Source organism: Anomaloglossus baeobatrachus, chromosome 6 (assembly GCF_048569485.1).
Source record: "Anomaloglossus baeobatrachus isolate aAnoBae1 chromosome 6, aAnoBae1.hap1, whole genome shotgun sequence".
Classification (NCBI taxonomy): Eukaryota; Metazoa; Chordata; class Amphibia; order Anura; family Aromobatidae; genus Anomaloglossus; species Anomaloglossus baeobatrachus.
Window position 1 is genome coordinate 199,424,984 of NC_134358.1, and position 72,089 is coordinate 199,497,072.

The window sequence follows — 72,089 nt, forward strand, 5'->3', positions numbered from 1 at the left end:
GGCTCTTCTGCATTGATCAATTCAGTAGCTAAATTTCTCTTTATTCATATATTCATGGCAGTAATGCAGGTTCCATTTTTCACATTTCATTCTTACAAATAGCTATTGAATTTTTCATGTCAGTATTCACACAGCAGTTTCTGCTATTCCATGTATTCCCCTTCCATAGTCACTGGTGTGCATACCTTATCTCCCCATAGTGATGTTTTTTAGGTTTTTTGCACCCAGTTCAGACATAGAATGGAGTTCCAAACGTTATTCCTTAATGTTAGTAGTTTTTCGTTTGTGAACCCTCCCCATACACACCTATTGCCAATCCACATTATACGCATATATAGCCTGGGTCTCAGCGTCCCATACACGGTAAGTTTTTTAACTGCATGAGAGGACACACACAAGCTAGGGACCCCAATGTAGAGAAATACTTTGGCGTAGTGTTGGGGCTCTTCTGCATTGATCAATTCAGTAGCTAAATTTCTCTTTATTCATATATTCATGGCAGTAATGCAGGTTCCATTTTTCACATTTCATTCTTACAAATAGCTATTGAATTTTTCATGTCAGTATTCACACAGCAGTTTCTGCTATTCCATGTATTCCCCTTCCATAGTCACTGGTGTGCATACCTTATCTCCCCATAGTGATGTTTTTTAGGTTTTTTGCACCCAGTTCAGACATAGAATGGAGTTCCAAACGTTATTCCTTAATGTTAGTAGTTTTTCGTTTGTGAACCCTCCCCATACACACCTATTGCCAATCCACATTATACGCATATATAGCCTGGGTCTCAGCGTCCCATACACGGTAAGTTTTTTAACTGCATGAGAGGACACACACAAGCTAGGGACCCCAACGTAGAGAAATACTTTGGCGTAGTGTTGGGGCTCTTCTGCATTGATCAATTCAGTAGCTAAATTTCTCTTTATTCATATATTCATGGCAGTAATGCAGGTTCCATTTTTCACATTTCATTCTTACAAATAGCTATTGAATTTTTCATGTCAGTATTCACACAGCAGTTTCTGCTATTCCATGTATTCCCCTTCCATAGTCACTGGTGTGCATACCTTATCTCCCCATAGTGATGTTTTTTAGGTTTTTTGCACCCAGTTCAGACATAGAATGGAGTTCCAAACGTTATTCCTTAATGTTAGTAGTTTTTCGTTTGTGAACCCTCCCCATACACACCTATTGCCAATCCACATTATACGCATATATAGCCTGGGTCTCAGCGTCCCATACACGGTAAGTTTTTTAACTGCATGAGAGGACACACACAAGCTAGGGACCCCAACGTAGAGAAATACTTTGGCGTAGTGTTGGGGCTCTTCTGCATTGATCAATTCAGTAGCTAAATTTCTCTTTATTCATATATTCATGGCAGTAATGCAGGTTCCATTTTTCACATTTCATTCTTACAAATAGCTATTGAATTTTTCATGTCAGTATTCACACAGCAGTTTCTGCTATTCCATGTATTCCCCTTCCATAGTCACTGGTGTGCATACCTTATCTCCCCATAGTGATGTTTTTTAGGTTTTTTGCACCCAGTTCAGACATAGAATGGAGTTCCAAACGTTATTCCTTAATGTTAGTAGTTTTTCGTTTGTGAACCCTCCCCATACACACCTATTGCCAATCCACATTATACGCATATATAGCCTGGGTCTCAGCGTCCCATACACGGTAAGTTTTTTAACTGCATGAGAGGACACACACAAGCTAGGGACCCCAACGTAGAGAAATACTTTGGCGTAGTGTTGGGGCTCTTCTGCATTGATCAATTCAGTAGCTAAATTTCTCTTTATTCATATATTCATGGCAGTAATGCAGGTTCCATTTTTCACATTTCATTCTTACAAATAGCTATTGAATTTTTCATGTCAGTATTCACACAGCAGTTTCTGCTATTCCATGTATTCCCCTTCCATAGTCACTGGTGTGCATACCTTATTTCCCCATAGTGATGTTTTTTAGGTTTTTTGCACCCAGTTCAGACATAGAATGGAGTTCCAAACGTTATTCCTTAATCAAAGCGGAGTGTGTGTCCACCAGATTCCCTGCCTTAGGTCTCCCAGAGCTGCAGAGCTCGTTCCTGAAAATCCTCCACCGGCAGAACGTGTGTAAAAATGGCTGCCGGAGTTCTCAGGGGAGGAGGGAGCCGTGGGCGGCGACTAGTAAAGTGCGGGAATCTGGGGCCCACAGTGATCAGTGAGGGGGGGGGGGGGGAGGACACAAAGTATGCTCCAGCCCTCACTGCCGACGTCAGGTCGACCGTCCCGCCCTTACCCCTGACTGGCAGGCCCGGGGGCGGGAGTTATGGTACTAGGCCGCAATGAAGCCGGGGACTAAATTTAATACCGCGGCCGACAAACAGGCTCGGTCGGCGCGGAAGTTCCGGTCTTCACAAACCAGCAGCTGCTGGTGCAGCGTCTGTGAAACAAGCGCTCCATGCACAGTCCCCATGGGGACACAGAGTACCTTTAGATGCAGGGCCCTGTCCCTGAGGATACATAGACTCCTGTCCGGCAGATTCCCACAGGGGCTGCGGAGGGAGCCCGGTCCCAGTAAATGGATGACCGGTCAGGATCCCACTTCTCCCAGAGCCTCTAAGGGATGGTGAAGGAAAACAGCATGTGGCTCCAGCCTCTGTACCCGCAATGGGTACCTCAACCTTAACAGCACCGCCGACGTAGTGGGGTGAGAAGGGAGCATGCCGGGGGCCCTGTGGGGGCCCTCTTTTCTTCCAACCGATAAAATCAGCAGCTGCTGCTGACTAAAATGGGAATGCATGAGTGGATGTGTGCCTCCTTCCACACAAAGCATAAAACTGAGGAGCCCGTGATCCACGGGAGGGTGTATAGGCAGAGGGGAGGGGTTACACTTTTTCAGTGTAATACTTTGTGTGGCCTCTGGAGGCAGAAGCTATACACCCAATTGTCTGAGTCTCCCAATGGAGCGACAAAGAAAAAAAAAAAAAAAAAAAAAAAAAAAAAACTATTTTTTTCACACTTTTAGTTGTTTTTTTTATTCATTTTGAATCATTAGATTTATTAGCTTATCTAGAGAAGGTAGAAAACAGTCTCTGTATTACCACCTATATGTAGCAGGCTCTCTCGTAAATCCAACTCATTGAGGGTTAATCATAACTAGGGCTTAGTGATGAGCAAGCATGGTGCCACTGCTCGTTACTCAATCGAACATCGGGGTGCTCTGGTACAATAGAATTTAAAAATGCTTGAATTTCCCATTCACTTCCAGTATACTTGGTACTCGAGTTGCGCCTGAGAATCCTGATGCTTGATCGTGTAATGAGCAGTGGCGAACACGCAGGCTCATCACTGCTAGGAATATCAACAAAACAAGACATGTTTCGGAGTAATTTCTCCTCATTATTACTGGCTGGCTAGTTAACTTGGTTTTCATGCAGACCTTGGTAGTGCTGTTTCTTCTAGATATCCAGCTGGTATTGGTATCCCTGATTTCCACTGATGAGTAGCAATTACTCTTAAACAGTCTATGCATGGCTATCTTTGGTTTGGATGATAGCCCAAGTCATGTCTCAAAACTTATTTCTGTTCAGTGTCTTCATACTGCTTTCCTAGAGGTAGTTACTCTGGAAGACTGATTCTCCCATCTAAACAGCCATGGAGCATTGTTTATAACATGACCTACCCCAGCTGGATCTTTGCTAGGAGAATCCCTCGCATTTTTGACAGCTTACCACTTTCTGCATTTAAAGCAATGATAAAAATACAGTTTAATGATCACCAAGAAAGCAAAAAAACCACCAGTTTAAAAAGGTTTTCAATTTATTAATACCGATTGAAATACTTGCCATTTTCCTTTTAATTAGCCTTATCTTATTTAAAAGGTATAACTTGTATACAATGTTTATTGCACTTTGCAAATGTAGGTTATATTTAAGAACAAGATATGAATACATTTTGGCAACAGTTAAAAAGTTAAAATTACAAAAACAGAAATACAACTTGAAATAGAAGTTAAGCTGAATTCTGTTAAATTATTCCTTATGGAAAAAAATTCCATTGAAGCTTTTTTTGCCAGACGTTATAATCGCTATATGTGTCTTGATTATTTGTATATAGCATCCACAAGGCTTCAGGAGATATCCAACCTTGAATACAATTTTACCAATATCTAAATATCTTGAAAGATTTGTGCTGATTAATGAAAAAAATATATATCTAAAGCAGTTGGTCCTTCTTTTCCAGTGCAGATCTTCAAATCTTCTGCATGAGTAGCGTTAAAGGGAGTCTATTCCAGGTTTTTTTGCCCTATCTGTGGATATCAAAAACAGTGACAACCAGCCCGATTAGGAGGTTTATAAAAAAAAAAACAAAAAAAAAAAAAACACCCACATAAGATGTGAGCCAAGTAATGTGTTAGCCAGAAGTCCTTGTATTTCCAAGAGGTGGTCCAACTAACTCATCCATCACAGTGCACAAGGATAAAGCTCTGAGTCAAATGTTGTAGGGCCGGACGAGCCAGCCACCTAATCACAGAGGACTCCTTAGGGTTTGCACATCATTTAGAGGACTCCTGAGCTCATGTCCCTTGAATCCTCATGTTGCCCCTAATAAAACTATTTTTTTTGAAAATTTGCTCCAAGCTGATTGATAAAAACACACTGATGGAATCACATTCTACCATTACTTCATGTTGCCCTCATATAGGCCAACATAAACCTGGCAACAGATTCCCTAAAAAGTATAATTTTGGCTTCCTGTCATCACTACAGAAGCTTAGCTTACAGTATATCATTTCTATCACTGGGCTAGGAATACAAACAATATGCAGGAGGCTGAAGGCAGACAGGTCCTGAATTTAACGCTTGCCCTTCTACATCACCAAAGTGGAGCGTATATAAATCATTCAAGGGTGGACACAAACTGTAAAGAATGTAGTGTGTCAAAATGAAGTAATGCCATATAATGCAATACATGAGATTATCCACAATTGGTAATACCACTGGTTACTTACTCTAATTACATGGTGTAAGCATTTTACAGACATAAAAAAAAAAAAAAAAAAAAATCAAAAATTTGGAAATTTAAAGTTGAATTACAATCCATAACGTTTTGTTTCTTCCTTTTTTGGTTCTGGGTGGCCTAACATCAATCATAGACATTGTGGCCTAAAACGTGATCAAAGGCATCACAAAGAGTTCACACAGTTATCTTTTTCATTTATTTAGGATATAGACCAAGCATGGTCATCATCAGGTCTGGTCATCAATTCTTCACACAATCAACAACATTGGGATTTAAGAATGACACAGAAAATATCAACATAAGCCCAAATATACATGGTATGGTGAAAGCGCACAATGACAGAGAAGGCACTATGAAGAACAATGGTCTGACATATTTCACAGAGGGCATAATTCTTATTGGTGATACCATATGGAAACACTGAGCAGAGCAGTATTGGTAATTGGTGTCATGGCATTTGAATATCATTTGAAAGCAGTTGTCCAGGACTACAAACCAGTGACTACAGAGCAGCAGAAAGGGTCGTTCTAGACTTGCAATTGTGACGGCATCCTATTAACAGCAAAAGGACAGCATCCAAGTGCTACGCCATCCTATTTGCTAGAACTGACGGTGTACATATGGGGGCTGCAGGACCTGAAAACAACTGTTTGGGTGCTAAGTTTTAGGTGAGCAATCAGACTTTATCACATCTTGATAATAGCTAATCACTGTTGTAGTCCTGGACAATGCCTTTATAGCACATGCCCCCTTTTATGGAATGTCTACCCAAATAAGAACAATTGTGTTCCCCAACCCTATACTTAGGTTTCTCATGATCCCTGCCACCTGCGTATGGGGCTAAACTTGACTGTCATATGTATTGTCTGATATATTGGAATACCAAGCAACCTCCTGTAAGTGACTTGTACTCAACTCAGATGGTGGGTGACCAGAGGAAGCAAGGTTGTCACTAGATAAGCATCATACCCCACTGAACACACAAAAAAAAAAAAAAAAAAAAGAAGGAGGGGTAGCTGTCAGAAACATTCTGTAAACCATATAGAATTTAATGCACATTATTATGTTTACCACAATTTCTGAGACGTCAGATTTATATTTATTTAATGTTTTCTAATAAGTACATGAACCATGAGACGCAAAATAGTTTCATCCAATTTATCATTCGCCACTAAAAGATATTTCTGATTCTTGAAGATCATGTCAATGAATTTTTTAAGGGGGGGGGGGGACAGAAAGAAACCATTGTGTACACCATATCTGTATGCACAAATTCACAGTTTCCATTATTATTCACAAGTCCATCCACATTTCAGTACATGGCCAGACTGGAGGTATCCATTTAAAAACTAAAATATAAAAGCTCTTAAAATGGTTCGAAGTCTGACTTCATACGAACACAGATCAGAAACATGGTGGGCCATCTAAAAAATGATGCTCGCCTTAAGGGTCTGGACCGGAAACTGTTCTGGAAATTCTGTGGATGAGTTTTACTCTTCTGCCATATAGAAACGATACATTAAGGCAACAATGACAGCAGATATTGCTGGAATTATCCAGTTACTCCACAAGCTAGAAGTAAAAAAAAAAAAAAAAAAAAAAAAAAGGTACATGGTTAATGTAAGCACGATTTATTATTATTAATTATTATTATTATTGTTTCTAATATTGGTTCCTTAACTAGTTAAGCAATGTGTATGTTGTCCCAAATATGTTAAAGCGTAAACTCAAGTGGGTTTTTTTTTTTGTCAGCACTTGAAATATAAGCCACATGATCCCGGTATTATACCTACCCTGCTGCCCTCTCCGACCTTTATCGGCTCCGCTCTGGTCCTGCAGCGCCATCTTGCGCCCATGACCTCTGACTGTCCGGAAGTCAGAAGTTACGGCACAAACGCTTAATGTAACTGTGAGAGCCAGAACGAGGTTTACAGAGTTTCATGGATTGTGCCTTAGGTCACAAATCAATGTAACACTGGAGCTGTCGGCAGATCAAAAATCGTTGGAGACTGGCGGGAACGATGCAGAAAAACGAAGATGTTGGCAGGTGAGGATAAGACAGGGAGCAGGGGACTTTTAAAGCACCATTCTCGCACTGAAATAAAAAAAAATAAAAATCTCCAAAAACGCTGGAGTGGTGTTTTAAGGATCATTGTAAATGAGTATGTGTATATTGTATTAACATATAATATATATTATATATACTGATGTAACACACACACCCACTTGCACATATCTCTCCTTCTAAATGAACGTTAAGGATTATTTTAAATGTGTACATCCATGCATATGTATGTATGTATGTATATTATATATACACATATACTGTACATACATACACACATATGCATGTACACATTTAAAATAATCCTTAACGTTCATTTAGAGGGAGAGATATGTGCAAGTGGGTGGTTGGGTGTGTTACACAAGCAACATTTTTATTTCCCAATTAAAAAAAAAAAAAAAACACCACACAAGAAAAATTGAACAAACTTGTACTACTATAACTACTATACAATAATACCTCCAAATCACAGAAAAAAAAAAAAAAAAGAGTTACGCTAAAATGTCCTTTTAAATGTCTATTTTCCCCTTAAACACTCATGTTAGTAACTTTATTATAAAATTTGCTACATTTCTTCCTATCCTGATAATCCCTAAATGTGTTCCAATTCTCTGCAGTGTCTTTCACCCTCCTGGAATAGGACATTATCAGGAGGCGGTGCAGTTACTTACTGCAGTTTCTTACATGAGCACCCTCTGAAGAGGTCTTGGATCCATGGCTTTGATAAAAGCTGTGGAAGAGGTGGGCGCAGAACTCTTTGCTTCTGTCACTGTCACAGATTGTAACTGTAAAACATGATGTTTTCTGGGGGGAGGGGAGTGCAGATAGATACAGTATGAGTGACACCAGGACAGCCCCATAGCTTCTATCACTGTCCTCAAATGACTAGTCATCAGGGAGAGGAGCTAGTGTCACACAGCTTCCATCACTGCACCCTGATGACGATTCATTTGAGGGTGGTGATAGCAGCTGTACCATCATACCTTGATGATGTCTTGTTTCACAGGAAGAGCAGAGATAGAAGCAAAGAACTGGCCCTGCGCTCACCTCTCTCAGAGCTTCTATTAGCCCATGAAACCAGGACAAATTAAGAGGGCTGAGATGAAATGCTGTAAATGCTGTAGTAAGTAACTGCAGCGCCACTGCCTGAGGATATCCTGTTCCATTAAAGGTGATAGATGCTGCAAGAAAGTGAGTGCAGCCCCAGCCTCCTGTGACATCCCATTTGAGCCTCGAGAAAAAAAAATTATTACAAGAGTGCTTATAGATATTTAGAAAGAACATTTTAGGTATTGGAATCCACATTAAAAACTGCAGGCAATAACATATTGGCTGCATTTTTCTTGCCTGTACAGGAGAAGTTGTGAACTGAAAGCCCCATCTCTAACGTGATAATCTGTAGCTATGTGTGGAAGCTTCTTGGCAAATTATTCTCTGCCTAACCCTCTACATGTACATAATACTAGGAGCGCTCTCCATTTTATCCACTCCCTTCTGCATTTAGAGCTGAAGGCAGAAAGAATTATCTGGAAGGCAGAGCTCAGTGTTTACACTATGTGCAAAGCAAACGCAGGAGGAGGAGGTTACAGTAAGAAACTCAGCCAAAAGTATTGAGCTGAAACTGGAGCCAAAAATGAGGTCTTGACTCCGAGATCTCATCTTGTTCCTGTAGTATTAAGGACTACCTTGCTGTGTTGTATACACGACCTTGGAAACCTTAAAGTACTAATGCGAATAAACTGATTACCCTTGTATGTTATATAACCTTAGTAAAAACAAGGAACATTTGCTGGTACTTTATTGCTTTACACTACAGCACTTCTCATTCAGATGGTCATCTAATTAATAAAGTAAAAGGATAAAGACACCAGAAAGTGATTCCATAGAGCAAAGATGAATTGTAAACTTCAGGCAAGTAAACCACCAGCGGGAAGGCAACTAACAGGCACTGATATACACAAAATACATCCTGAAGACTCAATGCAAAATAAATAATAAGTTTATGGCAAAAGAGGAAATACCTTGAATCAGAGTCAGAAGTAGTAATAAACGTTTCCTAAAAGAAAAAAAAAAATTCAATAATTAACACTTGCCAGAAATGTGCGTTTCAACATACAACAGTCTCTTCACTTAGCCCGGATATATTCCTATACAGTGGAGCCTTGCTTAACGAGAACAATCCGTTCTGGGACTGTGCTTGTTAACCAAGTTACTCACGCAGCAAAGCAAGATTTCCCCTAGGAAATCATTGCAATGCAGACAATTCGTTTCACAACTTGTCAAATGTCCCATCCTGGTCCCCTATTGTGCCATTCCACACATGCACAAACGCACACAAACACGTATGCACACGCACATATTATATGCTCACCTTACCTTCCGTTCCATCGCCGGTCTCCTGGGACTTGCTGTTCTCTGGTATGGGGCCGGGCTGTGTATCGGGTTACCATAACGATGAGGGAGGAACTTCCGCTCCCAGCGCGCTGACGTCAAAGGCAGAGCTGCTTGCCTCCGATTGGCCAGCGCGCTGCCTTTGAGTAGCGGTGACAGGAAGTTCCTGCTTCGTCGCTATGGATGCCGATGCACAGCTTGGAGTGGAGCGGAGCGGCGAACTACAGGACCCAGGAGGCTGGCGATGAAACGGAAGGTACACATATTATATGCTCACCTTACCTTCCGTTCCACCGCCGGCCTCATGGTACTTTTAGTTTGCAGCGAGGACGTCGCAATGTACCCGGGAACTACAAGAACCATGAGACCGACGATGGAGCGGAAGGTAAGGTGAGCATAATACTGTATGTGTGTGCGTGCGTGTGCGTTTGTGCGTACATACATGTGTGCGTTTGTGTGGACTGCAAGTGTGGGTCAGAGCGCGGTGGATGTACGGAACCGGAAGGGTGTGCGGTGAGAATTTTGCTCGTACAGCAAAGCTTTCTCGTAAACAGAGTTACAAATTTACAGAAAGCTTTGCTTGTTAAGCGAAATTCTCGTTAAGTGGATTACTCGAAGCCAGGTACCACTGTATTAATAAAATCAGATCTAGAGAAAAAAAAGTTTTTGCTCTTATTTTATTCCCGCTGCTGTCCTGACTAATCTGCTTTTTGTTTTTATTTCATATCCGCCATACGGTTCCAGAGATATGGGACTTTTTAGGTAGTGCTATTTTTTCTGGTGTTTACAAAGGGGTGTGGCTCATAGGATTCGACGTGGGCTTGACTTTAGACTGCTCTACATTATTAACCTATGAACAATGCTCCCTTGGTGAAGATCATAAAAAAATGGCACTGTACATAAAATACAAATATACACAAAAAACAACATCTCTGGAACTGTAGGGCAAATTTATAAATTAAAAAAAAACAAAAAACATACCCAGGGAGAGCGGTGAGAATAAAAGAAGAACCAAAAACTAAGATAGCTCGCTTTATGGCCATGTTTACGTCGGTCTATGTAAACAGACTGTTAACTGGCCTCTGACAGGGGATAGATTACCGATCTCCAGTCATATTGTGCTGCCGGTCTGTCCATGTAAATGGACTTAGGTTCTGTTCACATCTAAGGCTTTGTTCACACTAGAAAAATAATTTTTCTCAAGAAATGTCTTGCGTATGAAAGATTACCGCACTTGCGGTCAAAAACCGCACCAATACCGCACCCAAAAACTAATGCGGTTTTACGAGTTTTTTCCGCAGGTTGGTCCCTGCGGGGGTTTTTTTTACCTTTATGTCAAAAACCACAGGTACCTGCAGAAAAGAAGTGACATGCTCAATCTTTTTCTCAAGAAATTCTGCAGAATGAAATGTTCTTAAGAAAAAAAAACGCAGTGTGCACACAGCTATTTGTTTTCCACAGGTTTTGCTGGGGAATGTCTGCAGAAAGGTTACAACCATTTTTTGCAGAAATTTCTGCAGCAAAACTGCAAAAAAAACCAACAAAAAAACAAAAAAAAACGCGGGTAAAAAAGCAGTGTGTGAACAAGGCCTAAAGGAGAGGCACCATTAAAAGCCTCTTTTACAGATTCTGTAATGTATGATAGAAGGAATAGAGCGACATGCAGCGTTATCTTCCCCATCCATTATAAGTCAACGTTGGGTGATGTTGATGTTTTTCATGTAACAGATCTGGTAACATTTCATGGTTCCTGTTAGGCTATGTGCACACAGTGCGTTTTTCGCTGCGTTTTTGGCCTCAAAACTGCATGACTTTGCTTCCCCAGCAAAGTCTGTAAGTTTTCAATTTTTGCTGTCCACTCCACACACAACTCTTTTTTTTAAGCTGCGTTTTTGAGCTAAGAAACAAAAGAAAAAAAAAAAAAACAAAAAAAAAAACAAAAAAAAAAAAAAAAGAAGAAGTGGACATGTCAATTCTTTCCTGCGTTTTTGTGTGTTTTCCACCCATGCAATGAATTGGAAAAACCCAGATATCAAAAACACAGCAAAACGCAGCCATAAACGCACCAAAAACACGGTAAAAACGCATGCGTTTTTACCGATGCGTCTTTGCCGCAGGTGCGTTTTTTGCGGCCAAAATCGCACAAAAACGCAGCGTCAAAGAAATGCAGCGTGTTCACATAGCCTTAAACAGAAACCACAATTCCAATGCTAGTCTAGCGTTACAAACACTTTCTAGTTTTGGTAAGCAGTATTCTCAGTAGTGAATGGAATTGCACAGAAAGTGGTGGGAGCGCTACTGAGCAAGAAATATAGTGTCAGGGATGCAGCACAATATTAGTTCTGAGGCCCATTTATTCTCAAAATTGTGGAGGTCCTAAAGATCACAGCACAATAAAGTGATGTGATGACCAAAGGGACCATCAACATACAAAATTAGCCGGATTTAGGTCTATGGCCAAAGAAGGGAATTTTGTTTACTTACCGTAAATTCCTTTTCTTCTAGCTCCAATTGGGAGACCCAGACAATTGGGTGTATAGCTTCTGCCTCCGGAGGCCACACAAAGTATTACACTTAAAAGTGTAAAGCCCCTCCCCTTCTGCCTATACACCCCCCGTGCATCACGGGCTCCTCAGTTTTGGTGCAAAAGCAAGGAGGAAAAGTTATAAATTGGTTTAAAGTAAATTCAATCCGAAGGAATTTCGGAGAACTGAAACCATTCAACATGAACAACATGTGTACACAAAGAACAACAGCCCGAAGGGAACAGGGGCGGGTGCTGGGTCTCCCAATTGGAGCTAGAAGAAAAGGAATTTACGGTAAGTAAACAAAATTCCCTTCTTCTTTGTCGCTCCATTGGGAGACCCAGACAATTGGGACGTCCAAAAGCAGTCCCTGGGTGGGTAAAATAATATCTCGTAATAGAGCCGTAAAACGGCCCTTTCCTACAGGTGGGCAACCGCCGCCTGAAGGACTTGCCTACCTAGGCTGGCATCCGCCGAAGCATAGGTATGCACCTGATAGTGTTTCGTGAAAGTGTGCAGGCTCGACCAGGTAGCCGCCTGACACACCTGCTGAGCCGTAGCCTGGTGCCGCAAAGCCCAGGACGCACCCACGGCTCTGGTAGAATGGGCTTTCAGCCCTGAGGGAACCGGAAGCCCAGAAGATCGGTAAGCTTCAAGAATTGGTTCCTTGATCCACCGAGCCAGGGTTGATTTTGAAGCTTGTGACCCTTTCCGCTGGCCAGCGACAAGGACAAAGAGTGCATCCGAGCGGCGCAGGGGCGCCGTACGAGAAATGTAGAGTCTGAGTGCTCCCACCAGATCTAACGAGTGCAAATCCTTTTCACACTGATGAACTGGATGAGGACAAAAAGAGGGTAAGGAGATATCCTGATTGAGATGAAAGGGGGATACCACCTTAGGGAGAAATTCCGGTACCGGACGCAGAACCACCTTGTCCTGGTGAAACACCAGGAAAGGGGCTTTGCATGACAGCGCCGCTAGCTCCGACACTCTCCGAAGTGATGTGACTGCTACTAGGAAGACCACTTTCTGCGAAAGGCGTGAGAGAGAAATATCCCTCATTGGCTCGAAAGGTGGCTTCTGAAGAGCCATCAGCACCCTGTTCAGATCCCAGGGTTCTAACGGCCGCTTGTAAGGAGGGACTATGTGACAAACCCCCTGCAGGAACGTGCGCACCTGTGGAAGTCTGGCTAGGCGCTTCTGAAAAAACAAACACAGAGCGCTGAGACTTGTCCCTTAAGAGAGCCGAGCGACAACCCTTTTTCCAATCCGGATTGAAGGAAGGAAAGAAAAGTGGGCAAGGCAAATGGCCAGGGAGAAACACCCTGATCAGAGCACCAGGATAAGAAGATCCTCCACGTCCTGTGGTAGATCTTGGCGGACGTTGGTTTCCTAGCCTGTCTCATAGTGGCAATGACCTCTTGAGATAACCCTGAAGACGCTAGGATCCAGGACTCAATGGCCACACAGTCAGGTTGAGGGCAGCAGAATTCAGATGGAAAAACGGCCCTTGAGACAGCAAGTCTGGTCGGTCTGGTAGTGCCCACGGTTGGCCCACCGTGAGATGCCACAGATCCGGGTACCACGACCTCCTCGGCCAGTCTGGCGCGACGAGGATGGCGCGGCGGCAGTCGGACCTGATCTTGCGTAACACTCTGGGCAACAGTGCCAGAGGAGGAAACACATAAGGGAGTTGAAACTGCGACCAATCCTGAACTAAGGCGTCTGCCGCCAGAGCTCTGTGATCTTGAGACCGTGCCATGAATGTTGGGACCTTGTTGTTGTGCCGGGACGCCATTAGGTCGACGTCCGGCATCCCCCAGCGGCAACAGATCTCCTGAAACACGTCCGGGTGAAGGGACCATTCCCCTGCGTCCATGCCCTGGCGACTGAGAAAGTCTGCTTCCCAGTTTTCTACGCCCGGGATGTGAACTGCGGATATGGTGGAGGCCGTGGCTTCCACCCACATCAGAATCCGCCGGACTTCCTGGAAGGCTTGCCGACTGCGTGTTCCCCCTTGGTGGTTGATGTATGCCACCGCTGTGGAGTTGTCCGACTGAATTCGGATCTGCTTGCCTTCCAGCCACGGCTGGAACGCCTTTAGGGCAAGATACACTGCCCTTATCTCCAGAACATTGATCTGAAGGGAAGACTCTGTCGGAGTCCAGGTTCCCTGAGCCCTGTGGTGGAGAAAGACCGCTCCCCACCCTGACAGGCTCGCGTCCGTCGTGACCACAGCCCATGATGGGGGAAGGAAGGATTTCCCCTTCGACAGAGAAGTGGGGAGAAGCCACCACTGAAGGGAAGCCTTGGCTGCCCGTGAAAGGGAGACGTTCCTGTCGAGGGACGTCGACTTCCTGTCCCATTTGCGGAGAATGTCCCATTGAAGTGGACGCAGATAAAACTGCGCAAAAGGAACTGCCTCCATTGCTGCTACCATCTTCCCTAGGAAGTGCATGAGGCGCCTCAGGGGGTGTGACTGGCCTTCAAGGAGAGATTGCACCCCTGTCTGTAGTGAACGCTGTTTGTCCAGCGGAAGCTTCACTATCGCTGAGAGAGTATGAAACCCCATGCCAAGATATGTCAGTGATTGGGCCGGTGTCAGATTTGACTTTGGAAAATTGATGATCCACCCGAAACTCTTGAGAGTCTCCAGAGCAACGTCCAGGCTGCGTTGGCATGCCACTTGAGAGGGTGCCTTGACCAGCAGATCGTCTAAGTAAGGAATCACCGAGTGTCCCTGAGAGTGTAGGACTGCTACCACTGCTGCCATGACCTTGGTGAAGACCCGTGGTGCTGTCGCCAGGCCGAAAGGCAGTGCCACGAACTGAAGGTGTTCGTCCCCTATGGCAAAACGCAGGAAGCGCTGATGCTCTGGTGCAATCGGTACGTGGAGATAAGCATCTTTGATGTCGATTGATGCCAGGAAGTCTCCTTGGGACATTGAGGCGATGACGGAGCGGAGCGATTCCATCCGGAACCGCCTGGTTTTTACGTGTTTGTTGAGCAGTTTTAGGTCCAGAACAGGACGGAAGGATCCGTCCTTTTTCGGTACCACAAACAAATTGGAGTAAAAACCGTGACCCTGTTGCTGAAGAGGAACAGGGATCACCACTCCTTCCGCCTTCAGAGTGCACACCGCCTGAAGAAGAGCATCGGCTCTCTCGGGGGGGCGGAGATGTTCTGAAAAATCGAGTCGGAGGACGAGAGCTGAACACTATCCTGTAACCGTGGGATAGAATGTCTCTCACCCATCGGTCTTTTACCTGTGGCAGCCAGGTGTCGCAAAAGCGGGAAAGCCTGCCACCGACCGAGGATGCGGTGTGAGGAGGCCGAAAGTCATGAGGAGGCCGCTTTGGGAGCGGTTCCTCCGGCGGTCTTTTTAGGACGTGACTTAGACCGCCATGAATCGGAGTTCCTCTGATCCTTTTGAGGCCTTTTGGACGAGGAGAACTGAGACCTTCCCGCGGGCCGAAAGGACCGAAACCTCGATTGTACCTTCCGTGGTTGAGGTCTGTTTGGTTTGGACTGGGGTAAGGATGAGTCCTTTCCCTTGGATTGTTTAATGATTTCGTCCAATCGTTCACCAAACAGGCGGTCGCCAGAAAATGGCAAACCGGTTAAGAACTTTTTGGAAGCGGAGTCTGCCTTCCATTCACGTAACCACATGGCCCTGCGGACTGCCACCGAATTGGCGGATGCTACCGCCGTACGGCTCGTAGAGTCCAGGACAGCATTAATGGCGTAGGACGCAAACGCCGACGCCTGAGAGGTTAAGGACACCACTTGCGGAGCAGATGTACGTGTGACTGCATTAATCTGCGCATGACAAGCTGAGATAGCTTGGAGTGCCCATACGGCTGCGAATGCTGGAGCAAAAGACGCGCCGATAGCTTCATAGATGGATTTCAACCATAGTTCCATCTGTCTGTCAGTGGCATCTTTGAGTGAAGCCCCATCTTCCACTGCAACTATGGATCTAGCCGCCAGTCTGGAGACAGGAGGATCCACCTTAGGACACTGAGCCCAGCCCTTGACAACGTCAGGGGGGAAGGGATAACGTGTATCCTTAAGGCGCTTGGAAAAACGCTTATCTGGACAAGCTCGGTGTTTCTGGACTGCATCTCTGAAGTCAGAGTGATCCAGAAACATACTCAATGGACGCTTGGGAGACCTGAAACGGAATTTCTCCTGCTGAGAAGCTGACTCCTCAATTGTAGGAGCTGGTGGAGAAATATCCAACACCTGATTGATGGTTGCTATAAGGTCATTCACTATGGCGTCACCATCAGGTGTATCCAGGTTGAGCGCGGTCTCAGGGTCAGAATCCTGATCCGCATCATCATCCAGAGAGTCCTCCTGCTGAGACCCTGAACAATGTGATGAAGTCGAGGGAATTTCCCAGCGAACCCGCTTAGGCGGCCTGGGACTGCGGTCCATGTCAGAGACCTCACCCTGGGACCCATGGTTCACCCCAGGAGCACTTTGCAGCTCCAAATGAGGGGGGCCTGGGGTCAATGATTGAACAGTGCCCGGGGCCTGAGTTACCGGTCTGGACTGTAAGGCTTCTAGTATCCTAGCAGACCATTTATCCATAGTCTCAGACAGTTTGTCAGCAAATACTGCAAACTCCGTCCCTGTCACCTGGACAGTGGTAGCAGGTGGTTCCACCTGGGCCACCAGTAGCAGAGGCTCCGGCTGAGTAAGTGCCACAGGGGCCGAGCATTGCACACAATGAGGGTCAGTGGAACCTGCCGGTAGTATAGCCGCACATGAGGTACAGGTTGCAAAGTAAGCCTGTGCTTTGGCACCCTTGCTATTTGCGGACGACATGCTGTTGTCTCCTCTGAGTACAATCCAGGAAGGTATATAGCCAAAAATCAACAGTGCGACCGTACAGTGTAGATGTATAGCATATAAGCATATATATATATATGTACACTCCGGCACTCAGTGGGGCCAGCACCTCAGGTGCTGCTTACCGACCGCTCAAAGCGGTTGTGTGATCACCAGCATCCCTGCCTGGGCCTCCCAGAGCTTTCTCGCCTCTCCAGCGTCAGAAGAGCTGACAGGAATGGCTGCCGGCGTTCTGTGGGGAGGAGGGGGCCGAGGGCGTGCCCTAGAAAGTGCGGGAATCTGGAGCCCCACTGAGCTGAATGAGGGGGGAGGAGGATACAGAGTATGCCCCAGCCCTCAGCGCTGACGTTCTGTGCAGCGTCCCGCCCTGCCCCTGACTGACAGGCCTGGGGGCGGGAATATGCGCTACTAGGCCGCAAAAGCCGGGGACTAAAGTTATAAGCGCGGCCCGCATATAAGCGCGGCCGGCGCGGTAGTCCCCGGCGCACTAACACACCCAGCAGTGCTGCAGTGTATATGGTACCAGCGCTCCATGCGCGGTCCCCACGGGGACACAGAGTACCTCACAGTAGCAGGGCCTTGTCCCTGACGATACTCGGCTCCTGTCCAGCAGATTCCCCAGGGGCTGCGGAGGGAGCACGGCCTCAGTGCCTGGAGACCGATTAGGATCCGACTTCACCCAGAGCCCATTAAGGGATGGGGAAGGAAAACAGCATGTGGCTCCTGCCTATGTACCCGCAATGGGTACCTCAACCTTAACAGCACCGCCGACCAGAGTGGGGTGAGAAGGGAGCATGCTGGGGGCCCTATATGGGCCCTCTTTTCTTCCATCCGACATAGTCAGCAGCTGCTGCTGACTAAGATGTGGAGCTATGCGTGGATGTCAGCCTCCTTCGCACAAAGCATAAAAACTGAGGAGCCCGTGATGCACGGGGGGTGTATAGGCAGAAGGGGAGGGGCTTTACACTTTTAAGTGTAATACTTTGTGTGGCCTCCGGAGGCAGAAGCTATACACCCAATTGTCTGGGTCTCCCAATGGAGCGACAAAGAAATATTAGCACCCCTTCATTACCAGTGTAATGGTCTAAATCACATCCAGTTAGGAATAGATATTGTATGCAATGTGGAGCAGACTACTACACACATAATGGAGAGGGCCAAACCATGATGGAAAAGTAGCAAATACTCTAGCCTTCTCTGTACAATGACACAATGTATTATCAGATCCAGTATCAACATCAGACGCAACACTCACCGTTGGTTTCTGGATCTTGGATCGATCATCCTGTGGGTGAAAAAAAAAAAAAAAAAAAATTACTTTCATATTAAAATATATACTGTATATTCATGCTCTGCTGAATACTAGGGAAAAATATATTTATACTTCAAAAATAGAAAATGATAATGCTCTTTGGTCGCATTCTAAAAAGATGTGAAGAGGTTTCGAGAGCAGGAGGTTTTGAAGATGGATCCAGATCTTAGGGATTGGTTGACACTCTGTGCCACAGTCACATACTGAACGGGTCAGAATTAAAGGGACAGATTGTGCGCCCCGCGGAACCAGTCTACAGGGGATGGGTGAGGGTACAGTAGGTGAGGACAGAGCTGGTTGCGCAGTGGTGTACTGGACTGAGGGCTATTGTAGGTTGTAGGCCTCTCGGAAGTGGTGAGTCTTCAGGTTCTTTTTGACACTTTGAACGGTAGCTGAGAGTCTGATATGCTGGAGTAGAGCGTTCCAGCGTATGGGGGAGGCGATACATGTTACTATGTATTCAATGTATTCTTCAATCACGTTTATTAGCAAAATGACACAAAGCAGTTTTATGCCACTTTGTCTAACAAGTGTATGAACCTGTAGCTGTAAAATACTGTGCCTACATAGTTTGTAGGCTAATACCATTTAATGGTCATGAAAGTCACTCATGAGGCTTTGCCTTACTAAAATTCATTCCCCTCATTAAAAGTGCAGCAATTATCTGAAAATCATTGTTTTCTTCCAGTGATATACTGAGCCTGTGAAGCTATACAAGGGAGCCAATGTCAAGAGGTTAGGAGGAGAGAGCTACAGCCTGAACCAATAAGGAGACAGAAGGCGTGTCTCAGACTACCACAGACTCTATAGGAACTCTAGATAAGCTGTAGTCACACATTTCAACTCTGCATTAATGGAGCAAAGCTAAAAAAAAGGGAGCCAAGCACTGGGGAAATTAGCTAGCAGGCCATCATGTCGTATAGGTATTATTGAATGTGCTCAGTGAGAGGAACAAAATTATAATCTTGTGATACCTTTTAATGGCTAACTAAAATAAAGTGATGTTACAAAGCAAGCTTTCGAGACATCTCAGGTCCCTTCATCAGGCATGGTATGACAAAATATCTGAAGAAACACAAATATATGCACAAACAGAGCAGAGGGATGGCATAATACAACTACTCGTATAGGTATAAACATATGTAATTTTCAGGCTCATGCCGACAACTGCTTTACTTTATTTTAAGCTTTCTGTGAATATTGCAGAGTATGTAGTAGACCATCTCTCTAGACCCACGTGTATCCTTGGAATAGGGTACATTCGCTCCATGAGGAACATGATATATCAGATGTGGAAATCTCACTGCTTTCTGTCTTAATGATATGGTGCTGCACATAAAGCCAACATTAAACATAAAGGTCACTCACTGGATGAAGTTCTCCTATTATAAAATCTTTTGACATGTTTCTGGCATCTGTAGAGTGTCCAATGTCTTCGAATGTCTCTGTTGCATCCCCTCCAGCCTGTTCCCGGAGAACCTCTTCGCCGCCAGGATGCTGAAATCAACACATCACAATTAACTTTGTTTTCTTGTCATCATAAGGAAATCTGCTGACATGGTTAAGCGATCACAAAGGCATTATCATGAAAACACAGAGTGGTAAAAATGTACACAACATAATATAAGGTACCTGTTTAGGTTTTCTTTTCTTATATACCAATATTCCAGCTTTACTGGCAGGATTTAAGGCAATATGCCTGCCTCAATGAAGTACAACACACTTTGGATTGTTATAGCCCCATAGATATAATCATTTTCATAGGAGATTGTCATTAATCGGATCCATCTGTCTACGGCCATCTGCAGCGTCTGACCTCAAGTACAAATTATTGTCTGCAGAAAAATGATGCGTGACCTCCAAGAAAATGTAACGTTCAGATTGTTCTGCTCAAACAGCTCCCTTCAGTGCACTGTATACGTTTCCTACAATTATAAATGGCTTTGTTAGCACACGGTTCCTGAACAGCTTGAACCCACACAGTGCAGCTATTATTCTCTGGTAGATGATGGCTTTGTTTTCAGTTAGTCCACAACTGCATGTGTGTGAGGCCTTCTCGCAGCAATTATCTTCTGCATATATTTCCATGTCAGATAATAAAGGGGTTGGCTGCTTATTAGCATCGTCTCGAAGCACATAAAATATGAAGTTATGCATCTCTCTAATCTTTATTATCTATTTGATGGTGATTCCGTAATACGAGAAGCGCTGCTGCCAAAGAAAACAATGGAGACCAGTTATTTCCTGCTCCATGTGATGAGTTCTAGACAAGAAGAGAAAGTCTATCCACTATCTGCTCTACTGTAGATTACTGTGTATACAGCACATAGACATTTATGTTGCGATTTTGGAAGTTATGTTTAGAGATGGGTAAACCCCGCAGATGTTCAGGTTCGGCGCAACTAGTAAAAAACAAAAAATAAAAAAATTCTGCTTTGGGACTGGACTTTAAGCCAAACATTGGCGATCTCCATATTAGTCTATGGGGACCCGAACGTTGTGCTGTAAAATGGTTGTAGAAAGGGCTGGGGGGGGGGGGGGGGGGGGGGGAGGGGCTGCAAAGCAGAAGAATTATACTTACCGAGTCTCCTGTGTGGATGCAACACTGTTTCTGTTCACTAACTCTAATACATATTCACTGCTTCCCCTGCCCACCATCAGTCCCGGCGTCTGTGATTGGTTGCAGTCTCCACCCTGTGTGATAGCTTCTGTCATTGGTTGGAAGCACACATGCTGACTGCGTAGTGCAAAAATACATAAAAAGAAAATGGTGTAGGGTCCCCATATATTGCGATACCCAGCTCCGATAAAGCAGACTGCTCCCTCCCTAATTTTGATACACAGCCATGATAAAGCAGACAGCTGGGGGTTCGTATTCTCAGGCTGGGGAGGCCAATGGTTATTGGGCCCCCCAGGCTAAAAATAGCATCCTGCAACCGCCCAGAATTGTCGCATTCAAAAGATGCAACAATTCTGTCACTTTGTCCAGCTCATCTCGAGTGCCCTGGTGCGATGGCAATCACGGTAGTATAAGGGGTTAATGACAGCTCACAGCTGCCACTAAGCCCTAGATTAGTAAGAGAGAACCCCACCCAATACTAATCCTGGAAAGGAAATAAACACAATTACCGAAAAAAGCATTATTTAAAATAAATCCCAAAAAACCCACCCTCTTGCTCCAATTTATTAACCCCCAAAACACCCAGGTCCGACGTAATCCACATGAGGCCCGATGACGATCCCGGCCCCGCTACATACTAAAAGTCGCAGTGCGCGGGTACACTAGAAAACATAACCGCCAGCTGTGGCTTCAGACAGACCCTGGCTGAGCTGCAGCTGTGACATCACTGAGTTTACCTGCAATCACAGCTGGATGTTCCCACGGTACCCCACCTGTGGACAAAGGTAAAGTCACCTCAGGTGAACTCATTGAGCTCAATAATACCTGCATCTCCTGTCAGAAAACAGAGGGGTTGTCTGCCAAGACATGCAGATTTGGTGCTGGAATTTATACACCAAATTCCTGCACCAATACTGCATCACTTGGCAAAAAATATGCATCAAAATGCGATTTGGGTTTGTTGTTTTTTTTTTAAACACAGAATATGCAGTTTGGTGTAGGAATTTGGTGTATACATTCCAGCACTAAACCTGCATCTCTTGGCAAAAAAGGGGTTTTCTGCAAAGAGATGCATGTCTCATTAAACTCAATGAGTTAACCTGAGGTGACTTTACCTGCAGTCACATGTGGGGTACCATGGTAACCTCCAGCTCTGACCACAGGTATACTCTGACATCACCGCTCACAGCTGCAGCTCAGTCAATGTCTGCCTGAAGCAGCAGCGGGCGGTCATGATGTTTTCTAATGTGCCCACGTGCTGCAACTTCAGAATGTAGCAAAACTGGGATTCTTTGTGGGACCTAGTCTGGATTACGTCGGACCAGGGCGTTTGGTGGCGAGGAGTTAATAATTGTAAAATTGTAGAAAGGGTTTTTTGTATTTTATTTAAAATAAAGGATTTTTCAGTATTTGTGTTTATTTCTTTTCACTTACAGGATTTGTAATGGGGGGGTGGTGTCTCACAGACCCCTACCCTTTACTAATGTAGGGCTTAGTGGCTGCTGTAAGCTGTCATTAACCCCTTATATTACCCAGCCTACAGCAGTCTGCTTTATCTGCGCTGGGTATCACAATATATGGGGACACAAAGTCAACTTTTTAATTTATTTATTTTTACACCACTATAGGGATGCAGACAACATGCATGATTCCAAGCAATTACAGACGCTGTGACACACGGTGAGGGCGCTGACTAAATGCAACCAATCACAGACACCAGAACTCACGGTAGGTGGGAGAAGCAGGGAATATGTATGAGGGTTAATGAGCTTATCCCCTCCGCCGATGCAGCAAACTAGGGCCAATCCCCTCCGCCGATGCAGCAAACTAGGGCCAATCCCCTCCGCCGAAGTAGCAAACTAGGGCCAATCCCCTCCGCCGATACCGCAACCCAGAGGTAATCCCCTCCACCAATACAGCAACCCAGAGGTAATCCCCTCCACCAATGCAGCAAACTAGGGCCAATCCCCTCCACCGAAGCAGCAAACTAGGGCCAATCCCCTCCGCCGAAGCAGCAAACTAGGGCCAATCCCCTCCGCCGAAGCAGCAAACTAGGGCCAATCCAGCAAACTAGGGCCAATCCTCTCCGCCGATGCAGCAAACTAGGGCCAATCCCCTCCGCCGATGCAGCAAACTAGGGCCAATCCCCTCTGCCGATGCAGCAACCCAGGGCCAATCCCCTCCGCCAATGCAGCAACCCAGGGCCAATCCCCTCCGCCAATGCAGCAACCCAGAGGTAATCCCCTCCGCCAATGCAGCAACCCAGAGGTAATCCCCTCCACCAATGCAGCAATCCAGAGGTAATCCCCTCCACCAATGCAGCAAACTAGATAGAAATCCCTGCACTGATGCAGCAAACTAGTGGTAATCCCCTCCCCCGAAGCAGCAAACTAGAGCACATCCTACACCGATCCAGCCAACTAGAGCGAAACCCCTCCAATAATGCAGCAAACTAACGCTAATCTCCTTCACTGATGCAGCAAACTAGAGCTAATCCTCTCCACTGATGCAGGCATGGCCATGCACTATAGTTATATATTTTATAACCTCTGCCCTTTAAGATCACAAGGACATACAGGTTGTGGCTCTCCTTTAAGACCAGGGCTGTGGAGTCGGTAAGCCAAACCTTCGACTCAGACTCCTCAATTTCCCTTGCACCGACTCAGACTCCACGACTCCGACTCCCACATATATTGCTTACAGTTAAGTGAAAAATGTATTTTAAAAATGATTACATGTCTGATCTTCACATTGTACTACAATACATTTTTCACTTAAATATAAGCAATATACTAAATGTTATTATTTAGTATGTTTTTGTTGAAAGTTAAGTTTCCCAAATTCCTATGAAAAAATTTTCATCACACTCTGCATTGCACTACTGTCCCCAATTTATTATATATTTTAGGAGTCGGAGTCGGTGCATTTTATACCGACTCCACCAAAATGAGCTCCGACTCCGAAGCCCTGTTTTAGACAGAAGCCCATTTGGAAATAGTATTCCCTTTCAAACTGGCATAGATTATGCTAACTACCGTATCACATTTTCCATAAGTATTTTATAGGCATCTACTAATTTTGCATGGTTTACATTATTTCTTAAATTATTAATTTTAAAAAGGGAACCTGTCACCAGTTTTTCTCCATATAAAGTAGGACCACCACGAGTAAGCCCTTAAATAAAGCATTCTAGAATCGATCTGCAGAATGTAAACGACGACCTTTTATTGTACTCACCTCAGGGACTGTCTGGCATCTCTGGTTTTGATGCTGGCCTCCTCTCTTCTTGTGATTGCTGTCCTCCTTCCTGTGTTGTGTAGATGACACATCCACACAGTGTCTCCCATTGTGCACCTTCACACGCACTTCTCTCTGTAATTACTGTAGTGCACATGCGCTCTTGACTTTCCCCTTGCATTCAAATTACAATACTTTTCTTTACCCTTGGCTTGGCAGAGAAGTGCACCTGCACAGGAGCGCGATTGGGTGAAGACTATAGATGATGTGGGATGCGTCATCCACTTGAAGAAAAAGGCGCCAGCCAGATCAATACCAGCAACACTCATCGGACCGGACAACCCCATAGGAAAGTATAAAACTCCTTTTTTACATTATGTAGATCAGCTTGGGGACATATATAAAGCATTCTAGAATGTTGTATATAAGGGCCTACAGGTGGTGGCCCTACATTATATGGGGGAAACCTGGTGACAATTTCCCTTTAAACTACTTTAAAAAATAACTTTGATGGGCCAAGGGTGGCATGAGAAAAAAAATAAATAAAAAAGAATTTTGTTTACTTACCGTAAATTCTTTTTCTTGTAGTTCCGACATGGGAGACCCAAACCATGGGTGTATAGCTAGCGCCTCCGGAGGACACACAAAGTACTACACTCAAACGTGTAGCTCCTCCCTCCGGGCTATATACACTCCCTGGATGACAATCTATCCAGTTCAGTACAAAAGCTGAAGGAGGACATCCACCCATAAGTAGAGATAGAGTAAAACTCGGCAAAACCAGAACTCTATCTACTAACAACAGCCGGTGAAACACACGGAACAAGAAACTGCCAACAGGCAACAGGGAGGGTGCTGGGTCTCCCATGTCGGAACTACAAGAAAAAGAATTTACGGTAAGTAAACAAAATTCTCTTTTTCTTTATCGTTCCTTCCATGGGAGACCCAAACCATGGGACGTTCCAAAGCAGTCCATGGGTGGGAAATAAACCAAACTGAGAAGTAGGCAAAACCTAACTTCACAAATGGGCGACAGCCGCCTGAAGGATGCGTCTGCCCAAGCTCGCATCTGCCGAAGCATGAGCATGCACTTGGTAGTGCTTCGAAAAAGTGTGCAGACTGGACCAAGTGGCAGCCTGACACACCTGCTGAGCCGTAGCCTGGTGCCTGAAAGCCCAGGAGGCACCGAGAGCTCTGGTCGAGTGCGCCTTAATCCCCGGCGGGGGAGGCACCTGAGAACACTGGTAGGCATCGGCGATAGCCGACCTAATCCAACGAGCTAGGGTCGGTTTAGAAGCAGAGAGACCCTTGCGCTGACCCGTGGTTAGCACAAAAAGTGAGGTGCACCGCCGAAAAACGGCGGTGTGTGACACATAGATTCGGAGCGCCCGCACCAAATCCAAGGTGTGCAACACCTTCTCAAAGCGATGCACAGGGGCCGGACAAAGAGAGGGCAATGAAATGTCCTGGTTAAGGTGGAAGGAAGACACCACCTTAGGGAGAAAGTCCGGAGTCGGACGAAGAACCACCTTGTCTTGGTGAAACACCAAAAAGGGGGATTCCAAAGAAAGCGCAGCCAAATCAGAAACTCTCCTGAGAGAAGTTATGGCTACTAGAAAGACAACTCTCTGTGAAAGTCTAGACAAGGGAACCTCCCTGAGAGGCTCAAAAGGCGGTTTCTGTAAGGCCGTGAGGACCAGATTAAGGTCCCAGGGATCCAAGGGCCGCCGGTAAGGAGGGATAATGTGAGATGCGCCCTGCATGAAGGTGCGCACCTGAGCCAGTCGGGCGATACGCCGCTGGAACAATACCGACAAAGCCGACACCTGTCCCTTGAGGGAATTGAGGGACAGACCTAACTGTAGGCCTGACTGTAGAAAAGACAGGATGGTCGGCAAGGAGAACGGCCAAGGGGCACGGCCGGAAGAGCGACACCAGGACAGGAAAATTCTCCAAGTCCTGTGGTAAATCTTGGCCGAGGAAGACTTCCGAGCCTGAGTCATGGTGGAGATGACCTCAGGGGGAATGCCTGAAGCCGTCAGGATCCAGGACTCAAGAGCCACGCCGTCAATCTGAGAGCCGCAGAATTCTGGCGGAAGAACGGACCTTGAGAGAGAAGGTCTGGGCGGTCCGGGAGATGCCACGGCACCTCTACGGACAGACGGAGCAGGTCTGGGTACCAAGCTCGCCTGGGCCAATCCGGAGCAATGAGTATGACTCGACGGCCCTCCGTACCGATCTTGCGCAGAACCCTGGGCAAGAGCGCTAGAGGGGGAAACACATAGGCCAGACGGAACTGAGACCAATCTTGAACCAGTGCGTCTGCTGCGAAGGCCTGAGGATCGTGGGAGCGAGCCACGTAAACCGGAACCTTGTTGTTGCGCCGGGATGCCATCAGATCCACTTCCGGAGTGCCCCACTTGCGGCAGATCGATCTGAACACTGACGGATGCAGGGCCCACTCGCCGCCGTCCACGGTTTGATGGCTGAGATAATCGGCCTCCCAGTTTTCCACGCCTGGGATGTGGACTGCAGATATGGTGGACTTGAAGTCCTCCGTCCACTGGAGGATTCGTTGAACCTCCAACATCGCCAGACGGCTGTGAGTCCCGCCCTGGTGATGGATGTAGGCAACCGCTGTCGCGTTGTCCGACTGAACCCGAATGTGCTTGCCCGCCAACAGGTGGTGAAAGTCTAGGAGAGCTAGAAACACAGCTCTGATCTCCAGCACATTGATCGGGAGGGCTGATTCGGACGGAGTCCAAGTGCCCTGTGCTCGGTGATGAAGAAACACCGCTCCCCAACCGGAGAGGCTGGCATCCGTGGTGAGTATCACCCAGGACGGAGTCAGGAAGGAGCGTCCCTGTGACAGGGAGAGGGGCTGAAGCCACCACTGAAGGGAGTTCCTGGTCTGAGATGACAGAGCCACCAGCCTGTCCAAGGAAGAGATCCGCTTGTCCCAACAGCGGAGAATGTCCAGCTGCAAGGGACGCAGATGGAACTGGGCAAAGGGAACCGCTTCCATTGACGCCACCATCTGACCCAGCACCAGCATGAGGTGTCTGATGGAATGACGGCGGTGCCTCAGCAGAGAGTGCACCGCCAGACGAAGGGACTGCTGTTTGACTAAGGGCAACTTGACAAGTGCCGGTAGAGTCTCGAACTGCATCCCTAGGTACAAAAGTACATGGGTCGGGGTCAGAGTGGACTTGGGCAGGTTGACAAGCCACCCGAACTGAACTAGCGTGGCGACAGTGAGAGAGACACTGGATGAGGCCTTGACTAGAAGGTCGTCCAGGTAAGGAATCACTGCCAATCCCTGGAGGTGCAGGACAGCAACCACTGCTGCCATGACCTTGGTGAACACCCGAGGGGCCGTGGCTAAGCCAAAGGGAAGAGCCACGAATTGGAAATGTTCCTCTCCGATTGCAAAGCGTAGCCAACGCTGGTGTGAGACCGCAATAGGCACATGCAGATAGGCATCTCTGATGTCGATGGATGTCAGAAAATCTCCTTGGGTCATTGAGGCAATGACCGATCTCAGAGATTCCATGCGAAAGTGCCGCACCTGAACATGCTTGTTGAGAAGCTTGAGGTCCAGGATGGGACGGGAGGAACCGTCCTTCTTGGGGACTAGAAAGAGGTTTGAGTAGAAACCGCTGAACCGTTCCCGGGCGGGAACCGGAACAATTACCCCGTTGGCCTGCAGGGAGGCCACGGCCTGAGAGAAGGCGGCGGCCTTGGAGCAGGGGGGTGTGGAAAGAAAAAATCTGTTTGGCGGGCTGGAAGAAAATTCTATCCTGTAGCCGTGGGAGATAATATCCCGCACCCACTGATCGGTGACGTGTTGGAACCACACGTCTCCAAAGTGGGAGAGCCTGCCACCGACCAAGGACGTTGCTGGCGCAGCCAGGTAGTCAAGAGGAGGCCGCCTTAGTGGCAGCGGCTCCTCCGGTCTTTTGAGGACGCGGCTTTGCGCGCCAGTTTGGTTTACGATCCTTGGCTGCGGTAGTGGACGCGGCCGAGGGCTTCGAGGATGACCAGTTAGAGGAACGAAAGGAACGAAACCTCGATTGGATCCTGCCCTGGACAGGTTTCCTGGCCTTAGTTTGAGGCAAGGAAGTACTCTTCCCGCCAGTAGCCTCCTTGATTATGTCATCCAGCTGTTCCCCAAACAGCCTGGACCCAGCAAAGGGGAGACTCGCAAGGTACTTTTTTGAGGAAGCGTCTGCTTTCCACTCTCGAAGCCACAAGATCCTGCGGATCGCGAGGGAGTTAGCGGAGGCCACCGCCGTGCGGTGAGAAGCCTCCAGGATGGCAGACATGGCGTAGGATGCAAAAGCCGAAGCTCGAGAAGTTAAGGTCTCCAGCTCAGGCATAGAGTCCCTGGTGAGGGAATGCATCTCCTCCAGAGAGGCAGAGACTGCCTTGAGAGCCCACACTGCCGCAAAAGACGGAGAGAACGAGGCTCCAGCCGCCTCATATACAGACTTGGCCAAAAGGTCAACCTGGCGGTCAGTGGGATCCTTAAGAGAAGTGCCATCAGCCACAGCCACGACTGTGCGGGCTGAGATTCTGGACACCGGAGGGTCTACCTTTGGGGACTGAGCCCATTCCTTAACCACCTCTGGTGGAAAAGGAAAACGGTCATCTGAACTACGCTTCGGAAAACGTTTGTCAGGACAGGCCCTGGGTTTGGTAACAGTGGCCTGAAAGCTGGAGTGGTTAAAAAACATACTCCTAGCTTTCTTAGGTGAGGTAAACTGGTGTATCTCTACCAGAGAGGCTTGTTCCTCAGACTCTGGTGGGTTGAGGTTCAGTACGGAGTTAATGGACGCAATTAAGTCACTAACATCCGCATCTCCCTCAGACAAGTCAATGGGGTACATAGAGGTAGCGTCTGAGCCCACAGTAAACGAGTCCTCCTCGCCCTGCACCTCGGCACGTGAATCAGAGCCGTGGGAAGAGGAGGGAGAAGAGTCCCTGCGTCTCCGTTTAGGAGGACGGGGTCCCGCTGGGAGAAAGAGGGGGGGCGTGTATAAGCCCAAGAGCGGGAAACACGGAGGGCAGAGAGATACAGGACGACAGACAGGGGAGGGGACATCTCCCCAAGGAGGAGTGCCCTCCCCTCTGCTGGCCGGGCGGTGGGCGGCGCTGTATGCAAAACATGCAGAGAAGCCGAAACCGAAACTAGGCCCAAACAGAAGCCGGGGCCTAGATTTTAACAATGCGGCCGACGAGCAGGCACCTTCGGCGCGGTTCTCAGGGGAAATCCCCAGAATCGGCCGGAAAGTACAGTAACGTTAAAAAACATACTGTCCCCCTAATAAAAGTACCCGGGACCCCTGAAAAACGTCTCTATACTTAGCTTTGAGACGCAGGGCCATGTCCCTGGAAAGGGGGGTAAATGCTCCTTCCAGCAGGGACCAGACAGGGCTGCGGATGGAGACCGGTCGTCTGCAAGCAGAGAGGACCGTGGAGGCTCCCACTTCAACCCAGAGCCTCTTAGAGGATGTGAAGGAGCGCGGCATGTGAAGGCTCCAGCCTTATAAAGTCAACCTTAACAGCACCGCCGACAGAGTGGGGTGTGAAGGGACATGCCGGGAGTCCAGACTGGACCCGCTTTTCTTCCAAATCTTTAAAATAAAATAAAAATGAGAAAAAAATAACAGAGAATGCAAGTGTGTGTTCCTCCTGAAACACAAAGTATTGAACTGGATAGATTGTCATCCAGGGAGTGTATATAGCCCGGAGGGAGGAGCTACACGTTTGAGTGTAGTACTTTGTGTGTCCTCCGGAGGCGCTAGCTATACACCCATGGTTTGGGTCTCCCATGGAAGGAACGATAAAGAAATAAACAATGACCCTATACTCATGTGACATTGGTCATTTGCACCCAGTACTGTGATGCCCTAGAGGCTCCTGGCAATAACATCAAGCAGGGGCATTACATAACAGCTTAAGCCAATCAGCAACCTTCACTTTCCAAACAGGTTTCTTCCTATTCAGACAGAATATGAAACACTAATGTGACATCCCAAGTCGAATATTAATGCCAGGTGTGGGACACAATACTGTGAGGAGAAGCAGCGCAGTTGACGCTAATAATTATTTTTTATTATTCTACACTTTCCTGGCCCATTAAGGTTAATTTGTACATTAATGGGCAACTCCTTTAAGCCAACCCTGTATTTATACAGAATGCGGCTGCATCATGTGGCCAACATTCACGGTCCCCAGCAACTTCAATCATCAAATAGGTTTGGGACAACACCAGGGGTAGGCTCACCCCTGCAGGTGGGTCACATACAAGTGCATCTCAATAAACTAGAATATCATCAAAAAGTTAATTTATTTCAGTAACTCAATACAAAGAGGCAAACACATTTAGTGTCATTACATACAGAGTGATCTATTTCAAGCGTTTATTTCTGTTAATGTTGATGATTATGGCTTACAGCCAATGAAAACTCAAAAGGTCATTATCTCAGAAAATTAGAATAATTACCTGCAAAGGCTTCCTACAAGTTTATAATGGTCGCTTAGTCTTGTTCAGTAGGCTACACAATCATGGGGTAGACTGCTTACTTGACAGATGTCCAGAAGGCATTCATTGACACACGCCACAAGGAGGGTAAGCTGAAAAAGCAGGAGTGTGAAAGAGTATGGACCCGGTACAATATCCTTAAAAATCACTTGTATCCTTTATTGAAAAAGGTCATTAAAAAAAAATCAGCCAACAAACGCATTGCACCAAGCGTGATACAGAAAAACTTAACGCGTTTCGGACACAGTTTTAAAAACAAGTAAGTCCTTAATCATAAGTTACCTGTATAGAGCTAATATCAGAGTATATATATATATATGTGTATCTGCCAGTGAAAAGGAAATTCTGAGAGGCAGCAAGCAAAACCGAGGGAGGGATCCCTTAATTATTCGTATCAGGTGAGTGAGTATAAACCTGGTCTTCAAGAAAAATAGGCTGAAAACAAATGTCTGATGTAGGACTCCAATGTGGGTATGTCAAAAAAAACAACAAAAAAACAACAAGGAGATGAAATAAACAAAAAAGTGAAATGAACAAAAAACGTATGCAAAATAAGGAACTTTCACATGAAACATACGCATACACATGCACACATGTAATCATGACTAGGAAGGAGGAGGAGAAAAATTTGCTCATATACAATGAGTTACTATTATTGATACCTCCATATAGTTGTAAAATGATGTATATAAAGATTAACATATAGGATGCTAAATGAATCCATGTATACATATATATGCATGCACGCATGAAAGAATAATAATAATAATAATAAAGATATTGTACAAAAATATGTGACAAAAATACATGATTGTGATGTTAGATAATATGCATGCCCTTTACTTCCCTGTGTGTGTGTGTATATATATATATATATATATATATATATATGTATATATGTGTGTGTGTATGTATCTATCTATCTATCTATCTATCTATCTATCTATATATATATATATACACACACACACACACACACATACACATATACATACATACATACACACACACACATATATACATATATATATATATATATATATATATATATATATATACACACACACACACACACACACACAGGGAAGTAAAGGGCATGCATATTATCTAACAATGTTACCAAATATGGAACTATGGCCACACTTAAGATTAAGATGACATATGAGTTCTCATATTAACAATCCCGAATTTATCATGTATTTTTGTCACATATATACTCTGATATTAGCTCTATACAGGTAACTTATGATTAAGGACTTACTTGTTTTTAAAACTATGTCCGAAACGCGTTAAGTTTTTCTGTATCACGCTTGGCGCAATGAGTTTGTTGGCTGATTTTTAATGACATTTTTCAATAAAGGATACAAGTGATTTTTAAGGATATTGTGCCGGGTCCATACTCTTTCACACTCCTGTTGCTTCACCGGTGTGGACTGGCCGGAGGACTCCGTGCACCCTGAGGATTCCCATGGCGTCGGATGACAGGTGAGCTGAAAACCTTTTTTCTAAGCTGTAAAAGGTCATTACTAAAGAAGCTGGCTGTTAACAGAGTGCTGTATCCAAGCATATTCATAGAACAAAAGGAGACAGGGCAGCACTCACCGATAATCTGGGACTATTTTATTTTTCAATGCTGACAGGTGAAACAGACATGAGGGAATGCAGGGAGGGGAGCACGAGGACGACGGTACTGTTTCGCACCACTAGGGGTGCTTTCACGGGTCCATACCCGTGTATGGACCCGTGAAAGCACCCCTAGTGGTGCGAAACGGTACCGTCGTCCTCGTGCTCCCCTCCCTGCATTCCCTCATGTCCGTTTCACCTGTCAGCATTGAAAAATAAAATAGTCCCAGATTATCGGTGAGTGCTGCCCTGTCTCCTTTTGTTCTATGAATATGCTTGTTTAAAATTGGGCAATAGCACCTCGGTAAGGGACTGTGTTGGATCCATCATGATCAGACAAAAGGCTTACTGTGACATCTGACAAGCCAAAGGATATTACCAAGGAAACTTCACACTGAATTGTGTTTGGTACGGAAATACTACACTACCTCCAGTATAGGTAAGCAGTGCGGTGCACATTCCTCTTTTATTTTTCAAAGTATCCAAGCATATTAATGGCAAGTTGAGTGGAAGGAAAAAGTGCAAAAGCAACCGGGATAACTGCAGCCTGGATACGATTGTTAAGAGAAGGCAAATCAAAAATTTGGGGAAAATTCACAAGGAGTGGACTGCTGCTGTAGTCAGTGCTTCAAGAGACACCACACACAGTCGTATCAAGGACATGGGCTACAACGGTCGCATTCCTTGTGTCAAACCACTCATGACCAATAGACAATGCCAGAAGTGTCTTACCAGGAGCAAGGAGCAAAAGAACTGGACTGTTGCTCAGTGGTCCAAGGTGTTGTTTTCAGATGAAAGTAAATTTTGCATTTCATTTGGAAATGAAGGTCCCAGAGTCTGGAGGAAAAGTGGAGAGGCCACAATCAAAGCTGCGTGAGATCTAGTGTGAAGTTTCCACAATCAGTGATGGTTTGGGGAGCCATATCATCTGCTGGCGTAGGTCCACTGTATTTTATCAAGACCAAAGTAAGGGCAGCCATCTACCAGGAACTTTTAAAGCATTACAGGCTTCCCTCTGCCAACAAGCTTTTTGGAGATGGAAATTTCATTTTCCAGCAGGACTTGGTGTGACGACACAGACTTTTTCAATGTGTGTTGTGGGTTAAATTTCTTACATTAGCCAGACGTATTGTTCTTCTGTTTATTAACTCATGCTTGCTAAACTATTGTTTCTGCCAGACCTTTCTGAGCATTTATTGTAATGTAGTTGTATATTGCTAATCTAATGTAAATTACCTCAGTGGCCATTGTCTAGTCTGTGGATTGCAGACTACATGTAAATATCCTCAGTCTTTCTGTCCACATTTAAATGAACGTTATCCATGCAGCTTGAAATTATCCAATAAGTGAAGCAACCTTGTACAACCAATCCGATAAGGGCACAGTATATCCTAAGGGAAGGCGATGGCTATAAAAAGGGGACTTATTGGAGTCACCAGGGTTGATGGATTTTGCATGATCCAGTCTAAGCTCTTAGGAGCTGGCTAGGGGATCAGAACCAGGATGCCTTGTGGACTCGGTCTAGGGACTTTGGCTCCGACTAGAGGATCATTTTGCTACATGACTTCAATCTAGGGACTCCGATTCAGATTGGAGACCATAACCACAGCCTAGGGATTTCGACTCTGGCTGCCAGGATTATATCATATCATCATACCAGATACTAGTTACGGAAGAAAACCAGGTTGGGACAATTTGGTCACCTGGCTACAGAATTTGCACACCTCAGCCAGCTTCGAAAATCTGGCGTTATTCCATTCTCGGTGGGTGCCCGCCGAAAGCAGGGTGCTGCTGGATTGGAGTAAGTAGCCCTGGAAGCTCTGAGACACGGACATTCTAAATCCCTGGTGAGCCAGCGGAAGGGTGAGAAACTGTTGCCTGTTACATTTGTGTGTTTTGCTGGTTATGTGCTATGTGCCGTTAATTGTTTGGGGATCCAATAAAGTCTTAATATTGTGATTCCCTCACCCTGTGTTGTCTGAGTAGTGTTCCGCCCACGGTTAAGGAGGTCGGGCGTTCAGTTGGGATGAGCCCTGGGCCATGCTGTCTTTCTAAAGGCGGCTGGGCCAGAAGATGAGAGCACCCACTGACCCCTGTGCCTCTACACTTGCCACCTGTCCACATTGCCAAAAGTACCAACACCTGGTTTAATAACCACAGTATCACTGTGCTTGACTGGCCAGCAAACTCGCCTGACCTAAACCCCAAGCAGAATCTATGGGGTATTGTCAAGAGGAAGGTGAGACACCAGACCCAACAATGTAGACGAGCTGACGGCTGCTATCAAAGCAATCTGGGCTTCCATAACACCTCAGCAGTGCCACAGGCTGATCGCCTCCATGCCACACTGATGCAGTTTCATGCAAAAGGAGCCCCCCGACCAAGTATTGAGTGCATTTACAGTACAGACTTTTCAGTAGGCACCAACATTTGAGATTAAAATATTTTTTCATTTGATCTCTTTATATAACACAGTTTGTCGGGGTTTCTGCATAAATGAGCAGCTTCTCAGAGGCAAGTGGATAAGGATTATTGGCAGAGGGTGTTTGGAAAACTCTAGACCAAGCAAACTAACAGAAGAATATGAGTAATCATGTCAAAATTCGAACAAAAAAAAAAAATGAATTGAAACTCAAGAACTTATGCAACTCCAGATTAACTATATACTGACATAAAGAACTGTCGTGATTTCAAAACAGTCCAAGAGGTAATCCTGTAACAAAATCTATGCGGTATGGAAGGTATAACCACAATGATGGGTGTAAACTAGCAGCCCAGGATCATATGTACACAGTGTGAAAACTTCAATATTGAACATATTCTTATCAATGCACACAACAGACCATTATCTTCAAAAACCTCCCTATTTTTTTTTTTTTTAAAAAAAAAAGACAAAAAAAAAAAAAACCACAGCTGAGAAAATATCTGTCTATAGGCTGCACTACAGATTATACGTTCTCCGTGGCCAGGCTACATGACTAAGCAAAACTGAAGCCAAGATGGAGAAAATAAAATAACTCCATGTAAAAGGTAGATTAGGCAACATTCAGAGCCGTGTTCCACGTGCTTAACTTCACCCTTGAACTGCATAGATAAAATGTGTCACAGAGCAAAGGTTTCACAAGTACAGAAAAAGCCAAGGCTCTGAAGAATTTAGAAACCTTATAGAACCTTTAAACATAGCAAAAGCAGTTTGCTGACAGTAATCATTCAGATACTCTCACTGTGTGGTAGAAGAAACCCCCCTCACAGTGATGTATCCGTCAGAGGTTATCATAGTCTTAAGCTCCTCACACACAATGTCGGCCGAACACGAATATATGGAAGGGTATGGCCGACACTCTAATGTGTATGGAGCCTCAAACAATTAAGGATCCAAGTCATGTCATGATTTCGGACCAGCAATAATTTTTGGTCAAACACAGAGTAGCTGTCGCTAGATATTTCTGGTGACAGCTCCCACAGAGAACAGCTCTCGGCAAAGATGGCTGCCAGCAGAACAATGGTCACCCATCTAAGATGCAAGCCGTGCTATAAAGGTGGGTTCACACTTGTGTTTGGTAATTCCATTTGTCTGTTCTGTTTTAGGAACAATCAAAATTAATTCCCAAAACTTTCTGGTCAGGCAGAACGTGAAGGATGCAGCATTTCATTGGCTTCAGGGGTCATGTCAGATTGTTGATGCCAAATGACCAGTGGGTGACACTACAGTGTCAGTCCCAATAAGCGAGTGTTTCTGTATAAATTCCTTACCCTAGGCTCAAACACATGTAAAGTAAGGAGAAACCCCTTTATTGAATTCTATGCGACTGATACAAGTCTTCAAACTCGCCAACAGGCAGCCTCATAGTTTTCAACTTAAAAGACACATATCCATCAAGTTCAATATATACGGTAATCTAACATGGAGACACAATGGAAGGCAAAAAAACCCAGGATACAGATGTGTATTGCCCCAAATTCCTTCCCAACTCCAAATATAACAAAACTGGTTCCAAGGATCGGCGTCCCATCCCAAATCTAGCACCCTGCAACCCCAAAACGTTTCTGGCATGCCCAGAAATGGCATGTTATACCCCCTGAATAGGATCACATTTGCCTTGGGATGGGGAGATTGGAGTAAAATGCTGAAGACCTAAAGGGTCGATTTACAACTGAAGCATTTTGTAACTTACAGCTTGTTCAAGCCACCAATGTCAGCAGCTATACAGTGGACACAATGTCACAGCGCCGCCCTCTGAGACAGTGCAGAACACCGCTTGGAGCCACGATGTGTATATTTCCTCATAGTAGATGTGGACCTAGGTTCCCCTATGCATTCCAATACTGTTCTCTGAAGAAGACTGGCAAAAGCTTAGGCAAAACCATTTTTTTTTTTTATTTCTTATATTTAGAGATTATTTTATTAGTCATGTTTAGAGATGCGTGAACCTGAAGTTCAGTGTTGGGTACAAACTCATACTTTTCCAAAAAAACAAAGTTGGGGTTCGGAGTTCGGGTCCTTTATGAATGCAAACCACTCGTGAGCATCGCTATGGTTGGGTACGCTCGGTGCTCAGCCCAGTGTGAGCAGATTGCAGTGTTGAACGGCTCTCACTGGGGGGTAACAACAGCGAGATCAGATGTACTGTACACCAGAAAAAAAAAAAAAAAAAATATATGATTGAGGATCCAAATCTATTGAGAACACAATTTATCTGTGCCAAATTACCATAGAACATCTTTGGATTCTCAACATTTTAAATGGGAGTTAAAATTTAGAAAGGAAAAATACCGTGGTCCATCTTTGAGAAAATTTAGTGCCTTTATTAATACATATTAAAAACAATTTCATGTACATATTCCAGACAACCGTCCTGCCTCGTCCAGAATATGTACTGTACGTGACTTTTTTTTTTTTTTAATATGAAGCAATAAAGGCACACATTTTTATGAAAGACGGACCACGGGATTTTTCCTTTCTAACTTTTGTCTCGCAGGTGGATGCCGGCCATACAGTCCCTGCTCCGCGGATCCATAGTTGGATCGATGAGCTCTCTAAACCTCCTTTTGATTCAGTTTTTAAATTGAATACTTTTTGTGTATCTGTAAGTTTTAAATCCAAGTCATGTCCTAATATTTCTGATTAAAATGTGAAATAATTTTTATGTTACTCTCGCACTCCTGCACTTATGTGCTGGGTGCATTTATCTTTTGCAGTTATCGGACTGAACACTTCAAAACAATTGGGAATACATAAGGCCACAATAACAGCCCTGTAAATTAGGACATATATTGTTTTACCCTTGAAGCTTAAATGCAATGGCTGGCCTTGCTGTAAGGCAGTGACACGAGGCCATTCTACGCAAGAAGCCAGGCAGAGATGGGAGAACGTAACTTCAGCAGTGGACATTGAACATCATGCTGCTGTTTAATTCAGGACAGGACTTTGACACTTTCTGTAAGATATGAGTATCTAGAATCGAAAACTAAAAGGAGTGAACGCTCATATGGCACATTATTGAAGGGACCTAGGAGTTCATGTGTTTGCACAGTCTCCGTGTGTGGTTAGACAATCTTATTTCTTCTGTGTAAAAGTGAATGTGTGATATTTTGTATGATTAAGGCCATGTTCACATTACCGTTGTTTAGGATCAGTCACTGATAAACAACGCAATCCGTTTGGTGGATTCCGTTGTTTCCCATACACTTGTATGAGCGGCGGATTGTGACTGATGACCCTGCGATGCATGCGGCACATTAGTTGTTTACTGACTGACCGTCGGGTAGCAGGGACGCAGCATGCAACTTTTTTTGTTGCGGCCAAAAAAAAAAAAAAAAAAAAAAAAGCACCCCGCAGGATTCCGTCAGGAGGCATAATGTAAGTCTATGGTGCAGTATTCCATTATCCTGCGTCATGCGACAAATTCCAGTGCAGGAATCCATCACGTTTTACTGATCATGCCCAGCAGAACATCCAGAATCATGTAAAAATCAAAAAATCAGTTCCTCTCTCCCCCCCCCATGCAGGTTTTAAACTGAAATCATTGCACCATCGGAATCCGTTCTTTGTGAACGATTTCATGCATTTCTTGTCACATGTTGTACAATGCATCAGTCCCATGCGTCAAGCAACGCATGATACTGATGCAAAACAACGGAAATGTGAACATAGCCTAAATCTTATAGCCTCTAGTAGAGGATGCAGGATGGCCAAACTTTCGAATTTACTTTGATGGCTGTCAAATGCAACAACACAACACTTAGAGCCCTGTATGAGAAAAATTAGACTCCTCTCCATACATGTGAAACTGATCGACATATATGGTAGTTTGTGACCTATAAAACAAAAATACACTTTAATTTCTTTTAAATACCCTTCTATCATTTACCACTATACATTGAATCAAGTAAAACAATATAGGAATAGACATCTCATCGCAAATGCAGAAAAATACTCCAATTTTGGACACCGATATAATTCTTACTTCCTTGTTTTAAGGGATTATATAATTTTGTCATTTATTGATTCCATGTGGTATCTTGGTGGTGCTGTGTAGGTTGTGTGATAGAATAAGGGCGGCTTTGCACGTTGCAACATCGCACGTGCGATGTCGGTGGGGTCAAATCGAAAGTGACGCACATCCGGCATCAACTTTCGACATCGTTGTAAATCCTAGATGATACGATGAACGGCGCAAAAGCGTCGTTATCGTATCATCGGTGCAGGCTCCGACATTTCCATAATGCCGATGCCACGACAGGTACGATGTAGTTCCTCGTTCCTGCGGCTGCACACATCGCTGTGTGTGAAGCCGCAGGAGCGAGGAACATCTCCTACTGGCGTCACAGCGGCTCCCGTAGAATATGCGGAAGGAAGGAGGTGGGCGGGATGTTTACATCATGCTCATCTCCGCCCCTCCGCCGCCTGCTGTGTGACGTCACTATGACGCCGCACGACCCGCCCCCTTAATAAGGAGGCGGGTCGCCGGCCAGAGTGACGGTCGCAGGGCAGGCGAGTGCATGTGAAGCTGGCGTAGCGATAATGTTCGCTACGCCAGCTATCACAAGATATCGTACCTGCGACGGGGGCGGGGACTATCACGTGCGACATCGCAGCATCGGCTTGCGCTGTCGCAACGTGCAAAGCCCGCCTTAGTGTCCTCCCCCTCCTGGCAGTTGACAATATAAGTCCTCCTTACTGAACCTGCAGAAGTAGTGTTTTGCCTGTGCCTTCCCTACATATTTTACAGCAGAATAAAAATACTTCTCTTAGCCTTTCTTGGAGTAGTAAAACATAGTTGTAGTACTCAAATTATAATGTCAAGGCAAACTTAAAGAGAACTTGTCAGCAGGCTTTAGTAATGTAGAGTAAAGACATGGCTGTTCTGGAGCTGTAATACTGAATAATTAATACCTTTGGTGAAGAAATCCACTTTATGGTTCTTCTCTAATCAACATTAAAGGGAACCTGTCAGTAGAAATTTTGCCCTAAACCTAAAAGTTTCCCGTTCTGCAGCTCCTGGGCTGCATTCTAGCAAGGTTCCTATAGTTTTTGTGCCCCCTGTTAGACCAAATTAAATATTTTAAAAAGTTGTACCTTTTGGTATGCAAATCTTCTAAATTATCCATGGGAGCGGGCTGTCTATTGTCCGTTACTGTCCCTCCTGCCGATTTACGCCGTCCCCCAACACTCCATTTCATACCTCCAGGACGCCGCCCAGTGCACCCGAGGTCCCGAGCATGCGCCGTGCGAGTGTACCGGGACTGTGCACTATGTGCACAGTGTGATCGCTGGTGACGTTTGCGCAGGAACGAGATTATGCGCGGCGCTGTGATTGTCATCAGCAAGTGTCCGCCCATAATCTCGTGCCCGCCCTTTCCCCTCTGCCTCCAACGTTCTGCGCAAGCGCTGGCCAGATGACCCGACGTCACCTCTTTCCCATCTTGCCCTGGAGCAGAAAATAGATGGGAGGAGCGGAGCAGGACACCACCGGTTACGAGAGGTGATGTCAGGTCATCTGGCCAGCGCTTGCGCAGAACGCTGGAGGCAGAGGGGAAAGGGCGGGTACTTGATGGCAATCCCAGCGCCGCACATAATCTTGTGCCTGCGCAAATGTCACCAGCGGTCACACTGTGCACACAGTCCCGGTACAGTCGTATGGCACATGCACGGGACCTCGGGCGCACTGTCCGGCGTCCTGGAGGTATGAAATGGAGCGTGGGGGGGGGGGGGGGGGGAGAAACGGCATAAATCGGCAGGAGGGTCAGTAACGGACACCAGACAGCCCGCCATCATGGATAATTTAGAAGATTAGCATACCAAAAGGTACAACTTTATAAAGTATTTAATTTGGTCTAAAAAGGGGCACAAAAACTATAGGAACCTTACTAGAATGCAGCCCACGAGCTGCAGAACGGGAAACTTTTAGGTTTAAAGCAAAATTTCTACTGACAGGTTCCCTTTAATGTTTCCTGCCAATTAGGTTTTGGTGTACAGGGGCTGTGCACTGGGTCTTCTCCTCCCTGTCTGATTCCCCAACCTCTCTGCCCAATAACAGACAAGGAGGAAAACACTGAGTAAAAGGCGGCCCCTGTGCACTAAAATCTATTTGTCAGGAACCTTCAAATGCTGATTAAAGAAGAACAAAGAAGAATTGTGCTGAAACATAGGCTCATTTATAAGTAGGCCACATTTAAGGTGGCTTTACACACTGCAACATCACAAACGACATCGCTGTAACGTCACCGGTTTTGTGATGTAATAGCGACCTCCCCAGCGACATTGCAGTGTGTGAAACACATCAGCGACCTGGCCCCTGCTGTGAAGTTGTGATCGCTACAAATCGTTCAGGACCATTATTTGGTCCTTTGTTTCCCGCTGTGCAGCAAAGTAGTGTGTAAAGGGGACTTTACAGCGACTTCGTTAGCGACTTCCCTTTCAAAAAGCTGCTTTACAACGTCCCCAATGACTAGCTAGGTCGTTCTGCAGGTCCGGATCGCTGTTGTGTCGTTTTCCAGGTATGCCTGTTTGACAGCTCACCAGAGACTTTGTAGCGATCCCGGCCAGGTTGGGATCGCTGGAGGGATCTCTAGAAAGTCTCCGTGTGTAAAGGGGCCTTTAGACAAACCAATCATGGCCGTTAAAAAAACCCACCAATCTGCCACAAGCAAGCCGATTGTCAATTGTTTTATGACCTGTTTAAGGCTATGTGCGCACACAGCGGATTGGTTTCTAAAGCGAAAAATGCACATACCTGTGGAAAAAACGCACCAAAACCAAACCGCATGCGGTTTTACCACGTTATGCTGCGTTTTTGGTGCGGATTTACCACGTTTTTGCCTGCGGTTTTGTCCCTGCGGATTTTTAACATTGTCAATAGCAAAACGCAGGGAAAAACACAGAAGAGAAGGGACATGTTGCTTCTTTTTGCTGCAGAAATTGTGCAGCAAAACCTGTAAGGAAAATAGACGCAACGTGAGCACAGCATTTTGGATTTCTCATAGACTTCCCTGGCGAGGGACTCTATGAAGCTTATGAAGAAAAACTGTACCAATTCTGCAGCAAAACCGCAGTGTGCGAACAGGGCCTAAAACATGCTGACTGTACTGTGCACAGAACAATCACGATCATTCTCTGCATATACAACTTCATGTTTTCGACAGCACATCATCTGTTTACAGAGGTGGAGAAAAAAAAAAAGGGGATGTACTACGGCACAAATAGTATTTTACACTTCCACAAAATAGCAGGGGTCTGTGCATTTTCACATAAGATCTTTTGATTTCCTTTGTGGTGTCCTTTGTTTTGAGGAGAACAGCCACAGACTGTGTGTGGCACGAGTACACACTTACAGAGGGTACAGAAAGTATACAGACCCCTTTACATTTTTCACTCTGTTTCAATAGTGTGAAAAACTTGTATCATTTCCAAGAAGACTTATGGCTCTACTAGCTCAAAATGGTGCTTCTACTCAATACTGAGCAAAGGGTCTGAATACTTATGACAACGTGATATTTCAGTTTTTCTTGTTTTATAAATTTGCACAAATTTCTACATTTTTTTTTCTATGAAGACGAGGTGCAGAGTGAATGAACATTTTTGAATTTACCAAACGGCTGCAATGAAACAGAGTGTGAAAAATTTAAAGGGGTCTGAATACTTTCCGTACTAGTGATGGGCAGTACGGCTCTTTAGTGATCCGGTTCCTATGGCTCCGTTCACCAAAAAGAGCCGGCTCTTTCAGCTCGTTCTCGGCTCCTTATTAAATATGTGTTCACCCCAGGTGAACACATATTTAAGATTATAGAAACGCTGCCAAAGCCCCTCCCACCCGCAGCGAAGCCCGCCCACTTACAAGCGGCCAATTAGATTGCTGAGTAGGCGGAGTTTAGCCACGGGTGGGTGGGGTTTTGACTGCGAAAAGAGCCGTTTAGTGATTTCAGTGGCTCCTGTCGTTCACAGCAGGGAGCCGGATCTTTGTGTCGGATCGTTCGCGACCGACATCACTATTCCGTACCCAATATGATGTGATACATATAAACAGGGAGTGGTGCTCTGTTTTTGCTGGATTTGCAGTCTAGCTACTGGCTTCTTCATTAGGCTTCTTTGTGTTCACCGGCTGATCTTGTAGGTTTTTAAAACCCAGAAAAGATGCAGTGTAGTGTAGGACCCAGCAAAGGAGGGTGCCGTGAAGGGGCGCTGGGCTGGTATTACAATGACCATTATAATATTCCAAATACCTCCAGTTATGTTTTAAGGTAGGATGTGATTACCAGTTTTGATTTTATTTTTTGTAAAATTATGGTTTACTGATCATAGAAGTTTGAAAGAGGCTTTATATAACAGGAGCTGTAATCTGGGGAAGCTAGCTGTAATCCTGCGGAAAGAACACAGCCTCACCTATGACTGTAACCACAATGATCGAGCCAAGATCACCTTTGTACAGAATGCAGTGTTTGCTCACCACGTACTGATGCAAGTCACGGTCACAACAGATAAAACTACTAAGTTATACTATAATGAATTCACGTGAACTACACTGAACTCCGATTAAAATCACAATAGAAAAACAATTTTTGCCATGATAAATGAGAACTCGTGTGCCCTCCTGTCATACAGGGGAAAAAAAAAACAGTTGCTATTGCAATAATTTTCTGAGAGGAATACTTTATTTTCTGGAGTAATTTCAAGGGCACCAACACTTTTGGCCATGACTGTGTTATATGCAATAAAGTAAAAAATAAAATAAAAACCCTCTCCAAGGCTATATCACTAAGACGGGGATATTGTAGCTTGTTACACTTTTTGTAAGACGGAGAATAATTATATCTAGATGAGATCAATCGGGGTCCTATTTCCCACTCAGTGTAATCTGTCATGTGGACACCAACTAAACCTCTGTGACTAAGCATGGTAACAACTGGATGATTGCTCCAGGCCGTGGCATGTGTCTAAGGAAAGTCAATAATATGTAAAAGCAGAATAAGCTCAGCCTCTGAATGTAGGAAGGTTACTAAAGGTGGCTATGATACGGTATTAGCCAAAAGTAGCCGCTAGATGAACAAGCACAAGGTGAATGGGGCATTGACCAACATAACCGTACACATTTTAGTGCACATCGGCTGATAATAGGCAATAGAGAGGCAATACGTGACCAATAACACTGGAGAAAAATGGATAATCTTTCTGGGAATTCTTTCATGGAAGAGGATTCTATTATGTCATGAAAATTCAAACATGATTTGGTTGAAACTGTTCATTCTGATGTTTTTTTGGATAGTCCCAGGATTATAGACTGTGGATCGGCCAGAATGATAAGACTGTATCATTGTAACTGTGCTGCCTCATTCTGAATACAGGCACAGGTCACATGTTCAGGATTTGCTCCAGAATCTACATCGCAAATCCTCAACAATTTACACTACAATACAGTGGAACCACAAAGACACACATTATTCTCACCTATCCTCCATCGGCGGCCTCTTCCCTGGTTCTCGCAGTCCGCAGGTATGTGGATCCGGTAACAATCGCAGCCGATGCAGGGGCTGTTGCTGTCAGTGCTTCCCAAAGGCAGCGCGCTGACCAATCAGAGGCAAGCCGCTCATGCCAATGACGTCAGCTGCTGAAGCACTGACAGCGGCAGCCGCTATATCGGTCGCGATGGTTACCGGATCCACATGCCTGCGGACTGCAAGAAACAGGGAAGAGGCCGCCGAGGACGGAGGATAGGTGAACATAAAATGTGTGTTTGTGTGTTGGCACAATAGGAGACCAGGATAGGACATTGCTACAAGTTGTGGAATGAATTATCTGAGGTTTCAATTATTTCCTATGGAAATTTTGCTTTGCTAGACGAGTAACTTGGTTTACGAGCACACTCCCAAAACGGATTGTTCTCATAAACCAAGGTTCCACTGTACAAGCAAATCCAATTCATGTTACAGAAAAAAAAAAATCTGCACAGATATGAATGCACGGTGTGGATTTACATTTGTGGATATTACCCCATTCAATGATTTGTAAGCAAGTAAGGTGAAACCGGCAATTAACACATGGGGATTCTGTAGGCTGCTTTGTGGATTACAAAATCAGAGGAAATTTGCAGGAATATATGAACATGGTCTTAGGAAATGGAGGCATAAACACACTAAGGCCCTGTGCGCACGCTGCAGTTTTTACCACGGTTTTGCTGCAGAAAATGTTCATAACCTTGCTGCAATCATTCCCCAGCAAAACCTATGGTAAAAAAAAAAAAAAATGCTGTGCGCACACTGCGCTTTTTTTTCACCAACAGGATTTGTTGCATGTTTTCTGCAGCAAAAAAAAATTGCATGTCACTTCTTTTCCGCAGGTACCTGTGGTTTTTGCCATAGATAATGGTCAAAAACCGCAGGGAACAACCCACGGAAAAAACCGCCTGCGGTTTTCAGGTGCGGTTTTGCTGCGGTTTTTTATCGCAGGTGCGGTAATCTTTCAGAGGGTGCGGAATTTTCTTAAGAAAATTCCATTCTCTAGTGCGCACATTGCCTAAATTAGTTAATGTGTAGCATTACTACTCATAACTGGTTTACAAGCAGCACCCCCCACACACTCAGTGGTAGATGCCAAGCGCCCCACTCCCCCAGCAGTGGGTGACAAGCAGCGCCCCCCCCCTTTCCCAGCAGTGGGTGACAAGCAGCGCCCCCGCCTCCCCCAGCAGTGGGTGACAAGCAGCGCCCCCCCCCTCCCCCAGCAGTGGGTGACAAGCAGCGCCCCCCCGTCCCCCAGCAGTGGGTGACAAGCAGCGCCTCCCCCTCCCCCTGCAGTGGGTGACAAGCAGCGCCTCCCCCTCCCCCAGCAGTGGGTGACAAGCAGCGCCTCCCCCTCCCCCAGCAGTGGGTGACAAGCAGCGCCTCCCCCTCCCCCAGCAGTGGGTGACAAGCAGCGCCTCCCCCTCCCCCAGCAGTGGGTGACAAGCAGCGCCTCCCCCTCCCCCAGCAGTGGGTGACAAGCAGCGCCTCCCCCTCCCCCAGCAGTGGGTGACAAGCAGCGCCTCCCCCTCCCCCAGCAGTGGGTGACAAGCAGCGCCTCCCCCTCCCCCAGCAGTGGGTGACAAGCAGCGCCTCCCCCTCCCCCAGCAGTGGGTGACAAGCAGCGCCTCCCCCTCCCCCAGCAGTGGGTGACAAGCAGCGCCTCCCCCTCCCCCAGCAGTGGGTGACAAGCAGCGCCTCCCCCTCCCCCAGCAGTGGGTGACAAGCAGCGCCTCCCCCTCCCCCAGCAGTGGGTGACAAGCAGCGCCTCCCCCTCCCCCAGCAGTGGGTGACAAGCAGCGCCTCCCCCCTCCCCCAGCAGTGGGTGACAAGCAGCGCCTCCCCCTCCCCCAGCAGTGGGTGACAAGCAGCGCCTCCCCCTCCCCCAGCAGTGGGTGACAAGCAGCGCCTCCCCCTCCCCCAGCAGTGGGTGACAAGCAGCGCCTCCCCCTCCCCCAGCAGTGGGTGACAAGCAGCGCCTCCCCCTCCCCCAGCAGTGGGTGACAAGCAGCGCCTCCCCCTCCCCCAGCAGTGGGTGACAAGCAGCGCCTCCCCCTCCCCCAGCAGTGGGTGACAAGCAGCGCCTCCCCCTCCCCCAGCAGTGGGTGACAAGCAGCGCCTCCCCCTCCCCCAGCAGTGGGTGACAAGCAGCGCCTCCCCCTCCCCCAGCAGTGGGTGACAAGCAGCGCCTCCCCCTCCCCCAGCAGTGGGTGACAAGCAGCGCCTCCCCCTCCCCCCAGCAGTGGGTGACAAGCAGCGCCTCCCCCTCCCCCAGCAGTGGGTGACAAGCAGCGCCTCCCCCTCCCCCAGCAGTGGGTGACAAGCAGCGCCTCCCCCTCCCCCAGCAGTGGGTGACAAGCAGCGCCTCCCCCTCCCCCAGCAGTGGGTGACAAGCAGCGCCTCCCCCTCCCCCAGCAGTGGGTGACAAGCAGCGCCTCCCCCTCCCCCAGCAGTGGGTGACAAGCAGCGCCTCCCCCTCCCCCAGCAGTGGGTGACAAGCAGCGCCTCCCCCTCCCCCAGCAGTGGGTGACAAGCAGCGCCTCCCCCTCCCCCAGCAGTGGGTGACAAGCAGCGCCTCCCCCTCCCCCAGCAGTGGGTGACAAGCAGCGCCTCCCCCTCCCCCAGCAGTGGGTGACAAGCAGCGCCTCCCCCTCCCCCAGCAGTGGGTGACAAGCAGCGCCTCCCCCTCCCCCAGCAGTGGGTGACAAGCAGCGCCTCCCCCTCCCCCAGCAGTGGGTGACAAGCAGCGCCTCCCCCTCCCCCAGCAGTGGGTGACAAGCAGCGCCTCCCCCTCCCCCAGCAGTGGGTGACAAGCAGCGCCTCCCCCTCCCCCAGCAGTGGGTGACAAGCAGCGCCTCCCCCTCCCCCAGCAGTGGGTGACAAGCAGCGCCTCCCCCTCCCCCAGCAGTGGGTGACAAGCAGCGCCTCCCCCTCCCCCAGCAGTGGGTGACAAGCAGCGCCTCCCCCCTCCCCCAGCAGTGGGTGACAAGCAGCGCCTCCCCCTCCCCCAGCAGTGGGTGACAAGCAGCGCCTCCCCCTCCCCCAGCAGTGGGTGACAAGCAGCGCCTCCCCCTCCCCCAGCAGTGGGTGACAAGCAGCGCCTCCCCCTCCCCCAGCAGTGGGTGACAAGCAGCGCCTCCCCCTCCCCCAGCAGTGGGTGACAAGCAGCGCCTCCCCCTCCCCCAGCAGTGGGTGACAAGCAGCGCCTCCCCCCTCCCCCAGCAGTGGGTGACAAGCAGCGCCTCCCCCTCCCCCAGCAGTGGGTGACAAGCAGCGCCTCCCCCTCCCCCAGCAGTGGGTGACAAGCAGCGCCTCCCCCTCCCCCAGCAGTGGGTGACAAGCAGCGCCTCCCCCTCCCCCAGCAGTGGGTGACAAGCAGCGCCTCCCCCTCCCCCAGCAGTGGGTGACAAGCAGCGCCTCCCCCTCCCCCAGCAGTGGGTGACAAGCAGCGCCTCCCCCTCCCCCAGCAGTGGGTGACAAGCAGCGCCTCCCCCTCCCCCAGCAGTGGGTGACAAGCAGCGCCTCCCCCTCCCCCAGCAGTGGGTGACAAGCAGCGCCTCCCCCTCCCCCAGCAGTGGGTGACAAGCAGCGCCTCCCCCTCCCCCAGCAGTGGGTGACAAGCAGCGCCTCCCCCTCCCCCAGCAGTGGGTGACAAGCAGCGCCTCCCCCTCCCCCAGCAGTGGGTGACAAGCAGCGCCTCCCCCTCCCCCAGCAGTGGGTGACAAGCAGCGCCTCCCCCTCCCCCAGCAGTGGGTGACAAGCAGCGCCTCCCCCTCCCCCAGCAGTGGGTGACAAGCAGCGCCTCCCCCTCCCCCAGCAGTGGGTGACAAGCAGCGCCTCCCCCTCCCCCAGCAGTGGGTGACAAGCAGCGCCTCCCCCCTCCCCCAGCAGTGGGTGACAAGCAGCGCCTCCCCCTCCCCCAGCAGTGGGTGACAAGCAGCGCCTCCCCCTCCCCCAGCAGTGGGTGACAAGCAGCGCCTCCCCCTCCCCCAGCAGTGGGTGACAAGCAGCGCCTCCCCCTCCCCCAGCAGTGGGTGACAAGCAGCGCCTCCCCCTCCCCCAGCAGTGGGTGACAAGCAGCGCCCCCCCCTCCCCCAGCAGTGGGTGACAAGCAGCGCCCCCCCCTCCCCCAGCAGTGGGTGACAAGCAGCGCCCCCCCCTCCCCCAGCAGTGGGTGACAAGCAGCGCCCCCCCTCCCCCAGCAGTGGGTGACAAGCAGCGCCCCCCCTCCCCCAGCAGTGGGTGACAAGCAGCGCCCCCCCTCCCCCAGCAGTGGGTGACAAGCAGCGCCCCCCCTCCCCCAGCAGTGGGTGACAAGCAGCGCCCCCCCCTCCCCCAGCAGTGGGTGACAAGCAGCGCCCCCCCTCCCCCAGCAGTGGGTGACAAGCAGCGCCCCCCCCCTCCCCCAGCAGTGGGTGACAAGCAGCGCCCCCCCTCCCCCAGCAGTGGATCACCAGCTCCCCCATTCCTGGCTCTGTCGCCCGGACTCCTTCCTGACAGCCCCATGTGATCGCTCCTAGCAGTCATTTCTGTGGCCGTGTGATGGCTGCAGCCTCCTCTGTGGTGGGGGACACCTCACAGCACCCCCATACCCTGAGTGGACAGGACGCGCTCCGCAGACCTCCTCCAGCCTTGTACAGTCAGGTCGGGGCTCAGGCTGCCGCGGCCCACTCACCTCCTCCAGGAACCGGGTGACATCGTACACCTTGTGGTGTATGATGATCCAGGTGCTCTTGCTGTGATTGTGTTTCTGGATCTCGTCTAGGGTGTAATACTTCACGTCCTTCTGGTCGGCCATAATGTCACAGATCTGCCCGCAGCTCCCGCAGCCTCACCGTCCGTCCTGCTCACTGCTCCTTCCTGCACCGGGGACAACACTTCCCTCCCTTACCCTGAGGCGCCGTCCCATTGGTTCAAAGCAAGTCCCATAGTATCCAATCAGGACAGAAGGAAGTACTGGCTTTCTATTGGATATGAAAAATAATTGTGAATTGCTAATTGGCTGTTTTTAGGGGCGGGAAAGTTTCAGTGTAGGCGGCGCTGTGTACGTGAGGTGTCACCGTGCAGCTGAGTAGGTGGCGTCTCCTGTCAGCGCTGCGTACCTCCCTGTGTGTGGGGCGTCCGAGTTCAGACTGAAGTGCACGGTTCGTGTATAGATAGACCTGGGTGTAAGGTTCAGTCAGGAGCGCTGTGGTATATGGAGGGCAGGCTGTGTGCCACCAGATAACTATGTGCTAGTGACAATAGGGGCCTCCACATACAGGCATTTTTTATTTTTATTCATTTTGTAAAGATAAAAAAAATTGTGCTTCACCTGCCCCTCCATGAGGGAGAAGCACATAGGACCTCACCTCCACGAGAGAAGAACATGTAGGACCTCACCTCCATGAAGGAAAAGCATGTAGGACCTCACCTCCATGAGGGAAAAGCAAAAGCACATAGGACTTCACCTCCATGAGGGAAAAGCATGTAGGACCTCACCTCCATGAGGGAAAAGCAAAAGCACATAGGACCTCACCTCCATGAGGGAAAAGCATGTAGGACTTCACCTCCATGAGGGAAAAACACGTAGGACTTCACCTCCATGAGGGAAAAGCACGTAGGACTTCACCTCCATGAGGGAAAAGCACGTAGGACCTCCCCTCCATGAGGGAAAAACAGGTAGGACTTCACCTCCATGAGGGAAAAACACTTAGGACCTCCCCTCCATGAGGGAAAAGCACGTAGGACCTCCCCTCCATGAGGGAAAAACACGTAGGACTTCACCTCCATGAGGGAAAAACACGTAGGACCTCCCCTCCATGAGGGAAAAGCATGTAAGACTTCACCTTCATGAGGGAAAAACACGTAGGACTTCACCTCCATGAGGGAAAAACACGTAGGACCTCCCCTCCATGAGGGAAAAGCATGTAGGACTTAACCTCCATGAGGGAAAAACACGTAGGACTTCACCTCCATGAGGGAAAAACACGTAGGACCTCCCCTCCATGAGGGAAAAGCATGTAGGACTTAACCTCCATGAGGGAAAAACACGTAGGACTTCACCTCCATGAGGGAAAAACACGTAGGACCTCCCCTCCATGAGGGAAAAGCATGTAGGACTTCACCTCCATGAGGGAAAAACACGTAGGACTTCACCTCCATGAGGGAAAAACACGTAGGACCTCCCCTCCATGAGGGAAAAGCATGTAGGACTTCACCTCCATGAGGGAAAAACACGTAGGACTTCACCTCCATGAGGGAAAAACACGTAGGACCTCCCCTCCATGAGGGAAAAGCATGTAGGACTTCACCTCCATGAGGGAAAAACACGTAGGACTTCACCTCCATGAGGGAAAAACACATAGGACCTCACCTCCATGAGGGAAAAACACATAGGACCTCACCTCCATGAGGGAAAAACACGTAGGACCTCACCTCCATGAGGGAAAAGCATTGTAGGACTTCACCTCCATGAGGGAAAAACACGTAGGACTTCACCTCCATGAGGGAAAAGAACATAGGACCTCACCTCCATGAAGAAAAAGCACATAGGACCTAACCTCCATGAGGGAAAAGCACGTAGGACCTCACCTCCATGTGGGAGAAGCACATAGGACCTCCCATCCATGTGGGGGAAGCACATAGGACCACATCCATGAGGGAAAAGCACGTAGGACCTCACCTCCATGTGGGGGAAGCATGTAGGACTTCACATCCATGAGGGAAAAGCACGTAGGACCTCACATCCACGAGGGAAAAGCACATAGGACCTCCCCTCCATGAGGGAAAAGCACGTAGGACTGCACCTCACGTCCATGAGGGATAACCACATAGGACCTCACCTCCATGAGGGAAAAGCACATAAGACCTCACCTCCATATTTTAAAGTCCCATAGGACCTCAGTACATGATTGTGCCTACCGATACCTGGAGCAGGGGTTCTTGGCTGTGTTCAGATGGTGGAAACACACTTTTGCAGATTTTGTTGAGTTTCTATTTCATTACAGAGATTTTTCTGTGTAAATTTGTGGTGGACTCCATGAGGTCTCCGCCAGCAGTGACGTGCTCGTATTTTCTTTTTCACCAGGTGGTTTTCAAAACCCGAACAGAAATTTTTTTAAACAGAAATGCTAAAAAAAACCTGAACATATTCTCAGCAATATGGATTACTATTGAAATAAAGTCTTTCAAATGTTTTTGGAGTGGATTTGCTCCACAAACCTCCGTCTGAACACTGTGTTTGAGGATTGTTGACACCTCTAAATGAATCTTGAAATTTACTTAAAGGGAACCTGTCACCAGATTTTACTATAACTATAAGCTGCGACCACCACCATTGAGCTCTTATATACAGCATTAATTTCTAACATGCTGTATATAAGAGTGCAGGCCGCTGTGTAGAATGTAAAAATCACTTTATAATATTCACCTAAGGTTGCGATGCGGTGCATACTGGTCGGATGGGTGTCTCTGTTCTCCGGTACCATCGCTTCATCTTTCGGCCATCTTTGTCCTTCTTCTGAAGCCTGGGTGCATGACGCTTCCTACGTCATCCACACTAGCCGGCATTGAGGTCCCGCGCAGGCGCACTACAATACTTTGATCTGCCCTGCATAGAAAAAAGGAGGTTTTCAGCTCACCTGATCAGTGTATTCCAGGACTTGTGGGGTGCACGCGGTCCTTCAGACAGGCCAGTCTGGTGTAGAGATAGCAGGAAGGGAAAAATGGGCCCAGCACTAATATCCAATTAATAAAATGAAAAAAATCTTTAATCCAACATGGTTTTAAAATGGGGGGAATGAGATTCCATAACATACAAAAATGGGACATGAAACTTGACGCGTTTCGGACTTTACATATTAACGTCATTAGCCTGCAGACCTTTGGACTATAAAAATCATTGCTTTTTGAGCATGTACTTACTTATGATTAAGAACTCTTTTGTTTTTAATATGTAAAGTCCAAAACGCATCAAGTTTTATGCCCAATTTTGTATGTTATAGAATCTCATCCCCCCAATTTTAAAACCATATTGAATTAAAGATTTTTTCATTTTATTAATTGGATATTGGTGCTGGGCCCCTTTTCCCCTTCCTGCAGATCAAAGTGCGCCTGTGCAGGACCTCAATGCCGGCTAGTGTGGATGACGTAGAACGCGTCATGCACCCAGGCCAGAAGGCTGTATATAAGAGCTCAGTGGTGGTTGTCGCAGCTTATAGTCGCCAAATCTGGTGATTCCATTTAAAGGGATGTTCTGGTTTCAGAAAACCTCTGTCCCCCAACTGCAGTTTGTTTAACCCCTTCATGACGCTGCCAGTCTCTGTTTTTGAATTTTTTTTAATTCCCCTTCGTCCTAGAGCCATAACTTTTTATTTTTCTGTACACATAGACATTTAAAGGGGTTTGTTTTTTGTTAGACAAGTTGTATACTTGAAAAGGGGCAAAAAATTCCAAGCCAAGTATGGTGAAATTGTGAAAAAATAAAACATATTCCTGATTTTTTAGGAATTGTTTTTATGGCATACACTATGGTAAAAAATGACCTGGCAATATGATTCTCCTCAGCATGATTATAGTGATAACCAACATGTCCATTTTTTTATTTTATTTTAGTAGTAAGAACAAAAATCAGATACTTGTGTTAAAAAAAATAAATAAATAAATCTTGAATTGCCACCCTTTTCCAAGACCCAAAACGGTTTCATTTTTCGGACAATGGAGCTGTGTGATTGCATATTTTTGTGGGACAAGACGAAGTTTTGATTGATACTATACTGAACAAAAATATAAATGTGGCACTTTTGTTTTTAATCTCATTTTCATGAGCTGAATTCTAAGATCTAAGGAATTCACATGTAAAGTAATCATCCATTAGAACGGATCCAGCAGGAATCTGTTGGAAAAAAACAGTTGTGCAAAGACAAGTTTTTTTTTGTTTTTTTTTTTATCAATTTTGTAAAAAATTGATTTTGCAGGATCCAGGTTTTTTTTTTTAACATAGGAATCTACGAAAAACTGATCCATTAACTGATTGCAATTTAGCCATCCATTGTTCTTTATTTTGTAAAGGATCCATTTTTTTGCTTACTGGATCATTTTCAAATTGAAGATAAATAGCAATCAGTTAACAGTTCCATTTTCCATAGACTCCTATGTTAACAGAAAACGGATCCTGTAAAAATCAATATTTTCAAAATGGACAAAAAAGTTGTTTGTACAAGTTATTTTCGCCAACAACTTGCTGCCGGATTTGTTCTAATGGATGATTACCGGATATGTGAACTTTGCCTTAGTGAACTCTTCTCCTTTGCACAGATTATCCATCCAACTAAAAGGTGTGACATATCAAGATGCTGATTAGACAGTACGATTATTGTAGAAGGTATGCTTTCGGCTGGTCACAATAAAAGACCACTCTAAAGGCCCCGTCATACGCAGCGATATCGCTAGCGAGCGTACCCGCCCCCGTCGTTTGTGCGTCACGGGAAAATCGTTGCCTGTGACACATAATATTGTTTGGAGCCGTCACACGGATTTACCTGCCTGGTGACGTCGCTGTGGCCAGTGAACCGCCTCCTTTCTAAGGGGGCGGTTCGTGCAGCGTCACAGCGGCGTCACTAAGCGGCCGCCCAATAAAAGCGGAGGGGTGGAGATGAACGGCCGTAACATCCCGCCCACCTCCTTCCTTCCTCATTGCCGGCGGCCGCAGGTAAGCTGTAGTTCGTCGTTCCCGCGGTGTCACACGTAGCGATGTGTGCTGCCTCGGCAACGACGAACAACCTGCGACCTCAACAATCAACGATTTTTTGAAAATGAACGACTTGTCAACGATGGACGTTTTGGTGAGTATTTTCCATCATTAACGGTCGCTCGTTGGTGTCACACGCAACAACGTCGCTAACGATGCCGGATGTGTGTCACGGAATCCATGACCCTGGCGATATATCGTTAGATACGTCGTTGCGTGTGACGGGTCCTTAAGGCCTCTTTCAGACATCAGTTTTTTGCTGTCAGTCACAGTCAGAATCCGTCGAATTTTGAAAAAACAGATCAGGCGACTGATGCCGCTGGATCTGTTTTTTTCTCATCGACTTGTATTAGCGACTGATTGCAACGGATGGCCTCACGTTTCATCCGTCGTTCGAATGATGCGTCGAAAATTGTTTGTCCGGATGTGGGAGACGACATTCAAAGTAACGTTTTTTGTGTACGTCGAAAAATCAGACAGCAACGGATCCCTCGCCATCCATCGTTTGGTAGAATGAAAGCCTATGGGTGCAGGATCCGTCGTAATCCATCATATGATGGAATCCGGCGACGGATTCCATTTTTTTTAACTGAGCATGCTCCAATTATTATTATTTAGCCCCCAGCTAGTCGGATCCGTTGAAAAACTGATCCGTCGCATCAGTTTTGCCACAATCTGCGACGGACCCATTGATCCGTCGAGAAAACAGATTGTGACTGACGGCAAAAAACTGATGTGTGAAAGGGGCCTTAAATGTGCAGTTTTTACAGTATTGGGGGTGCGTGGGGGGGGGCAGAATCTGGTGTGATTATTACCATTTGCCATTCTGCCACCTGCCTTTTACAGTGAAAATGGCAATTCATACGTGAAGAGAACACCTCTTCACTGGGCCAGACACCATAGACAGTATTTGCCAACTCAAGTCGGTTACGACTATATCCTGCAGTCAGGTGGAGCCTGCGATGAGGATGACTAACGTGTAGATTAGCTTCACTGAGACTATTTCAGTTTGTGCAGAAATTATTTGGTTATACAAACCGATTATTATTGCAGTAGCTGTCTGTGGGGAGAGGTGGCTGGTCTCAGACGATCTTGGAGGTGAAGATGGTGGGCATTATCTCGGCAAAAAAATGCTCACTTAAACAAACTTAGGTAAATTTGTGTATGATATTTGAGAGAAAAAGGCCTTTTGTGTACATAGAAAAAGTCCTAGATCTTTGAGTTCAGTTCATGGAAAATGGGAGCAAAAACAAAAGTAGAAGCCAAAAAAGAAAAAGTTTATATGTCAGCTTACTCTTTCCAGCAGTGCACGGATCTTGTAGTGCAGCAAGTTCCAAAGATAAAAAAGTAATTGAAATGTAACGCTGAAAAATTCTTCTTAGGCTGGAATCACACTTGCGAGTGTAAAATCGGACCGAGTCTCATGCTAGAAAGTAGCATGAGCTCTGTTCAGTTCTTGATCAGTGTGCAATGCAACAGCAATGCGATTCTGTGATTTTTCAATTGATTGTAGTCCGTGTTTGATGCGTATGTTATCCGTTTTTATTCTCAGCAGCTATGTCATCTGCCATTCAGCTCTGCTACATGGCCGCTGACAGCAGACACAGACAGAGCCATGTAGCAGAGCTGAATGTCCGCTGACAGCAGACACAGACAGAGCCGCGGCATCAGAATGAAGTGGGATCAACTTCACCCAACTTCATTGTCATCCCACGGCTCTGTGTGTCGTGGCCTGATTTTCGGTCACCGGTGAAGGTCTCACCGGTGACCGCAAATCCCCTGAGTGACTGAAGCGATCTCTGCAATCAGCGGTGCCATCACTGAGGTTACCCGCGGCCACATCAGAAGTCCTCCACCTGAGATCTGTGGCCGCGGGTAACGTGAGTGACGGCACCGCTGATAGCGTGACTCACTTCAGTCGTTGCGGGGAGCTCACAGAGAGCGGTCGTGGTCTGTGACCGCTCTCTGTCAGCTTCTGGAGTAGCAGAGCTGAAAGCGTTGTGGGACCTCTGTGGATTACGTCGGACCTGGAGGGGTATTTGGGGACTTGAATAAAGTGGAGAAAGAGGGTTTTTTTTTGTCATTTATTTCAAATAAAGGATTTTTGGGTTTATGTTTTTATTTTCTTTAACTTACAGGTTAATAATGGAAGGTATCTCGGGGAGATGCCTGCCATGATTAACCTAGGACTTAATGGCAGCTATGGGCTGCTGCCATTAACTCCTTATTACCCCGATTGCCACCGCACCAGGGCAATTCGGGATGAGCCGGATACAGTCCTTGGACTGTCGCATCTAATGGATGCGGTAATTCCGGGCGGCTGCTGGCTGATATTTTTAGGGTGGGGGGCTCCCCATAACGTGGCGCTCCCCATCCTGACAATACCAGACTCCAGCCGTATGGCTTTACCCTGGCTGGTATGAAAATTGGGGGGAACCACACGCCGTTTTTTTTTAAATTATTTATTTATTTAATTTACTGCATGATATAGACCCACCCACCGGCGGCTGTGATTGGTTTCAGTGAGACAGCTGTCACTCAACGGGGGGGGGCGTGTCTGACTGCAACCAATCATAGGCGCCGGTGGGTGGGGAAAGCAGTGAATACTAGATGGAATAATGAGCGGCCGGCTTTTTCAAAAGAGGAAAAGCCGCCGGAGCTTTGTGAAAGCCGTGCAGCGCCGCGCCGGTGCTCGGGGATCGGTGAGTATGAGAGAGGGTGGGAGAGAGATAGACAGACAGAGAGAGATAGAGACCGACGACAGGGAGACAGAGAGACCGACAGAGAGAGAGAGACAGACCGACTGACAGAGATAGAAATTGACCGACATCGACAGACCTCACTCATTTCCAGTGTTTTCTGCAACATGCGATAAATGTATTTAGAAAAACGCATGTCACTAGGATGGTGTGTGTGTCGTCCGTGTGACATCCGTTTTTTTCCACACACCCATAGAGTTTTATTGGGGAGACACGCGCGATAAGCTCACCAAAACGCAGCATGCTGCGATTTTTTTCTCAGTCCGATTGGACTAAGAAAAAAATAGCAGATCGGACTTGCCTCATTGATTAACATTGGTCCGAGTGCAATGCGAGTTAATCGCAAGTGTGAAGCCGGCCTTAAAATGTCACTTTTATTCCATTATTTGTAACAACAGACATAAAATGAAATGCGTTTCAGTAGAAATCTTATTCATAGAATGTAGTCTGAGACAGAGGAGACTCTTAGGGGTACTTTGCACGCTGCGACATCGCTAGCCAATTGTAGCGATGCCGAGCGTGATAGTCCCCGCCCCCGTCGCACATGCGATATCTTGTGATAGCTGCCGTAGCTAACATTATCGCTACGGCAGCTTCACACGCACTTACCTGCCCTGCGACGTTGCTCTGGCCGGCGACCCGCCTCCTTCCTGCGGCGTCACAGCGACGTCACACGGCAGGCGGCCAATAGAAGCGGAGGGGCGGAGATGAGCGGGACATAAACATCCCGCCCACCTGCTTCCTTCCTCATTGCAGGCGGGACGCAGGTAAGGTGATGTTCCTCGCTCCTGCGGCTTCATACACAGCGATGTGTGCTGCCGCAGGAACGAGGAACAACATCGTACCTGTCGCTGCAGCGAAATTATGAAAATGACCGACACTACACAGATCACCGATTTACGACGCTTTTGCGATCGTTTATCGGCGCATCTAGGCTTTACACGTTGCGACGTCGTTACTGGCGCCGGATGTGCGTCACTTTCGATTTGACCCCGACGACATCGCAGCAGCGATGTCGTAACGTGCAAAGTACCCCTTAATCTGGTTACACCCATAATGGGAAAACCAGCTACAGGAGGGCCCCAGCTGATAAGCTGATACATAATTAGAGATAGAGGCTTATACTATCCATTATCTATCCCCCATTTTCTTGAGATGGCTGGATTGTCATTGTAAATAAGCACTTGTACCTTGCCCCCCCCCCCATCTCATTGTAGATTGTAAGCTCTCGCGAGCAGGGTTTTCTTTTTTCCTTTTAAATATTGTATTTTCTATAACTGTTACTTGTTTGTATATGATCCTCCTGAATTGTAAAGCGCTGCGGAATATGTTGGCGCTATAGAAATAAAAATTATTATTATTATTTAATAAACAACCATATAGCACTTCTAATGATAGGTAGATAAGATCCTTGCAAGGATCCTTGTTAGGTGTGTTAAAGTATTAAATATTAAAAAACCCTTCTTTCTGTTGGCCACCACGTTCTCAGAGTATTTGATGTTGCAGATTTTCTGCAGCATTTCTTAACCTACAAGGTAATATTAGGTTGCTTGAATTTTTTCATTGTGTTTTTTACATGCGTTTTTGATGCTGCGCTTTTTGTCCCTGTCATCATTTGTATGTCATCAACTAAATTTAACTGTTTTGTTTTTAATACTTCCTGGTATTTGGCTTTGGCAAGCCTTTATTGATGCAGTCATGTGTAGATTATGTGCATTTTTTACCACTTTTACACTAAGGAAATTAGCTAAAAACACCTATGCATTTTTTACTTGTTGATTTTCAGGATCTCTTGGGCCACGTGAACACGATGGGTATTTGGCGAGTTTTTTACCTCCGTATTTGTAAGTTAAAACCAAGAGTGGAACAGTCACAGGAAAAGTATAAGGCCGGCGTCACACTTGTGCTTGACTCGCACAAGTGCAATGCGAGAAAATCTCGCATTGCACTCCAACCAATGTTAAGCAAAGAGGCAGCTCCAATCTGCTTTTTTTTCTCAGCTCAAATTGGACTGAGAAAAAAAATCGCAGCATGCTGCGATTTTTAGAGTTTCTCACGCGAGTCACTCCAATGCAAGTCTATGGGTGTGAGAAAAAAACGGATGTCACACGGATGGCACACAGACCATTCTAGTGACATGCGTTTTTCCAAATACATTTATCGCATGTAGCAGAGAACACTGTAAATGAATGAGGACTGTCGATGTCTTTCAATCTCTCTTTCTCTGTCAATCGGTCTCTCCCTCTCGATCTCTATCTCTCTCTGTCGGTCTCTCCCTCTCAACCCCTCTCTCATACTCACCGATCACCGGCGCGGCGCTGCTAAGCTGTCACAAAGCTCCGGCGGCTTTTCCTCTTTTGAAAATGCCGGCCGCTCATTATTCCATCTCGTATTCATTGCTTTCCCTGCCCACTGATGCCTATGACTGGTTGCAGTCAGACACGCCCTCATATTGAGTGACAGCTGTCTCACTGCAACCAATCACAGCTTCCGGTGGGCGGGTCTATATCATGGAGTAAAATAAATAAATAAATAATTAAAAAAAAACAGCGTGCGGTCCCCCAATTTTGATACCAGCCAAGGTAAAGCCATATGGCTGAAGAATGGTATTGTCAGATTGGGGAGCCCCACGTTATGGGGAGCCCCCCACCCTAAAAATATCAGCCAGCAGCCGCCCGGAATTGCCGCATCCATTAGATGCGATAGTCCCGGGACTGTACCCGGCTCATCCCAAATTGCCCTGGTGCGGTGGCAATCGGGGTAATAAGGAGTTAATGGCAGTGGCCCATACCTGACACTAAGTCCTAGGTTAATCATGGCAGGCGTCTCCTCGAGATACCTTCCATGATTAACCTGTAAGTTAGTAAGAAAATAAACATACATCCAAAAATCCTTTATTTGGAATAAAAAAACTCACCCTCTTTCACCACTTTATTTAAATCCCCAAATACCCCTTCAGGTCCGATAATCCACAGAGGTCCCACGATGCTTTCAGCTCTGCTACATCGGAAGCTAACAGAGAGCGGCCACAGACCACGACCGCTCTCTGTGAGCTCCCCGCAGCAACTGAAGTGAGTCGCGCTATCAGCGATGACGTCACTCAGGTTACCCGCGGCCACAGATCTCAGGTGGAGGACTTCAGCTGTGGCCGTGGGTAACCTCAGTGACCACTGATCGCGCAGATCACTTCAGTCACTCAGGGGATTTGCGGACACCGGTGAGACTTTCACCGGTGACCGAAATTCAGGCCGCGACACACAGACAGAGCGCCGGGATGACAATGAAGTCGGGTGAAGTTCATCCGAGTTCATTTTGATCACGCGGCTGAATGGCAGATGACATAGCTGCTGAGAATAAAAACGGATCACAACGGATCACACATGGATTGCACATGGACTACAATCTAGAGAAAAATCAGAATCGCATTGCAGTTGCATTGCTCACGGATCAACACTCGGACAGAGCTCATGCTACTTTCTAGCATGAGAATCGGACCGATTTTACAGTCGCAAGTGTGACACCAGCCTTAGAGAAACAAGAGCACCACTTCTGTATTTTTTACCCACTTCTGGTTTAACAAATGTACCGCCCCTGCAGTAGACAGACTGCTCGGATCTGGGTATACTGTGGCTCGAGGGTCTCCGGACGTGGGGGCTCTCGGCCACTCGCTAAAAGGGGGCTATTTAAAGGGGATAAGAGTTTGTGACGCCACCCGTGGTTCGCGGTAAGGGGAGTACTGCCGCTGCTGATGGGAGTACCCGGGGGAGATTCAGTGGGGCAGCCAGATGACGTTCCCTCCACGGGTAGGGGTGGCCCCGGGACTCGGGATGAAGAGGTGCAGGGGTGCGTGGTGCAGGTTGGATGCAGGGGAGGACAGCTTACTCACTCAGGCCGTGTTGGTATTGATGCGACCATAAAGCAGACTCTGACACAGAAGTAAACCAAATCTCTGGGTGCCGCTGCGACTTCAGGGGAGCTCGTCCGGGCGTCCGCTCCCGTTGGTATTGCTGATGATCTGTAACGTGCCTCCATGCACTTGTATTTAGATGTTCTGAGTGACCCCGTCGGCTTGAAGCTGTCGGGGTTCCGCTCCCTACGATTAAGTAGAGGAGCTGTGCTCTCGATGGCTGACACTTGGGATTTCAGTGGGCCGCATAAGCTGGAAAGCCCTATTCCCTCGTTGTGTTGTTGCCTTCGATCTCTGAGCTCTTGGGGATAGTTCATAGAGAGACTATCCTCCGCGGGTTAATTATCAGGTTGCGTGAAGCTACTCCCTGATCTAGGGTCCAGTGCCCCGCCGTGCTTGGTACAGGTTCGGTTACTAGGTACTTCGCTGCCGACCGTTCTCCACAACTAAGTCTGGCCACCCTTCTCTAATATGTGCATTTAGGGAAAATATACATATGGGAAATATATATACTCTAAAAAAAAGTCACAAAATTTCCCAATACAAATTTTATTACAATAAATTATTAAAATTTACACGCAACCGTGCAAAGAACACACTAACATGTATAGACAGTGCAATCCTTATATCATAGTATGTATAGGGTACAAGCTTGTAAATCCATAGAATTAAATTAACATATGGAAAAAATCCACCCCATCAAATCTAGCCTTTCACCTTTAGACTTTAATCTCCCTGGAGCCAATAAGGACAAATAGATGAAAATTATGTAGACATTGGCTATCCAGTAATCCAAGATATACCTCAGAAGGCAGGGTTGAACAGAAACCGGACTTAACCCATAATGGTAATATTAACACGAGGACATAAGATGTACACACAATTAGTAAGGAGATGCACAAGGAGCAATACTTAGCTTCATATTTTATAGATAGTCCTTACTTCCAAATGCCCCCCTCTTTTCTGAGCCCGACAATGCGCCTAAACAACAGTTAGCATCCACATGTTTGGCATTGTTGTAGTGAGGAGAGCCCACTTAAATGTATAGGTTGCAGGTTTCCAGAAGCACAAGCTGGGCACAATGTACGGGCACTTCAATGTACTGGGCACAACAAGGGCTTATTTGCAATTTTTAATTCTGCAACACTCACTGTGTTTAACACTATGAGTGTTTTCCAGAGACTAAATTGTCACTACACCCATAGATGAATTTCCAGAGGGGTGTAATTTCCAAAATTTGATCACTTGAGGGGGATTTCTTCTGTTCTGGCACTTCACGGCTCTGCAAATGGAGTCAAAAAACTATTCTAGGAAAACCTGTGATCCAGTAACTATTTTGTATGTCATAACTCTCGGATTTATGGTCATAAAATTTCAAAGTTTGAAAATTGTAAAATTTTTGCCAAATTTCCGATATTTTCACATACACAAAAAATCGGCCTAAATTTACAATTATTATGAAGTACAGTATCACGAAAAAACATTATCAGAATTACCGCGATCCGTTAAAGCATTCCAGAGTTATAACCTGTCAAAATGACAGTGGTCAGATTTGAAAAAAATGGCCTGGTCATTTAGGGGAAAATGGGCTTAAGAGTGAAGGGGTTAAAGGGGTTTTCCCATGAACAAAATTAATTTTATCAATAGTTCTTGTAATAATAAGTTCCACAATTGGATATGTTTTAAAAAATGTTACTGAACTGAGATCTTACATATGTCTTCCTGCTGTGTACTGTGTAATGGCCATGCCTGACCATACAGGGACATAGTCTGATCAAACTAAAGCTCCTGGGGTGGCAAAAAGCAAAAGAGGATACAGACATGACAGCATGGGATCTCAAATAATTACAGTTAGGTCCAGAAATATTTGGACAGTGACACAATTTTCGCGAGTTGGGCTCTGCATGCCACCACATTGGATTTGAAATGAAACCTCTACAACAGAATTCAAGTGCAGATTGTAACGTTTAATTTGAAGGTTTGAACAAAAATATCTGATAGAAATTGTAGGAATTGTACACATTTCTTTACAAACACTCCACATTTTAGGAGGTCAAAAGTAATTGGACAAATAAACCAAACCCAAACAAAATATTTTTATTTTCAATATTTTGTTGCGAATCCTTTGGAGGCAATCACTGCCTTAAGTCTGGAACCCATGGACATCACCAAACTCTGGGTTTCCTCCTTCTTAATGCTTTGCCAGGCCTTTACAGCCGCAGCCTTCAGGTCTTGCTTGTTTGTGGGTCTTCCCGTCTTAAGTCTGGATTTGAGCAAGTGAAATGCATGCTCAATTGGGTTAAGATCTGGTGATTGACTTGGCCATTGCAGAATGTTCCACTTTTTTGCACTCATGAACTCCTGGGTAGCTTTGGCTGTATGCTTTGGGTCATTGTCCATCTGTACTATGAAGCGCCGTCCGATCAACTTTGCGGCATTTGGCTGAATCTGGGCTGAAAGTATATCCCGGTACACTTCAGAATTCATCCGGCTACTCTTGTCTGCTGTTATGTCATCAATAAACACAAGTGACCCAGTGCCATTGAAAGCCATGCATGCCCATGCCATCACGTTGCCTCCACCATGTTTTACAGAGGATGTGGTGTGCCTTGGATCATGTGCCGTTCCCTTCCTTCTCCAAACTTTTTTCTTCCCATCATTCTGGTACAGGTTGATCTTTGTCTCCTCTGTCCATAGAATACTTTTCCAGAACTGAGCTGGCTTCATGAGGTGTTTTTTCAGCAAATTTAACTCTGGCCTGTCTATTTTTGGAATTGATGAATGGTTTGCATCTAGATGTGAACCCTTTGTATTTACTTTCATGGAGTCTTCTCTTTACTGTTGACTTAGAGACAGATACACCTACTTCACTGAGAGTGTTCTGGACTTCAGTTGATGTTGTGAACGGGTTCTTCTTCACCAAAGAAAGTATGCGGCGATCATCCACCACTGTTGTCATCCGTGGACGCCCAGGCCTTTTTGAGTTCCCAAGCTCACCAGTCAATTCCTTTTTTCTCAGAATGTACCTGACTGTTGATTTTGCTACTCCAAGCATGTCTGCTATCTCTCTGATGGATTTTTTCTTTTTTTTCAGCCTCAGGATGTTCTGCTTCACCTCAATTGAGAGTTCCTTAGACCGCATGTTGTCTGGTCACAGCAACAGCTTCCAAATGCAAAACCACACACCTGTAATCAACCCCAGACCTTTTAACTACTTCATTGATTACAGGTTAACGAGGGAGACGCCTTCAGAGTTAATTGCAGCCCTTAGAGTCCCTTGTCCAATTACTTTTGGTCCCTTGAAAAAGAGGAGGCTATGCATTACAGAGCTATGATTCCTAAACCCTTTCTCCGATTTGGATGTGAAAACTCTCATATTGCAGCTGGGAGTGTGCACTTTCAGCCCATATTATATATATAATTGTATTTCTGAACATGTTTTTGTAAACAGCTAAAATAACAAAACTTGTGTCACTGTCCAAATATTTCTGGACCTAACTGTATTTCTTTGAAGTAAAACATTTCTAAAAACAGGCAGGGAAATGTTTTTGCCTCACAAAAATAATCAGCTATGATCCCGTAGTGTAATATCTGTATACTTTTTTACATCATCCCCACCCCAAGAGGCCATGTCTAGAGTTGAGCGGAACGGTCATATTCCTGGTCCGGCGAATCCGGATCGGGTTGCCGCAGAAGTCCGAATCTGATCCGGAATCCGCGGCCATGTAAATCAATGGGGAGCCGGATCCGGGACGAGAGAGAGAGAGAAAAAAACCCCAAAAAACGGATCCGGATCGTGCACCCCGAATCCCGGGTACTGGTCGGACTCTGATCGGGCGCTCAAACCGTGCGGATCCGGGTCCGCTCAACACTAGCCATGTCCTATTATAGTCAGACATGGCCATTGCACGGTACATAGCTAGGGCACATTTAAAAGATTATCTTGGCACAGGAAAAAAAAAGTTAAACACATCCAATTATGGAACTTATTATTTCAAGATCTATTGATAAAATGAACTTTGCTCATGGGAAAACCCCTTTTACGATGCGTTCCTGCAAGATTACTACATAATGTACTGATCAGGAGGTTCACGTTCCTCTAGGAGCAGGATTTTCAGACTGATACTTGAACAAAGTAAGTAGTAAATATGAGATATTACATGATTACTAACTCAATGATACCATTAAAAGTTTGAAAATAAAACCTTTGGGGCGCATTTACTCAGGTTGGTATGGTAGTAGTTTTCTAGTGTTTTGCTGACGCAGAGATTTTAGACAAATTTAATAATGTTTTACACCAAAAATTATTGGTGTAAACTAAGGAAACAAGGTTGTATTCACAATGAGTTTTTTGCAGAGTTTCCACTCAAAAATGCAGTAAAAAGAGTCAGTGTGAACACACCATAAGCATTCACATAAGAAACGTGCTACTTCGAGCAACAAGATTTACTACTGTGGTAAATTTGACACATCTTCAGGCTGCCTAGATAATGTTTATGCTTTCTAAATATTAGACTGTAAGTTTGCCCCTTGGCTCCATCCATTTTTCTCATCCATGTGCTGTCTGTTTCGAAAATGAACTGCACTCTGACTCATAGGGCCCGATTCATCAAAGCTTTTATGCCAGAATTCTGTCCTAAAAAGCTTTGAAAAAAAAAATCACCAAATTTTGGCACAAAATAGTGTGTTTTCTAGAATCATTAACATTTTTTCTCAGCATCGAAAAAGTGCGTGGAGCTAGGGCGGGATGAGGTTGGGGAAACCCCCACTCCTCAAATTCATGATGAACAACAGCATTCATTACACCACAAATCTGAGTAAGATATGTAACTAGGTGCACAGTGCGTTTGAGACATGGGCCTCTTAATGAATCAGGAGTGTCCAACTACAGCACGCCTTTTCATCAACAGACGTGAAAACTATTGGTCTTGATCAGGTTCATAGAGAGTAATGTAACAATTCACACATTCATTTTATTTCTTAACAGATTCATGTGTCCATTTAAATGTAGTGTATGAAAACCTGAAGAAATCCATATCAGATTTCCATCTGTTTTCCAACCAGTTTGCAATGAAAAAAACAGTCATTTTATCTCTTTTAGCTTTTAAAAGTGGATTAGAAAAAAGAAAACAAAATGACACATGGAAGAAAAATGGTCAATGTTATAGGGATTTAAAATGGAATCAGACGTATGAATGGAGCCTTAGTATCAGTTCCTTGTAACGTAGTGTGATATGTCATATCAAGAGACGCTGAATCAGCTTGTCTTGACAATTTTGTCTTTTTAGGTTTTTGTAAGGAGTGTGCACTGGTGAATTGTCTATCATATTAGAAATGGAGGAATCAATTGTTTTTTGGAACTTGCCAGACTTTGAAAACCTTTGTGCTGTTAAATTAATTATGAACTCTGAAATATCAGATCCCGATATTAGAAATAAACAAGTAAAACTTTCCAGGTAACTATTGTTTTTCTTTTTTTTTTTTATTTATTTATTTTACACATTTGCTCTATTAAAAATGAAATGTTAAATTTTTTTAACAAATTTATATCTCAGTGTCTAAGTAAATAAAAATTTTGGTGGGTGAATTTTCTAATTAGCATTTATTTGTCTTGTAATAGTGATCTAACAAAATTGTATGATTGTGTTTTACCATAACATACGTATCATAGCATTCATAGTGCCATACCTTTTTATCCTACTTGTCTGGCACAAGTTTGACCAGTTCACTATTGACCAAAATGGTTAATGAAGCTCCAGCCTTTAGAATTAGGCTACATTCACATATCCATGTAAAATGAACGTTTTATTTTGTGATTTGTCATCTATTTTGTCATTTCTGAAATTTAAAGCATGTTTCATCTGTTTTCTACAAATGCCCATACACTTTAGTGGCCAACTTCTCTGCCTTGGAGGCTGTTTTACGCCGATAATGGAATTCTATATCATTATATTTTTCAGCTGTAGGTGATTTCTTAGGTCCTGTAGTAGACTGGCTCCTTCTCGTTCGAGGCTGAATAAATTCTGACTCTTCATTGTGAGTAGCAACCAAAAAAGATCCCAGTGGTCAAAAAACACCAATGAATGAGATGAGAGGAAGACCGCTGGTAAAAGATGAGACCAAGGACAAGTACTTAGTGAAATACAAATTCCATTTTAATGAGGTGCACGTGACATAAGGACAGACAGTAGTGACGAATGTATCTAAAAATCGTCCGACACACAAAATTGCACAAACACCACCAGCAGGTATATGAGGCTGCTAGAAACAAGGGGTTAATATCAGAAACCGGATAGCCAGACACATTGGGAAAACATGTAATTGAGAGTAAACTAGTTATAGTCACCAATGTGTTTATCTCCCTATGTAACTGCTAAGATGACATGTCAATAAATGTATAGTTAAGGGAAATTACCTTGAGACATGTTGGAAGGTGCTAGTAGACAGGCTGGTGGCGGTGGGCAGGTTTCTGATATTAACCCCTTGTTTCTAGCAGCCTCATATACCTGCTGGTGGTGTTTGTGCAATTTTGTGTGTCGGACGATTTTTAGATCCATTCGTCACTACTGTCTGTCCTTATGTCACGTGCACCTCATTAAAATGGAATTTGTATTTCACTAAGTACTTGTCCTTGGTCTTATCTTTTACCAGCGGTCTTCCTCTCATCTCATTCATTGGTGTTTTTTGACCACTGGGATCTTTTTTGGTTTGCTGTTGTCATTGAGACCCTCCCTTTAAGGGAAGCTGTAGGTTTATACTCTTCATTGTGAGTGTCTCTGGTTCTTTTTTTCCCTCCTGTGTTCTGAGTATACTTTTTCTAGTTTGAAATAAGACCTTAGGTACAGGTCCTCAAACACATATGTGAAGCCCCACAGGTGTTGTGTCGGTGCATTACCTTCAGGGACTCCACTCGGCTGGATCTTGTCACCGGTAGGAAATCTTCTAATTGTCGTGACGCCACTCTCAGTATTGCGGTCAGTGGGGACCGCCACTGCAGGTTGAGGGTCGCCTGGGGCTGATGGTGTGTGCAGTCAGTTGGGATAGCCTCCTGAGAGTGAGGCAAGCCCCAGGGCCCGGTGTAGGTGTGTAGAACCACAAGGCGCAGAATAACTCCACACAAGCAGGATGTCTTTCAGGGGCTTTACTCACAGTTGATGGCAGGGTGAGTAGCCCGGGCGTAGCTGGGATGAACCAGATGGGAACCAGGTGTCCTTCAGGCTGACTTCTGATGGTGACTACCGACTCGCCTTCCTTAGCCCTTGGTGGTTTGGGGTAACCCCGACTTTTAGTCCCTATGGGGGTCACCCAGGGAAGATGCTCAAGCCTCTCTCCCCTTCGTTTCGTCCGTTTGCTTGTAGCCCGGGCCAGGACACTCCAGCTACTTGCCTCCTGTGAACTATGGGCCCTAATTGTGGCGACGTGGCTGCGGACTTTTAGTGTGTTCTTGGGGGCATAAAGTACCCCCTCAAGCAGGTTTGGCAAGGAAAGTTGGATCTATCCCTGCACTGGGACCTACTACCCGTTTAGGCCTGGTTCTCCCTAGCAGTCTCCTTACTTCCCACTCCGTGCTCTCTCTTTAGCTGAGATGGATTTCGGGTAGCACTCCTAGGTGACCGTTCTCCCCCGTCGGTAGCCACTGCGCGGGCGCTGTTAGACAGCAACAGCCCCAGGGGTCTGCTCCTCTCTGAGCTCCCTGGACTTCTGCCCTAAGCCGGCTCACTGCTCCTCCTCTCCTGTTCTTGCCTACGCCACCTAGCAACCAGACTCTCTTACCACACCCCTTGAGAGGAGATGGAGGCTTTTGGCCCCCTCCACTATTCCAGTGGAGGTGAAGGCTTTTCCCCCTCCTGGGATCCCCAGGGGTCCTCTCAAAGGTACATGTGTGAGACCTGATCACTATGCGCCTGTGTAGTCACACCTCGGTCAGCCTTCTGGATTACCTGTATTGTACTGTCCCCAGCATGGGTGCAGTACTCAGTGGTGCCTGACCAGGTCAGGGGCGCCACATTCCCCCTTAGTTATCACCAGCACGTCCTCGGGCTGCAAGACAACATTTTAAAATGCATAAAACATTAAAACATGGTAAAACTTTTAAAATCACCAGGTACCATACATCACCACCCTCCACCCACAAGTCTGTTAACCCACCCAAACCCTTTCAGGAGGCAGGTCACCGGTTTCTTTTGGTAACCAGGTCTGGGCCATCCACTTCCCCAGACCTTTCCTCCAATCTTCCTCTCCCGTTGGCCGCGCCTTCAGCCACTTCTGGCAGGATGTAGAGGCGGCTTGCATGGTCTAGTGGTCTTCAGGGTATACCTGGCCTGGTGGATCCGCGCCTTCAGCCTCTTCTGGCAGGATGTAGAGGCGGCCTCCACAGTTGGTGCTGACCAGGTACCCTCTTTGTGGTGGAGAGCCAGGCCCCATAAACAGGCATGCTCTCTGGTTGCAGGTGAGCCAAGGCCCTATATACGGACGTGCTCCCTGGTTGCAGACGAGCCAAGCCCCTAAACAGGCTGGCTCTGGTGGTGGTGCCTCTGGTGTAACTATTTACACTGCGAGAGTTTGTGGCTATAGCCAGTTCATAGCCTTAAGGTTCATTTCTCACATTAGTTTATGTGGGCACATCTCTTAAACTTGAAAACGTTGCAAAACTTCAAACTGGTTAAACAGTAACTTGGTGTACTTTACTTTATGCAGATTCCTCTTCACCAGGGCTTGGGCCTGTAGGGCTGCGGCACCTGTTGCTTTCTTGACCTCTTTCTTCGTCTGTGGTAGTCTCATCAGTAGGTTCCTTGTCTTTTCTTTCTCTGTCTTCATCTGTTTCTTTTCCTGTGTCTGTTTCTTTATCTTGCAGCATGGGATGGCTGTAGGGTTTGCTGGTACATGGTGCTACGTCGAGCGCATACCACCCTCTTTCTCCTTGATGCATTGTAAATTGCACTGTATCTCCCATTCTTAGGTTTCTTCCAGGATGTCCTCTGGGCAAATGAGCTCTCACGTCTCTTCTATTGACAAAAATGCCTTCCTTCATACCAGGTGCAACGATGAAGCCGTATCCACTCTTCAAGTTAAAGTCTTCCACAACTCCTCTACAAAGGGGTCCTCTGACCTGGGCTTTGGCTCTTCTCAGGAACCGTTTCTCCTCTAGGTCTCTGGCCGTTATTTCATCTTTATTTTCTGGAGACTGCGGTGCAGGGAAAGACTGGGTTCTACTACGGCGCCGTGTCTTGCGGGCCGGGTTCTGTGGAGTACAGCTTACAAGCTCCCAGGTGAGGCTTTTGGGTAGATCTTCTTCAGCAGACGGTGTTAGGTCTTCCTCATCCCAGCGGGAATATGGCAACATCTCCGGCTCTGGGCATGGATCCACTGCTGGTGGCTCCTGAGTCAGCTCCTCAGCTTCCTGGCCTCCCCTCCCCCTTAGTTCTTCTGAGCACTCTTTTGGTGGCAGTGCTGGGGATGGACTTTCATCAGCAGGCCCAGGCGGGGGACTCTTTGGCGTGGTTACTGCAGGGGTTGCCGGAATCCTCTTGGGGGTATGCGGAGGGAGCATGTACCGGTCCACCATCTCCTGTGGGAACTTGGCCTCCAGGTCAGCCTTCAGCTGCCAGTATGCGGGGTCCTCACCTACCAGGGATTTCCTTGCAGGGACTTCCTTGGACTGGGGAGCGGTGTCTGCTCTGGCCTTGCAGGCCGGGGTAAACAATGGTACGTCTGTCTTTTCTTGGCGGGCCGCGCCCGATATGGCGGCGGCCTGGTCTTGGCGGGCCGCGCCTGGCATGGTGGCGGCCTGGATTGGCGTTTCTGTCGTAGCCGGAGCCTTAGCGGGCATCGCTACCGTAGCCGGTTCTTGGCGGGACGGACTGGGCGTTGCTGCCGCGGTCTGGGCTTGGCGGGCCGGGCCTAGCATGGCGGCGGCCTGGGTCAGCGTCACACCTGCGGTGTGGATTAGGGTCGCGGCGGCAGCCGGATCTTTGCGGGCCGGGCTGGGCGTTGCTGCAGGGACCGGGTCTTGGTGGGCCGAGCAGGGCATCGCTGCGGCGGCCTGGGCTTGGCGGGCTGCGCCTGGCGTGGCTGCGGCCTGCTTCAGCGTCGCCGCGCCGGACGCCTCTTCAGGGACCGCGGACGTGGCAGCAGGGGTCGGGGCACTCGCGCTGGCAGGGGCATCACTGGACTCACCCATCGGTGGCATCATCGGGGTCTGAGTCGTCACCGCCCGGTCTGGCACTCGGCGCGCGGCTCTCTCTTCATAGGCCTGAACCGCCGCGGTCATTCCCAGGAACTCCGCACGTCCCTCTCTGATCTGCCTTCCGACCCTGGCCTCCAGCTGATCGCAGAACTCGGCAAGCTCTCGACACCACCAGGCAGCGGAGCCTGGCTCTGGGTCTCTGCATTCAGACGCCATTTTCTCTAACAACAAGCTGCTGGCCTCTTTTCCGTTCCGCCGTCTCTGGACGCTTCCGCTCTCTTCACTTGCGAGGTCAGGACTCTGCAGGGGATCTCTGGGTAGCCACACCTCTTCGTGGGCGGTAACCTCTTCCAGCGCGGGCTGCTGTTGTTTTTCGGCGCGCTTTTCATGGTGGCAATATGGCGGCGCTTCCAATTTTTCAAGCGGACCGCCCAGGCACATGGTCACCTGTCTGAACAGGTCTAGTCCTTATCCTGTTCGTGACGCCAGATGTGAAGCCCCACAGGTGTTGTGTCGGTGCATTACCTTCAGGGACTCCACTCGGCTGGATCTTGTCACCGGTAGGAAATCTTCTAATTGTCGTGACGCCACTCTCAGTATTGCGGTCAGTGGGGACCGCCACTGCAGGTTGAGGGTCGCCTGGGGCTGATGGTGTGTGCAGTCAGATGGGATAGCCTCCTGAGAGTGAGGCAAGCCCCAGGGCCCGGTGTAGGTGTGTAGAACCACAAGGCGCAGAATAACTCCACACAAGCAGGATGTCTTTCAGGGGCTTTACTCACAGTTGATGGCAGGGTGAGTAGCCCGGGCGTAGCTGGGATGAACCAGATGGGAACCAGGTGTCCTTCAGGCTGACTTCTGATGGTGACTACCGACTCGCCTTCCTTAGCCCTTGGTGGTTTGGGGTAACCCCGACTTTTAGTCCCTATGGGGGTCACCCAGGGAAGATGCTCAAGCCTCTCTCCCCTTCGTTTCGTCCGTTTGCTTGTAGCCCGGGCCAGGACACTCCAGCTACTTGCCTCCTGTGAACTATGGGCCCTAATTGTGGCGACGTGGCTGCGGACTTTTAGTGTGTTCTTGGGGGCATAAAGTACCCCCTCAAGCAGGTTTGGCAAGGAAAGTTGGATCTATCCCTGCACTGGGACCTACTACCCGTTTGGGCCTGGTTCTCCCTAGCAGTCTCCTTACTTCCCACTCCGTGCTCTCTCTTTAGCTGAGATGGATTTCGGGTAGCATTCCTAGGTGACCGTTCTCCCCCGTCGGTAGCCACTGCGCGGGCGCTGTTAGACAGCAACAGCCCCAGGGGTCTGCTCCTCTCTGAGCTCCC

The 72,089-nt window shown here is 46.9% G+C and overlaps 1 protein-coding gene across 1 annotated transcript; it reads right to left on the bottom strand.

Annotated features, from left to right (window-relative positions):
- Nucleotides 1-3,794: 3,794 nt before the first annotated feature.
- On the bottom strand, nt 3,795-49,070 carry CYB5A (cytochrome b5 type A). The gene is made up of 5 exons (XM_075314620.1): nt 48,859-49,070; nt 19,534-19,662; nt 18,109-18,138; nt 9,102-9,136; nt 3,795-6,587 (listed from the first exon to the last, which is right to left on the bottom strand). The coding sequence occupies exons 1-5, from the start codon at nt 48,979-48,981 to the stop codon at nt 6,506-6,508; spliced, it is 399 nt and encodes a 132-aa protein (XP_075170735.1). The 5' UTR covers nt 48,982-49,070; the 3' UTR covers nt 3,795-6,505.
- Between the last annotated feature and the right edge of the window lie 23,019 nt (nt 49,071-72,089).

Bases quoted from the DNA above. Each gene is read 5' to 3' on its own strand.
- CYB5A (XM_075314620.1), bottom strand. From the start codon at position 48,981: ATGGCCGACCAGAAGGACGTGAAGTATTACACCCTAGACGAGATCCAG. The intron at 18,139-19,533 runs GTGAGTGACCTT...TTTCACCCACAG, and splicing joins TAATAGGAGAACTTCATCCA to GATGATCGATCCAAGATCCA. The intron at 6,588-9,101 runs GTATTTCCTCTT...TTTTACTTCTAG, and splicing joins ACTTCTGACTCTGATTCAAG to CTTGTGGAGTAACTGGATAA.